Source organism: Eleutherodactylus coqui, chromosome 2 (genome assembly GCF_035609145.1).
Source record: "Eleutherodactylus coqui strain aEleCoq1 chromosome 2, aEleCoq1.hap1, whole genome shotgun sequence".
Taxonomy (NCBI): domain Eukaryota; kingdom Metazoa; phylum Chordata; class Amphibia; order Anura; family Eleutherodactylidae; genus Eleutherodactylus; species Eleutherodactylus coqui.
The window spans coordinates 286,100,314-286,172,402 of record NC_089838.1 but is presented as its reverse complement, the minus strand read 5'-3'; the positions used below and the strand labels follow the sequence as shown (position 1 = coordinate 286,172,402).

Genomic DNA, 72,089 nt, shown 5'->3' with positions numbered 1-72,089 from the left:
ACAGGGGAAAAAACAAATCATGTAAAAAAAAGATCAAAATTTGCTAAGGAAGCAGAAAGACTGATAGGCAAAGAGAGCAAAAAACAAACCTAAACTATTCTTCAATTATATTAACAGTAAAAGGATTTGCACATAGAGCACTGTCCCTTTAACAAATAATGCAGGAGAAAACGATGGGGGGGGGGGAAGGTGAATCTATTAAATAGGTTTTTTTTTCAAGTGTATTCACGAATGAAAAAGAAATGTCAAGCACGAGATGCAAAGGGGTTAAATTGAACTCCCTGCTAAATATTGCATGCCTAACACAGGAGGAAGTGCAGGGCTGGTTAAAGAGGATTAAAATCGATAAATCATCGGGCTCAGATGGAATACACCCAAGGGTTCTAAGGGAACTAAGTGACGTGATAGATAGACCGCTATTTCTTATATTTATGGACACTATTGAGACTGGGGTTGTACCACTGGATTGGCGCATTGCCAATGGGGTTCCAATATAAAAAAAAGGGGTCTAAAAGAGAGCCTGGTAACTACAGGCCGGTAAGTCTCACTTGAATAATTGGAAAAATATCCTAGGTGTTTCTGAGAGACGCCATCCTAGAATACCTCAAGGAAAACAATGGCATAACTCCTCGTCAGCAAGGGCTCATGAGGTGTCATTCATGTCAGACCAATTTGATCAGCTTCTACGATGATGTAAGTTCTAGGATGGACCTGGGAGAGTCTATTGATCTCGTATATCTGGATTTCTCTAAAGCATTTGACACCATGCATAATAGGCTGATATATAAAATGAAACAGCTCAGTCTGGGCCAAAAACTTGCGTATCTGAGTAAAGAACTGGTTCAGTGATAGGAAACAGAGGGTGGTAATAAATGGTTCGTACTCAGATTGGGCCACCGTTGCTAGTGGGGTGCCTCAGGGTTCAGTATTGGGCCCCATTCTGTTCAATATATTTATCAATGACCTGATAGAGGGGCTGCACAGTAAAATATCAATATTTACAGATGATACAAAATGATACAAGATAATTAATACAACAGAGGACAATGTGCAGCTACAAAAGGACCTAGATAAGCTGGGGGCTTGGGCAGAAAAATGGCAAATGAAGTTCAATATTGATAAATGTAAGGTTATGCACATGGGCAGGAGAAACGGATGTCACCAATATACACTAAACGGGGTACTGCTTTGTACCCAAGGCTGCAACGGTAACAAGAGGGCATTCTCTACATCTAGAGGAAAGCAGGTGTCATCACCAACATAGGAGTGGGTTCTTTACTGTAAAAGCAGGGAGACTCTGGAACTCTCTGCCTGAGGACGTGGTGATGGCAAAATCCATTGAGGAGTTTTAAGAGGGGACTAGATGTCTTTCTAGAGCGCTATGATATTACAGGATATAGACATTAGGTGACCAGCGTGGTTGTTGATCTCGAATGTTGACCCAAGGATGACACTGGCTGCCATTATGGAGTCAGGTAGCAATTTTTTTCCTCCAAATGAGCTAAATTGGCTCATTGGGTTTTTTATTGCCTTCCTCTGGACCAACAAGGGAGGAGAAGGGGTTGAAACACGTTGAACTAGATGGACATTGTCTTCATTCAGCCTAACTTGCTATGTAACTAAATGTCCGTGTGGAAACCGTGGTGAAATACTGCATGCTGTGATTTTTCTTCCGCTCCACCTATCAATGCCTGCTTTTACCGCAGATCGTCCACGCCAATCGCAGAATTCGTAATTCAAATCCGGTCATGTGAGACCGGCCTAAATCCCAGCAGTGATGAAACCTCAATACAGGGAAAGAAAGTCTGTATTGATGTGAAACAATATAAAAACATTTTCCTGGCTCGCAATGCCGGTTCCAAGGTTAGAAAGCTGATAACTGAATAAGGCTAATTGTGTCCACGCAGGAGATAAAGTATAATTGGTCACAATTTACTATAATCTCCAAGGACAGTGTACTGTTGGGCTGGCGCATCACATCAAGTCACGTATGTACTGTAAAATAGCGATACACAGACAGCAGGCTTGGCAGCCTCCATTAGGCCCCCAGTTGCCATAGAAACCCATTGGCACCCTGCAGTATGTAGTAAGGGTATAATGTGTGCTGGATAAAGAGCTAAGCCACCTCACTAGCCTGTATCCCTCCGCCGGACTTCCTCAACAGACTCTTCTACGGTGGGACTACGGTAGCTTCCTACATGCGTGAATACACTTTCAGAACAACTTTCTCGTTCCAGCGTCTAATAGTCTGTCCTTTCTGATTACTCTAAAAATAACAACGAGGTGAATAAGGAGATGGAACATTGGATATGTCAGTCGCCATTCTTGTTGACTGGCTAATACAGGGTGGGCAATTCGGTCGCGCAAAAGAATATGCAGCACGTTCTATTTTCCTGCCCTTTTCACAGGGAAAGAACACATCTTGAATTCATTAAAGGGGTTTTCCAGAGAGAATACTATTGGTGACCTATCCTTAGAATAGGTCATCAATAGTTGATCGGCTGGGGTCCAGCACTCGGGACCCTGACCGATCAGCTGAGCGGGCACATGCTGTCAGCGCCACAAATACACAGAGGTCGGAGCTAAAGCAGCAGAAGTCTCCGTGCCAACCTCCATGTAGTGGCCGGCGCTTGTAACTGCAGACATGGCTCGTGTTAAATTCAATGGGCCAGACTCCAGCCGATCAGATATGATGACCTATCCTGAGGATAGGTCATCAATAGCATTCTCACTTTTCCGTTGCGTAAAATCGTCCGTCTAGAAAAGATAGCACATATGGTGCGCATTCCGTCCGTCCACTTTTATACACGGCTGGAAAAGATAGGACTTGTCCTATCTTTTTGCCAGAATATGTAGCCGTTTCCCATGGGCTCCCATGGTAACCTATGAGAGCCGTCAGAAAAGGGAAGGTAGGGGGGAGGCTGTTTAGCAGCATCTCACATTTAAAGAGTCCCTCCCCCTCCCCTTGCCAGCAGCTCCCATAGGCTGAGGAGAGGGGGGAGGGAAATTAGCATGGCAAATGCTGCTAAAGTCCCTCCTTTTGCCGAAGCCCCCATAGGCTTCTATGGGAGCTTCTATTGCTGTGATCAGCAGGCAAAGGGAGGGGAAGAAACCTTAGCAGCGCTAAAGTCTCTCTCCCTGGCCAATAGAATTCCGGGCTGCTGCTTATGTACGCCACAGCTGTCTGAATGGGCAAGTAAACAGGAGATTTTGCCGCGACTTGATTGTTGCTTTCTCTCGTTCATGCGATTTTCGGCCGCTACGTGGGTGTCTGAAAATCGCAACGCCCGTTTGAAAGAGCCCTTAAACTTTGCTGTATTTTTTTTTCCTTTTACAATGTATAGCCTCTGCCAATAGGCTTGTAATTATTAATAAGAATAACTCATTTATCAAGAAGCCATTAGCACAGGCGAGGCCACGTGACAAGGACAGCCACGGTGTGTTTTATTTCACGTTATCAATGCTCTATCTGATTAATGCGACGATCATGGCAAAATGAATAAACACTGAAAGTAAAGTCCTGACAACGAAATGAAAGGATATTACAAGAGGACTTCGACGGAGACATGGAGTCCCCTACCCAACGTCTCCCATCAAGGGGCGCATCACAGGTAACATCTGACATCTATTATCATTCGCACCTCAATATCTTCATAAAGGAGTTCTGTACCTTTAATAGCACAATATGAATGTACGACTGTGAGATCTACTAATACATTTCCATAAATGCTTATTCTAAGTGCATAAAAAGAATGGAAATACAAGGGATTTTTTATAGAAAAAAAATAAAATTATTAAGAAATTGTTGGTTCATACAGAGAAATCATCCAGAAATTGTCAAAAAAAATGATTATATTCTGCTTCTTCATTTAACCACAAAGTCAGTCAAATCGGAGGTCCACATATACTTAGGTGAAGAAGTAGAGAAGGGTAGACAGTTGTGCCTATGCCTCCATCAACAGTTAGGACTCACACGGGCGTATTATCAGTGTGTATGACATGCGTATTTGCTGTGTATGTTAAATCCCCATAGCCTATAATGGTGAGTACTAGGGCTTCTTCACACCACCATATTGGCGCACGTTTTTGCGTGCATAATATATAAGATGCAAAACACAGAGAATAGATTCGCCTTCACAAACGTGTTTTGCGCGTGTATTTCATGCACGTGAAAAAAAATAGGATCTGCTCTATCTTTCTGTGTATTGTGCAGCAAAGGCCACCATAGAAGTCTATGGGAAGTTTGCAAATGTGTGAGAGAATGCATGAAATATTGCGCAAAACCGCTAGGAAAAGAACATATCTGGACCTCATTAAGCGAATTAGCCTTGTAATCCACAGATGGGGTGTGTCACTTGCACATGTGAACTGGCTCCCTGTGAGCAAAAAGTACAGTAAGATGCAGAGATATTGTGTTCATGCGCAAATATGTTGCGCTGAGGTGAGTATATTTGCGCCGACTCTCGTTGGAAGCCGCCCTTATGCTCGTAATACGCACCAAAATAGGACATGCTGAGTTTTATTACATGCATATGATACACTCATGAAAAAAACGTACGTGAGAGTCCCCAAAGAAGTCAATGGGCTTTTAGCACCACGTATAATACACAGTGGCAATGTGTCCATGTGAGTGAGCCCTTAGAAACAGGAAGACAGTAGTATATCTGCCTCCGTGATTAGCAGTTAGGCCGTCTCCTGATTCCGTAGCAAATACTGCCCATAGCATTCTATAGCAAAAAGAGTCTCCCTCTACATGAGCGGAAATCGATTGCGAGTTTCCGCTCGCAGAGGGAAAATCGGAGCATGCTCAATCTATTGAAGTCAATGGATGCCGACCGGTCCGCGGCCATTCCGCAACGACATCTGTGTGGACCATCTGCAATACAGATAAAAAGACTTCCGTGCTGACGCCGGCTGGGCACAGGATCGGACTCCGCTTGCAGAATCCAACCCCCCCATGTGCAGGCGGTCTTAGAGACAGAAAGACAGTGAAATCTGTGCCCACATTACTGCCTTTCCCAGCTGGCCATTTTTCGCTGTAATTTTTTCCTAAATTTCTCCCTCACAGATGCGTTTTTGTACAGCGTTTAGTGCTGCGTTTTCAGCACTGCGCCAAACACTGTACAACGCTCCCATTCATATCAATGGGGCTGTTCACACAAGCATCAAGCGTAGCGTCTTCTACAGCAATGCATGTTTTATCTTTGGCTGTGTTCAGCCATGCGTCGGCCATTGAGATAAATGGGTGGCGGTTTCAGCGCTGCTGAAAACCTGGCACAACACTCTACTAAGTTTTTGACAGCGTTAAACGCAAGCGCTAGCTGCACGAGCTAAAAAACAAAATTAACCCTTTCCAATCCAATTTGTATCCTTGTTTTCCTAGGGGGCTTACTCTTTTTCTCCCGTTATACAACAGCGCTATCTGCTGACTAAAGCCAGTACTGCATGAGGTAACATGTTGGATAGGCTCCAACAGCAGAGAGGCTGGCAATATACAGTAAGAGAGCCCCGACGGACGTCTTCCAACATCGGAGCTGTACAGACTTAAATCATAATGTCTTCAGACATCAAACAGTCGATTGGAAAGGGTTAATACTCACCTAGCTGCCGCCTTCGGGAACCCCTGGCACCTGTCATCCTACTGGTCTCCAGCACCATCGCATTGGTTATCGAACGCTGCACTAATTGGCTCAGCCGCAGCACTCCAAAACCAATCAGAGCCATTGTGTAGTGTAGCTAGGGCTTAGTTTTGGGGTAGAGCTTATATTTCAATCCCCCCCAACCTCTCTTGGAAAATCTGGGTAGGGCTTATTTTGGGAAGGCCTTATTTTCGGGAATGTATGTTTTGCGGGATGGTGAGGGGTTGTGTTTGTGATGCATATGATGAAGTAAAAACTATTTGTTGACCTTATTCTGTGGGTGAGAGCAATTACAACAATACCAAATTTGTATAGTTTTTTTTTTTAATGTTGGTTGTACTAATTTTAAAAGTGTAAAGACCTTTTTTATGTACCACATTCTGACAGTCATAGTTTTTTTTAATTTTCTGTCAAGGGGCTGTGTGCTGGCTTCTTTTTTGTGAGGTGAGCTCGAGCTTCTATTGGTACTATTTTATGGTACATTTGGCTTTCTGATTGCTTTTTATTCCGTTTTTTTTTTCAGTGATCAAAAAATGCAAGTCTGGCATTGTGTATTTTCTTATGACATCGTTCACTTTGCGTCATGAATAATGCGACATTTTAATAGATCAGACTTTACGGATAATAATTTTGTTTTCCTTGTTTTTTTATGTGAAATTTGGGAAGAGGGGACTTTGTTATTTTTTATAATATTTAGAGGCAACCAAACAACCCTCTGCTATCTCGTTGCAGAGCGTCAATCGGGAAACAGAGGGAGTCCCTTCTATAAAGGCCTTTAAAGGCTAAATGGTTAAATAGCTACTCAACATTTGCGGTACTTGTATTGCAGATATCAGGAAGGGGTTTACAGTTAAGCCGGGCTCACACTACCGTATGCTGATTGCATACAACCCTCGCGTATTTTGCATGTGTAATATGCAGTAGCAATCTGCTATACACTTATATAGCGCCGCTCGCATGCATTGAGCAAAATACGCGCATTAAAAAAAGACAGCATGTTCTATCTTGGAGCGTATTACATGTGCATACGCAGCAAGTACATAGCGTTATTTTGTACTTGCTGTATGGTGTGCGCGTGTCAAATTATTGTCCTGGAACAGGAGAGGGTGGGGGTATATTACCTGCAGTTGTTCTCTGCTGTCCCTCCAGTGTGCCAGTTTCAGGCCTTATGTTTGGGCATCCAATATGGCTGTGATTTTCTAACTACCTAATGCATACTTTAAACTGCTCTCTTATTGGCCAGTCCTGATCACGTGACCAAATCCGGCCAATCAGACAGCAGGCATAGTACATTGGTAGTCTAGAACGACCAATGTAATGTGAGGATTAAGTAGTCTGAAAATTATGTTGGTCATCTTGGGCAGCCAAAAACAGGACCCAGAATCAGTGGATTGGAGGAGTAGCAGAGAAAAACTACCGCAGGTAATATACCCCCTCAACCTTCGGTCACAGAACAGAATTTTGTCCCAAAATTGGAGGATCGCTTTAAACCCTCTTCTGCCAAATTGTTAGAAATATTATCAAGCTGAGCCGACCATGTTCATAGTGGAGGCGGGAGAAATAGTTACTTCATGTCTGACCACCTTCAATAATGTTCATGCAGATGCTCAGTATTTCCAAGAAATTTTAATCTAATCAGTATCAATTCTTCCACCTTATCTAAAGCCTTGACATGTAGTCTCAGTGCTATATAATGTTTATATCAGCACACATTCACTGATAAGGCTGATTAGTTAGTAAGGTGACTGCGGGTTCGGGATTGTACTATACTGAGGTCCCAAGATAAATTATAAGTTCCACGTAGAATCAGACAGTTATCAGGTCATCACAATGGTTCTGCTGAACCCGTTTTTATACTCCAGAGATGTCAACCTGGAAGAGTCCTTCATAGGGTGACTAGCTGATATACCCGGCTTTGCCCGAGTTAATTTAATACAGGTGTTTGCGTGTTGTTCGCACAGAAAATTTTATGAAGTCAAGCTTACTTTACAGGAACTGAGGAAAAAATTATGTATACATATAGAGGAGCGTTAGATTCTCCTCAGGCTGCATGTACCGATGTCCCTCTGCAGAATGTGCCACCCCTCCACTTCTCATTTAGGACCTAAAGAATGCTCTCGCCAAATTTCACACTTGTATGAAGTTACATTACATAGAGATGCACTTACTTTTGCAATTAACATTGAATGATCGAGTTGTGACCCTGTTACTTTTCTTATTTAGGACCTAAAGGATGCTGGTCTGAAATTTCACGCTTGTACAACACTGGGAAGATATATTACATAGTGGTGCACTTACTTTTGCAATTAGCATTAAATAATCAAGTTGTGATCCCTTTACTTTTCTTATTTAGGACCTAAAGAATGCTCATGCCAAACTTCACGGTTTGATGACACCGGGAAGTTACATTACATAGGGCTGCACTTACTTTTGCAATTAGCATTCAATAATCATGTTGTGACCCCCTTTACTTTTCCTATTTAGGACCTAAGGAATGGTTGTGCCAAATTTAATGTTTGTACAACACCGGGAAGTTAGAGAATTAGATTTGGTACATTACACGAGGGTGGCAATACTTTTGTACTTAGCACTGAATAATCAAGTTGTGACCCCTTTATTTTTCCTATTTAGGATCTAAAGAATGCTCCTGCCAAATTTCATGACCAGACCTCCTAAATATAATTAGAAACCCTATATTAGTTGCAGACTCCAGATCAGAATCCCTAAATATATTCGGACACCCTATATTAATTTCAGACCCTTAACTTTATTCAGACCCCATATCAGGCAAAAAATAATATTCAGTTCTCACACACGATGACATGCGGAGCTTACTGTCCTCACTTACTGCACTTGTTCAGTTCTGGGCATTGTTGCACTGAATCTTGACACCATCAGGATGTTGTCTGTATGTATACATACTACATCCTTGACACTAGATAACATCAAGTGCCAGTGCAGCGGAGTCCGAAGGTGAACAAGAACTGGGTAAGAGGAGGGTAATTATACAGACGTCTATTTATTAGGTTAGTGCAATGGATAATGGCTGGTTTTATATATTTTGCTCCGCCAGCACCCTAGTTGTAGTCTTCCTCCCCGGCAATAGGGTAAATATCATATATCACAGGAAGGCTCAAAATCGAGTGAGCTGACATATGCGGTACTCTATTTAATCTAGTCAACTTCCCCAATGTCACAATCACAAGAGACCAGAGAGCTGATTGGGGGTCCGCACACAATGGAGCTGCTTTAGCTGTTTGTTTGCTGCCTGTGACATAGAGGGAATAAAGGCCAATTTACACACAGTGATTATCAATCAAAATTCATTCAAACGACTACAAATGAGCGATAATTCTTCTGTGTAAATGCTACCATTGTGTGCTTTTTGTCTGAACGATGATTTTTAGGCGAGTCTAAAATCCATTCTTCAGACCACAGCTGAAGATTACATTGTATTCTTTCAGCAGTAGAGATGAGCGAGCACGCTCGGTTAAGGCTGCTACTCGAGTGAGCATCGCTCTTCTCAAGTAACTGAATACTCGTCTGAGCAAATGTGGGGGAAGGGGGGGGGAGCAGGCGGGAGAGAGAGAGATGTCTCTCACTCTCCCCCCCGTTCCTCCCTACCCCATTTCTGCATCATTAGAAGGAGGTTTTAGAAATTTCCTTCACATGGCCTTTACTGTAGATGCTGTAGAATTTCGGCAGCATTTACACTGAGCGAGAAGGTGGCCTCCGAGACATTCTACACAGCAGCCTCGTGGGCCATAGTCATCGTGAAGAGGTGGGGACCCATTGACTTCAATAGATGAGTGTTGTGGGCATGCCTTTACCGTAAGTATGTCTGGCCTTGAGCCTCTCGCTTCTATAGTGTGTGAGCTGTGTGTACTGCACATCAGCCACATTATCCACAAGGTATGGTCCCTTTAACACTGTGATAAGGACAGTAAAAGCTGAAAAAATATCCAGTGGCCATCACGATAAGGCCCTTATTCGGCCATAAACATGGTGTGATTTTATGCAACACGTAGTTATTAGACTGTGAGGACAAACAATAATGAGCCATAAAGCAGTCAAGGTCCATCACATGCAAGCGTACGGTCAGGCTGACACTAACAATAAAATATCTGTCTTGTCTTCTTATCTTGCTGAGCTGGAAGACTCGATGGAACTGCTACAGCCCCTGCTGCTTCACTGCTTTATGGCAGGTCTGTACCAGCGAAATATGTTACTACCCAGGGATATACCCTTGTGTTGCACGGCGCTATAAGCGCAGGGATTGGTTACTGAGACTTCGGCTTTCAAATACATAACAACTGATGTTACTGCGCCATTTTGCATTTTCAGCTGAAATGTTCATTAGCTGCTCCATAAGTGCCTTTAGCGGACACTGTTGGCAAAGTCGTGACATGCGAAAAGTTTGTTTTGGTGGTGTATCAGTATAAGAAATAGCAACCAATCACAGCACAGATTTCATTTTACCTCAGTAGTATAAGAAATGAAAGCTGAGCTGTGATTGGTTGCTATCGGCAACAAATAGTTACAGGGGAAGTTGGTGACTTTTCGATTTTTAATGACGCCAGTGTTCGCCATCTGGTGATGAAGAACGTTCAGGCAAATTTTCATTCGAATCGGAGCAGAACTGTGGATTTGTATACAACACAAACAAACAGATTTAGCATTTTATATGTGAGATAAATATGTGATGCACTAATACACAAGGCTTCCTAAAAGTATTGCTGGATATGGCGCAGGTGTGTCCTGTGCCGGTGTAAGCGGTCCTCGGCAGCGCGAAAAACACAGTAAAACGCGCAGAAGAATGTGCAAAAAAGTGTAGCTATCAGAAGCCCTTAAGCCACTCACACACACAACGCTTTTTACCGCGGTACAACGCTGCCATTGATTTCAATGGGGAATTGCAGACCAGCAATAGTTAGAAATGCAGCAATTTACAAGCGCTGTCTGCTCTATTTTGGCGCTTTCTAATGCACTTCATCACCCATCACAGTGATGGGGTGCATTAAAGAATCCTGTAACATGCGTTCGAAAATGCCATGTGAAATCACGCTAACATACAGTGTTTTCGTACTGCGTTTTCTGACCGCGTGTGTGAAAGTGGCCTAAGGCTATGTTCACATCAGCGTTTGGTTTCCTGTTCTTCTGTTCCGTCCTAAGAGCATAAAAGCTGCTAATAGGCTTCCTGTAAGATCCCCAGAGGGTCTTTTTTCTTCTTACCTCATCTCCGTTACGCTTGGTTTTGGTGAAAAAAAAAAGACTGACCTTCAGTTTGGTTTTTTTTTGCATGCAGGCAGCCAAAACTGCCAAATGAGGGAGCCACCTCACACCTGTGGAGGACACCGATGAGACAGCCACTCACACAGCCTCTTAATATAGACAGGGGTATAGTCCCACACAGAGTAGATACAAAGTGTCAGACCATTCTGGGATATGTGGTGCACCATGCAGTCTAACAGCCTATTAGTGACACCATAATACTTTGGTGGGCTGCGCTGCACTTCAAAGTAAACCACATTGGTACTGCCACCCTGGGCTCGCCCGGCGTTTAAAAGCCACACTGCGTGTGAATAATACATAATAAATGCGAGGTATTAGTTGGATTTTGGCCGCAAGCCAATCGTCAAGGCTCCTCGCGTTTTGTTAGTCCTTGCACTAATATAAATGTATCACAGAAAGGGGAAAATTAAAAAGAAAAAAAAACATTCACTGAAAACGGCCATATACTTACTGACACAGAAGGGCAAACATGTGCACCACCTCAACATGCAGGCAGCCGAAGGACGCCCAGGGTAACAGTACCAATATGGTTAACTTTGAAGTGCAGCGCAGTCCGCCAAACTATTATGGCGTCATTAATAGGTTGCTAATCTGCATGGTGCACTACATGTACCAGAATGGTCTGATAGTTTGTATCTACACTGTGCAGGAGTATACACCAAGCAGCCCCCCCCCCCCTCAATATTAAGAGGCTGTGTGAGTGGCTGTCTGATCGTGTCCTCCACAGGTGTGAGTTGGCTCCCTCATTTGGCAGTTTTGGCTGCCTGCATGTTGAGGTGGTGCACGTTTGCCCTCCTGTGTTAGTAAAGTATATGGCCGTTTTATGATGTGGGAGTGTCCTGCTATTGAAAGTTTCTGGGGGGAGGTCACAGGTTTCCTCTCTGAACTTGTGGAGGTCCCTGTTCCACCGAGCCCAGAGATTTGTCTATTTGGAATATTAGATGAAGAAAGCTGGCAACACCATAAAAAGATTTTTCTGCGGGAATCTTTGTTCCTTGCTAGAAAAACGATTGCATTGTGGTGGATGGATCGTAAGAACCCCTTACTCTCAATGTGGAGGAAGCTGGTCAATTCGGTGGTGCCATATAATTATATGGTATACAAGGTACGTAAGTGTCCTGAGAAATTTGATAAAGTGTGGGGTCTGTGGTGTGATTCCCCCCTCACGTTATATTCACCACAATTAATGACTTCATCTATTCTGGAGCTCATGCTTGCTCACTAGTGGATACATGTTCTGGAGCGGGACCTGTGGCCTCTGGGATTTGGTCTGCTTGTCTGATCTGACTTGAAAGCATTAAATCGTTATTTTTGATGTATCAGGGTAACTGAACCTCCCTACCAATCTAACTATAGAAGGTTATGTACTATTTATGTGCTGCACCTGTCTATGACTGTATGTTCCTTATGCTACTTAATTTTCAATAAAACGAGTTAAAAAAAAAAAGTATATGGCCGTTTTCAGTGAATGGTATAGAAGTCAGGCTCACAAGCCTGTAGTTTCCTGGGTCTACCTTTTTTTTTTGCAGATAAGGACAACATTTGCCCTTTTCCAATCTTCTGGGACTTTTCCTGTTCTCCAGGAATTTTCAAAGATTATGGCGAGTGGTTAAGTAAATACCTCCGCTGCTTCCTTTAGTATCTTAAGATGTAATTCATCTGGACCTTGAGACCTGAATTCATTTAAGTTAGCTAAGTGTTTCCTCACCATCTCTCTGCTTATAGATAGCCTGCATTCTTTTATTCCCCCAATCGCACAGTGAAGATCAGTTGATGTTTAGAGAGGAGTGAGTATCCAAATGCTCGGGCCCTCGTTATTCGCGTCGAGCTTTTCGTAAAATTCGAGAGCTCTATTTAAGTAACAAACCCCATTGACTTCAATGAGAGACTCGAGCATTTTTGTATGGGACCCGCCCATTGCCGAGTGAGTGAGTGAGTGAGTGAGTGAGTGAGTCAGTCAGTCAGTCAGTCAGTCAGTCAGTCAGTCAGTCAGTCAGTCAGTCACTCTCTCTCTCTCTCTTTTTTTTTTCTTATAACATTATAGGCAGTGGTGAACGGAACTGAACAGAACAATTTCGTTTGTGTTCCGTTTTTACAGTCCTTTTAACAGATCCGTGTTTTGTTTTTGTTTTTTTTAAATGAGCATGCGGAGAAGGTTAGAAAGAGAAAAGAATAAAAACAGATCTGTTGAAAAGGATAGAAACTGAAGCAAATGGAAACAAACTGATAGAAACTTACAGTCTACTGGATCCATGAAAACGGAAATGATGGTTTCCATTTGAATTCCCTTCTGCTATCTATTCCCTTTAAGAAAAAAACGGATCCATTCGGAAAGGAAATCAAAATGCTGATGTATCTATTTGTTTACAGATCGAGTTAAAAAAAAAAAGGGGAATTTGTCTTATTTTACATTAGCCCTCCAGTTTTTTTTGGGTAATAACAGATATAAGAACACCCAATGTATAGGCAGCAGCACTCACCGACAAATCCTACTCAGGAGGGTTTTTTTTCTTTTTTTACTCAATGTAGAAAGCACATAGGCGCAGGCTTCTCCAAAGGACTGGACCAACGTCCTCAATAAACCCAGACATGCAGTATATAAGAGAGCAGCACCAGGCGATGTTATATTGTAAAAATCACATGATAAGTCCAGCACAATCCATGTGTGTTCAGTAGAAAGAATCTTTATTCCCAAAACGACCAGATCTTGCTGTAATCTGGTCGTTTTGGGAATAAAGATTCTTTCTACTGAAGACACATGGATTGTGCTGGAGATATAAGAACACCGATGTGAACCCCGGATTACTATGTAATGCAGAAAAGCTTTCACTGCGCTACATTATTACGCATCGTCATTTTTTATTCTTCTTTCAGGTAAAATTCTCAAATAAAACATTACCTGCATTATGAAGAGAGGGTGTAAAAGTCACCCCAGTAAGTTCTGCTATGTCTGCCGGTCATTCCATCTGAGTTGCAGCAGCGCATCATCACCCCAGAACTATACAAGCTGTAATGGTTGTACTTTCGCTGTTGTTTGGGGAAGCAGGACAAGGATTGGGTGCCTCAGGCTATATCTACAGCTTGGTCAAGTGGACTGAAGTACTTACCATTGAATATCATGGATAGGAGAGGAGGTAGCAGGAGCTGAGTGAGAGGGAAGATGAGAGGCACACAGATGTGCTGCTGCAGCTAAAGGTCTGGAATCACATCTACACTGCTCAGTCTTTCTCTACAATGTCCTCCATGCTGCTGCTGTTTCTCTGTATATAAGATTGATAGTGAAGCAGCATCCCCTCTTCTTTATGTGCTGTGTATGGGAGACATCATAACAGCTAGGGTACACCCACCAGCTAAGGGAAAACTGAGAATTAGGCAGATTCACCCGGATGTATTTGTGCGCTCAATATGCAAAAAACAAAACCCATTGATTTCAATGGGTTTCGTTCACAAGCGCGTATTTGGCCTGCACATTTCGGTTGCGCAGAAAATATGTAGCATGCTCTATTTTTCAGTGCAAAATGTACATCTTGAACTCATTAAACTAAATGATCATTTTAATGGCTGATAGCATCAGTGCAGGTTTTCCTGCATACACAAAAATGACAGTAAAATACGCGAAAATGCAACGAACATCTGCAAGTATGCATACGCTTGTGCGAATCCGGCTTTAGTGATAAATCATACAGATGGAAAAACTAATAAAAATGTCGTACACAGGTCATATAATGGTTAGGTATACTGCTATTCCTCCAGTTCACATGGCAGCTTATTATGTAGAACCACCTGATATGACAAGTATGCTTTAAGGACATCTTGGCTTCTAATCAATAGACTATATTAGTGATTAGCACACCTTGGCTGTTGACTTTATCATGAAGGGATTTATGCATTTAGAACAGTAGGACAAGGACAGCGGAATATTATCTTATCTCTTGGAATCAACCTCCTTGCCAGCGGGTTAGAACAAGGTGAGAAAGCAAAACATGAAGCCAGGGGATGATCTAGGAAGATGGAGCAGATAACCAGACAGTAAGGTCCATCTTATCAACACTGCACAAAGGTGAACAAGGTGATAGAAAGGCTCCAGCCATAGAAAGGGGCAAAGTGTGTGAGATTATTGACTAGAAGCTTGTAGATATGCTGTAACTGCCAAGGAGGGAGTCATCTGAACAATCTCTTATAGTTCTACACATCAGTGTGATTTGCAAAGGCTCACCAAAGCATAGCCAGATTTCCTATATTTAACCCCTTGGTGACATCTGATGTACGTGTTCCATATGTAGTGGGTGTGGGCAGTCCAACAGCTGACATTTGGCCTCAGTGGCCAAGATCAGACAACACTCTGTTCCTGACTGCTAACCCCTTAAGGCCCATTTAGACAACGATTATCGCTCAAAATCCATCTTGGATTTACTGTCGGCGGAGCGCTGAGAAAGTGCTTCAAAGACCCCCACTTTCCTCCATCTGTAGCAGGATCAAGCCTGCCGGTCTCCCTCTGCACCATCCTGTCTGTTTGAAGGTTCTCTGATGTCATCTGCCAATGCAACGGAGCTTCAGTCAGGTGAGTGCAGCGGGAGCTCTCCAGAGCATGCTCTGTCCCGCCATACGCAAGCCTGACCACTGCATTTAAACAGTCAAACAGAGGCTAGGAGCTCACTGTCTCCTAACTGGCCCTGGATTTGCTTTTTCTCCCAGTTTAGCCATCAATCCGCTTCTTCTTGGGGCCCAACTTTATTTTTCCAACATGGCACTTCTGTCAGTTTTTGACGTACACTGTGCAGCTGTAGTCAGACACTACATATTGTCTTCTGATTGGCCAGCACTGCTCACATGAGCAGCACTGGCCAATCACAAGACAGCATGTACATGCCTTAGACTATTGACCTACCATCAGTGCTCAGTGTCCATCAGATATTATAAGGCTGGTCTCACACAACCGGATCCGAATTGCGGATTCCGCACTCGACTGGACGATCTGCGATAAAACTTAGGCATTGAAAAGCATGTATTTTTTATTTTTTCTTCATATTCGCAGATACGAAGTGTATTCCGCGAGCGAAAGAAAATTCACGGCATGCTCAATTTTACTGCAGAGTTCATGCAGATGGCCTCCATTGCAGTCAATAGAAGTGTCCGATCCACAGCCCACACGCAACGGGCTGCGGGTGCCCATGTCATCGCTAAGCAACTGCACAGGACATACAAAGAAAAAAAAAGGAGCCCGGCATAAGAATCACCATGGCTATCTTGGACGCATGGTGTCAGGAAGAAGCAGATCCGCAACTGAAATGGGAGAAAATTGAGACCCGGACCCCCAGTAAACGGTGGCCCCCACCATACACTACATCACCGCCGCACCCCGCAGCAACATTGCCCGGGGAGCAGGCAGCCAATTACTGGCTGCAGCTTCCGCCAGCACGCAGTCCTGCCTTCTACTGAGACACTAGTTGTGATTCGTCATATCTGCAGTCTGGCAGTGCACTGCTGGCCGCATGAATGGTCCGGCTGGCCATGACTAATAGCAGAGGAGGGGAGTGGACCATGCAGTGTAGTGAGGTAAGTACTGCATATAATCATAGCTAGTATAAATTATACCAGCTGTACATAAGAGGCTTTTTGTACTTACCGTAAAATCCCTTTCTTGACTCGTTCATTGGGGTACACAGCCAAGACCGTGGGTATAGCTACTGCCACTAGGAGGCGACACTAATCAAAAAAGTGTTAGCTCCTTCTGCTAGCTATAGCCCCTCCTGCCGCCACCCGGCTAATCAGTTTGTATGCCAGTAGTAGGAGTAGCCATGCAGGAATGAAGAAATAACATAAAAATTCAACAAGAGTTAACAGTTACAGCTGCAACTAAACACAGCACCATGTGCAACTTACAAGAACCATGTTTCCAACCAGGATGCAGATGTGGCATATACATATAATAAAGGTGGGTGCTGTCCCCCCCAGTAAACGAGATGAGAAAGGGATTTTACGGCAAGTACAAAAATCCTCTTTTCTCGATGGTGTCATTAGGGGACACAACCAAGACCGTGGGACATTCCAAAGCAGTGCCTCAGGGGCGGGAAAATTATGGGCACATGCGGGCAGTTTGTAGCAGTCTGTAAGACTCTGACAGAGAGGCGTCCGCCGATGCAAAGGTATGCACATGATAGAACTTAGAAAAAGTGTGTAGGGATGTCCAAGTAGCCGCCCAGCACACTTGTAAAGCAGAAGCACCATTGTGTACCACCCATGAAGCTCCCACTGCCCTAGCAGAGTGTGCAGTCACCCGAAATGGTGGCGTCTTGCCCTTGGCACGGTAGAACTCTACCACCGCTGAACAGATCCAGCAAGAGATGATCACCTTGGAGGCGGCCAGACTACGTCTCGGGATGTCAAAAATCACGAACAAGAAGTCAGAGTCAGAACAATGCCATCCGCTCCAGGTAAACCTGTTAGGCTCGCACCAGGTCTAGCCTGTGCAGTGCCGGTTCTCTAGGGTGGAGCACGGTAGGATAGAATGACGGCAGTACGATGTCCTCGTTGAGATGGAAAGCCGACACCACCTTTGGGAGGAAAAAAAGGATTGAGCGCAATACTACCTTATCCTGGTGGAACAGGGTGGCTTTGCCGATAGAGCTGCAATCTCGGAAACTCGAAGGATGAAGTAACTGCTACCAGGAGAGCCTCCTTCCAGGTCCATTGTCGCGCCAGAACGTCCCTCAGAGGCTCGAATGGATGAGCCTGCAAAGCGTCGAGGACCAGGTTTAGATCCCAAGGCGGTACCGGGGAACAGTATGGAGAACTGGCATGTGCGACTCCTTGTAGGAAAGTACGAACTGCCAACCTAGCCGCAAAGAACTCTGAAAAAGAATGGACAAGGCAGATATTTGGCCCTTGAGGGAAATAAGGCTGAGACCCATCTCCAGTACATCCTGCAGGAAAGACAGCAGGAGGCGAGACAATGAAAAACACATAGGGTGAAAATTCAGTTCGCATCATAGGACGAACCGCTTCCACACGCGATGGTACACCCTCGATGAAGACTGCTTTCTGGCCTTGTTCATTGTTTGGATCACTGGGTCCGAAAAACCCCAGGCTTTCAAGACCGTGGCTTCAACAGCCATGTAGTCAAAGGTAGCATGAATAAACTCAGGTGGAAGATGGGTCCCTTGTAAGAGTATATCCTCTCGCAGAGGAAGACGCCAAAGGAGCATCTGCCAGCAACTTGACAAGTTCCACGTACCAGGTTCGCCGAAGCCAATCCGGGGGGGGGGGTGATGAGAATTACCGGGAGCCGTTCCCTTCTGATCCTCTTGAACAGTCGGGGAATGAGTGGGAAGGGGGGTTAAAAAAAAACACATAAAAACTGGAATTCCATCCACGGAGTTGCCAGCGCATCCACGACTCATGCTCTGGGGTCCTTTGACCTGGCCACAAATATCGGGCACTTGTGATTGAATCTGGATGCCATTAGATTGACACCTGGCTGTCCCACCTCTTGCAAGCCTCTCAAAAGACTTCGGGTGCAACTCCCATTCGCCTGGATTAACTGTTTTCCTGCTGAGAAAATCGGCAGTTCTCTACCCCCGGAATGTGTACTGCCGACAGCAAGGGAAGATGGTCTTCGGCTTAGGTCAAGATCTTTTCCACTTCCTTCATGACACTTCTGCTGCGGTTTCCACTCTGATGATTTACATATGTGACGTGAGCCGTGTAGTCCATTTGCATGCGGACTGGGTAACCCGTAAGCTGATAGGTGAAGTGCTGTAGTGCTCGTAAGATGGCCCTGACGTTCCAACACGCTGATTGGGAGTACAGCTTTCTGTCTGGTCCAGGTTCCCTGTGCCAGCAGGTTCCGTAGAGTACCCCCCCCCCCCCCAGCCGGAAAGATTGGTGTCTGTGGGGAGAATCTGCCACCGGAGGGGCAGAAAAGATCAACCCAGTTAGACTGAAGGGGAGTCCAGCCACCAACGAAGGTAGTATTGGGTCTTCAGCGGCATCCTGATCCTCTGATCGAGGGAACTCACTGCTTTGTCCCACCTTGACAAAGACCTAACTGCAGGTCGAAACATTACTGTGAATTCTTGTTATAGGAGAATAAACACTTGAAGAAATTTGCACAATTTGATGCTGCCCCTTTCTCCCTTGTCCCTCCTTGACAGGATGGTCCACTGGAAGGGTCAAGTGTGGAACTGAGCGAACAGAATCGCCTTGAAGGCAGATACCATCAGTCCCAGTACTTTCGTACAGTGTCAGATAGTCACCGGGCGGTGGGTTCGCTAAGGGCGAACCCGACTCTGGAGATGGTGCTGCTTCGCTGTTGGGAGCAGTATCTGGTTCGGAGCTGTGTCGAAGCAGAGCCCTAGAAATTCCATGCGTTGCGATGGTGTGAGCGACGACTTCTGGCGGTTGATGATCCAGCAGAACCTGGTTAACGTGTCCATCGTGATGTGTAGACTCTCCAGGTTAGCCCGCCGAGACGGGGCCTTTATCATGATGTTGTCCAAATATGGGATGGCGACTATTCCCCTGGAATGGAAGAGAGCCATTACTGCGATCAGGATCTTTGTAAAGACTCTGGGGGCCGTCGTCAAGCTGAATGGCAGTGCCGTGAACTGGTAGTGCTCGGCTTGAAGTGAACCAAAGGAATAGTTTGTGCGCAGGGCGGATGGGGACGTAAAAGTACGTGTCCTTGATGTCTATTGACGAGAGGAACTTCCTCAGTTCCATGGACATGACTGCGCATAGAGATCCCATGCGGAAGCGATGCGCCTTCACGTAGAGATTTAACCTCTTTAGATCCAGAACTGGTCTGACAAATCCATCCTTCTTGGGGACAATGAACAGGTTGGAATAAAAACCCAAGAACCGCTGAGAAGAAGGAACCCACACTATGACTCAGCGAGTAGGTTGTGTACTGCCCGCAAAAAAATGCTGGCCTTTGATGGTGACCTTGGCATTCTGGAGCTGAAAAAGTGGGCGGGCGAACGGACTGCGAACTCTATTGCGTAGCCCTCCGATATGACCTCCCGGGCCCAAGCATCTGAGATTTGAGCTAGCCAAACATCGCTGAACAGGGAAAGTCGTCCCCACCCTGATCGAAGTGGGTGGGGGCTGCCCTTTAGGTGGACGACTTTCTTCAGGAAAAGGATACATGGTGTCTAGTCGCATCGGTTTTGCAAAGCGCTTGTTGGGAATATTCCATCCCTTGGTGAAGACCTCATCAAAATCTTCGTGGGGTGGAAACGTCTTCGGGGAACTTTTCGGCCGCCAAAAGGTAGGAGGCGGCGCTGAAGTGGGGGGCATCTGTTCAGGCAGCTGAAAGGTGTCCCTCACCGGTACTATCAGGCTGTCTACCATAGCAGAAAGTTTAGACGCCTGCTCCTCTTCCATGTCAGAGTCAGAAAGAGACGCTGACAGATCACCCCCAGCGCAGCTATTGCCTCTAGAGGAGAGCTGTGAAGCTGCTCCAAGCAAATCTGGTCGGGGAGGTGTCGGTGATCTGGAAGAATACTGTGAGCCCGACCGTCTAGCACGCTTCCGCGGTCTAGTGCGAGAGGAATCTGTCCTTACAGGGTCATCTCCGTCAGATACATCTGGAGCACGGGTAGACGTACGGTCCAGTCTGTCTAAAATAGCGCTAGATGCCAAGGCCCGCCTGTGCCAAGGAGCGGGCCCATTCTGGCTCTGTAGAGAGTGAGGGCTGGATGGGAGGGGTGCCTGTATTAGGTTGTACGGACGCTTGCCTCGAAGGAATACAGTCAGCACATCATGGCTTAACCATTCCACATGCAAATTTTGTCTAACAGCGAGAGCAAGTATAGTGCGTAGCTCTGGCTGATCCTTGTCCGGACTCTTGTCGGTCACAGTGCTGGGAATAGGAGGGTTGTAATCTGCAGTATACTGCAGGAGGGTTAGAGCAGCAGGGAAGCTAGTCGCCAAGCAGTGCTTACTCGATCTAGATGGTGTCTGGGGAGCCGAGGGCTGTGTCTCACCACTTGTCTGCTGGGGTGCAGCCTGTGGAACTACCGGCACCAGCCTGGTGTAAGATGGCCGCTCTGGAGAGGAAGAGGGCGGGCTTAATCACTGGACCACTGACAACGCTGGCCTGTTGGCGCGCGCTGAGGTCTGATTGGAGGAGAGTGCGCTCTTCCCTTCACTCCGCCTCCCTACACCAAATGCCGGTGAGCGTGGCTAAGTTTTGCCGGGGCCTAAATTTTTGGGGGCTCACTGTCCAGTGCCGGCCGGCAAAACACCACAGGGGAGCCTGCTAACACGCTTCGGGGAGCCCCAATACAAACCGCGGTTCCACATAACAAAACGCCATGGCGCCGCTGGAACGCAAGGCCCAACCGCCTTCCTAGGAAGCCTTACCTGAGCATGGGGCCCAGATCATCGAGAAACGCCAGAGCAGAGCAGCGCCCAGGCCCAGCAAAAGTGCAGAGTCGGGAGCAATAAAGTGAGGGCCAGTCCGCGACCCAGCATTACCAGGGGACAGGCCCAACTAGAGTCCATGCCTGCAAAAAAAAAAAAAAAGACAGGCCCAGCAACAACCCAGTACACCCTAAACCACTACCTGTCGCCCCACATTAAAATAGTTAGAATCCACTCGGTAGTAGAGGAATAAAATAAAACCATATACTTACCTCTTGACCGAGGTAGGAAAGCTCCCCAGTTCCAGCAGAGCTTTCTTCCCCCAGCATCACCAGCCTTTGAGAAGGGAAGGAATGCTGGGCCAAAAGAAAAAAGGGGAGCTCTATGGCTGGCGGGTCAGGTTTGGGCCTGAATGTGCCTCCTTGTCTTCTGAGGGACCGGGCAGACAACATAAGGTTCGCTCCATTCTCCTTGGCGGGTTAAGGATGAATGCATATGGCCAGAAATTCCTGGGCGAGATTTCCCGCAGAATTTCTGCCCGTGCCCGCTGCCATAGGATTGCATTAGTTTATGCAATCCTATGCAGACAGCCCCAATTTGACCTCGTAAAAACTTGCGTGGTAAACAAATTTCGGCATGATCTATTTCTGTGCAAGCCTCGCAGAGGCCAGCACAGAAACGTCACCACTGACGAGCTGGCTCTGTATTGCGCATGCGCAGCTGTGCGCCAGCCGGCACATCGCAGAGCAGAGAGAAGACACCGGAGGAGGTCACGGCTTGCATCCCGCTGTGAGAACTCTCGCAGCAGGATCCGACCCAGCCGTCTGCATTCACCCTAACAGGTAGAGTCCTGCCTCCCTATTATTCCCCGGTCTTTCAGAAAAAAAATAGTCTTTGAAGAGGAGACAGTCTGCCTCCTACGACACCAAGCGAAAAACTTTCCGGCAGGATGGGGTATAGCTAGCAGGAGGAGGAAACACTTTTTTGCTTAGTGTCACCTCTTAGTGGCAGTATCTATTAGAGATGAGCGAACGTACTCGTCCGAGCTTGATATTCGTGCGAATATTAGGGTGTTCGGGATGCTCGTTACTCTTAACGAGCACCACGCGGTGTTCCGGTTACTTTCAGTTTCCTCTCTGAGACGTTAGCGCGCTTTTCTGGCCAATTGAAAGACAGGGAAGGCATTACAACTTCCCCCTGTGACGTTCAAGCCCTATACCACCCCCCTGCTGTGAGTGGCTGGTGAGATCAGGTGTCACCCGAGTATAAAAATCGGCCCCTCCCGCGGCTCGCCACACATGCCTTGTGAGTTAGCTGAGGGAAAGTGCTGCTGAAGCCGGAGCTGCTGTAGGGAGAGTGTTAGTAGTGAGTGTAGGCTTCAAGAACCCCAACGGTCCTTCTCAGGGCCACATCTATCCGTGTGCAGTACTGTGGAGGGTGCTGTTAGCAGTGTTGCACAAATTTTTTTTTTCAAAAACGGCAGTCTGCAGAGCATTGCGCCTTGCAGTAATACTACAGGGACAGAAGTGGTGCTTAGGTACGGAGAGTGTTAGGAGTGAGTGTAGGCTTCAAGAACCCCAACGGTCCTTCTTAGGGCCACATCTATCCGTGTGCAGTACTGTGCAGGCTGCTGTTAGCAGTGTTGCATATTTTTTTCTTTTCAAAATCGGCTGTCTGCAGAGCATTGCGCCTTGCAGTAATACTACAGGGAGAGAATTGTGTAGGCAGGGCCAGAAGACATATATTATTGATTGAATATAGTCAGTGGGCCCTCCGTTTCCCAAAAAGGGAAACATTCTATTTGTCCTGCAGGCTTGCGCCAATTTATTTGCTGCCTGTGAAAAGTCTCCGCTGTGCTGCACTTCATATAACTGCATTTCTGTGCAACACATATCTTATCTGATTGAATATAGTCAGTGGGCCCTCCGTTTCCCAAAAAGGGAAACATTCTATTTGTCCTGCAGGCTTGCGCCAATTTATTTGCTGCCTGTGAAAAGTAACTGCTCTGCTGCACTTCATATAACTGCATTTCTGTGCAACACATATCTTATCTGATTGAATATAGTCAGTGGGCCCTCCGTTTCCCAAAAAGGGAAACATTCTATTTGTCCTGCAGGCTTGCGCCAATTTATTTGCTGCCTGTGAAAAGTAACCGCTCTGCTGCACTTCATATAACTGCATTTCTGTGCAACACATATCTTATCTGATTGAATATAGTCAGTGGGCCCTCTGTTTCCCAAAAAGGGAAACATTCTATTTGTCCTGCAGGCTTGCGCCAATTTATTTGCTGCCTGTGAAAAGTCTCCGCTCTGCTGCACTTCATATAACTGCATTTCTGTGCAACACATATCTTATCTGATTGAATATAGTCAGTGGGCCCTCCGTTTCCCAAAAAGGGAAACATTCTATTTGTCCTGCAGGCTTGCGCCAATTTATTTGCTGCCTGTGAAAAGTCTCCGCTCTGCTGCACTTCATATAACTGCATTTCTGTGCAACACATATCTTATCTGATTGAATATAGTCAGTGGGCCCTCCGTTTCCCAAAAAGGGAAACATTCAATTTGTCCTGCAGGCTTGCGCCAATTTATTTGCTGCCTGTGAAAAGTCTCCGCTCTGCTGCACTTCATATAACTGCATTTCTGTGCAACACATATCTTATCTGATTGAATATAGTCAGTGGGCCCTCCGTTTCCCAAAAAGGGAAAAATTGTATTTGTCCTGCAGTCTTGCGCCAATTTATTTCCTGCCTGGGAAAAGTAACCGCTGTGCTGCACTTCATATAACTGCATTTCTGTGCAACACATATCTTATCTGATTGAATATATAGTCAGTGGGCCCTCCGTTTCCCAAAAAGGGAAAAATTGTATTTGTCCTGCAGTCTTGCGCCAATTTATTTCCTGCCTGGGAAAAGTAACCGCTGTGCTGCACTTCATATAACTGCATTTCTGTGCAACACATATCTTATCTGATTGAATATATAGTCAGTGGGCCCTCCGTTTCCCAAAAAGGGAAACATTCTATTTCTCCTGCAGGCTTGCGCCAATTTATTTGCTGCCTGTGAAAAGTCTCCGCTGTGCTGCACTTCATATAACTGCATTTCTGTGCAACACATATCTTATCTGATTGAATATAGTCAGTGGGCCCTCCGTTTCCCAAAAAGAGAAACATTCTATTTGTCCTGCAGGCTTGCGCCAATTTATTTCCTGCCTGGGAAATCACTGGTAATACAGCATGCTGAGGGGTAGGGGTAAGCCTAGAGGACGTGGACGTGGCCGAGGACGCGTAGGCCCAAGTGAGGGTGTGGGCACAGGGCGAGCTCCTGATCAAGGTGTATCGCAGCCGACTGCTGCGCGATTAGGAGAGAGGCACGTTTCTGGCGTCCCCACATTCATCGCCCAATTAATGGGTCCAAGCGGGAGACCTTTATTAGAAATTGAGCAGTGTGAGCAGGTCCTGTCGTGGATGGCAGAAAGTGCTTCGAGCAAGCTATCATCCACCCACAGTTCTGCGCCGTCCAGTGCTGCAACTCTGAATCCTCTGGCTGCTACTCCTCCTTCCTCCCAGCCTCCTCACTCCACTACAATGACACATGCTCAGGAGCGGGCAGACTCCCAGGAACTGTTCTCGGGCCCCTGCTCAGATTGGGCAGCAGTGGTTCCTCTCCCACCAGAGGAGTTTATCGTCACTGATGCCCAACCATTGGAAAGTTCCCGGGGTCCGGGGGATGAGGCTGGGGACTTCCGGCAACTGTCTCAAGACCTTTCAGTGGGTGAGGAGGACGATGACGATGAGACAGTTGTCTTGCAGTGAGGTAGTAGTAAGGGCAGTAAGTCCGAGGGAGGAGCGCACAGAGGATTCGGAGGAAGAGCAGCAGGACGATGAGGTGACTGACCCCACCTGGTGTGCAACGCCTACACAGGACAGGTCTTCAGAGGGGGAGGCACGGGCAGCAGCAGGGCAGGTTGCAAGAGGCAGTGCGGTGTCCAGGGGTAGAGGCAGGGCCAGACCAAATAATCCACCAACTGTTTCCCAAAGCACACCCTCGCGCCATGCCACCCTGCAGAGGCCGAGGTGCTCTAAGGTCTGGCAGTTTTTCACAGAGACGACCGACGAACAGTGGTGTGCAACCTTTGTCGCGCCAAGATCAGCCGGGGAGCCACCACCAACAGCCTCACCACCACCAGCATGCGCAGACATATGATGGCCAAGCACCCCACAAGATGGGACGAAGGCCGTTCACCGCCTCCGGTTTGCACCGCTGCCTCTCCGCCTGTGCCCCAACCTGCCACTGAGATCCAACCCCGCTCTGAGGACACAGGCACTACCGTCTCCTGGCCTGCACCCACACCCTCACCTCCGCTGTCCTCGGCCCCATCCACCAATGTCTCGCACCGCACCGTCCAGCCGTCGCTAGCGCAAGTGTTTGAGCGCAAGCACAAGTACGCCGCCACGCACCCGCACGCTCAAGCGTTAACCGTCCACATAGCCAAATTTATCAGCCTTGAGATGCTGCCGTATAGGGTTGTGGAAACGGAGTCCTTCAAAAGTATGATGGAGGCGGCGGCCCCGCGCTACTCAGTTCCCAGTCGCCACTACTTTTCCCGATGTGCCGTCCCAGCCCTGCACGACCACGTCTCCCGCAACATTGTACGCGCCCTCACCAACGCGGTTACTGCCAAGGTCCACTTAACAACTGACACGTGGACAAGCACAGGCGGCCAGGGCCACTACATCTCCCTGACGGCACATTGGGTGAATTTAGTGGAGGCTGGGACAGAGTCAGAGCCTGGGACGGCTCACGTCCTACCCACCCCCCAGAATTGTGGGCCCCAGCTCGGTGGTGGTATGTTCGGCGGTGTATGCTTCCTCCACTAAACCACCCTCCTCCTCCTCCGCAACCTCTGTCTCGCAATCAAGATGTGTCAGCAGCAGCAGCAGCACGTCGCCAGCAGTCGGTGTCGTGCGGCGTGGCAGCACAGCAGTGGGCAAGCGTCAGCAGGCCGTGCTGAAACTACTCAGCTTAGAAGATAAGAGGCACACGAACTGCTGCAGGGTCTGACAGAGCAGACCGACCGCTGGCTTGCGCCGCTGAGCCTCCAACCGGGCATGGTCGTGTGTGACAACGGCCGTAACCTGGTGGCCGCTCTGCAGCTCGGCAGCCTCACGCACGTGCCATGCCTGGCCCACGTCTTTAATTTGGTGGTTCAGCGCTTTCTGAAAAGCTACCCACGCTTGTCAGACCTGCTCGTAAAGGTGCGCCGGCTCTGCGCACATTTCCGCAAGTCCCACACGGACGCTGCCACCCTGCGGACACTGCAACATCGGTTTAATCTGCCAGTGCACCGACTGCTGTGCGACGTGCCCACACGGTGGAACTCTACGCTCCACATGTTGGCCAGGCTCTATGAGCAGCGTAGAGCTATAGTGGAATACCAACTCCAACATGGGCGGCGCAGTGGGAGTCAGCCTCCTCAATTATTTTCAGAAGAGTGGGCCTGGTTGGCAGACATCTGCCAGGTCCTTCGAAACTTTGAGCAGTCTACCCAGGTGGTGAGCGGCGATGCTGCAATCATTAGCGTCACCATTCCTCTGCTATGCCTCTTGAGAAGTTCCCTGCAAACCATAAAGGCAGCCGCTTTGCGCTCGGAAACAGAGCCGGGGGAAGACAGTATGTCGCTGGATAGTCAGAGCACCCTCCTGTCTATATCTCAGCGCGTTCAGGAGGAGGAGGAGAAGCATGAGGAGGAGGGGGAAGAGACAGCTTGGCCCACTGCTGACGGTACCCATGCTGCTTGCCTGTCATCATTTCAGCGTGTATGGCCTGAGGAGGAGGAGGAGGAGGAGGAGGAGGATCCTGAAAGTGATCTTCCTAGTGCGGACAGCCATGTGTTGCGTACAGGTACCCTGGCACACATGGCTGACTTCATGTTAGGATGCCTTTCTCGTGACCCTCGCGTTACACGCATTCTGGCCACTACGGATTACTGGGTGTACACACTGCTCGACCCACGGTATAAGGAGAACCTTCCCACTCTCATTCCCGAAGAGGAAAGGGGTTCGAGAGTGTTGCTATACCACAGGACCCTGGCGGACAAGCTGATGGTAAAATTCCCATCCGACAGCGCTAGTGGCAGAAGGCGCAGTTCCGAGGGCCAGGTAGCAGGGGAGGTGCGGAGATCGAGCAGCATGTGCAGCCCAGGCAGTGCAACAGTCTTTAAGGGCCCGGACAGCTTTATGGCTCCCTAGCAAGACTGTGTCACCGCTCCCCAGTCAAGGCTGAGTCGGCGGGAGCACTGTAAAAGGATGGTGAGGGAGTACGTAGCCGATCGCACGACCGTCCTCCGTGACGCCTCTGCCCCCTACAACTACTGGGTGTCGAAGCTGGACACGTGGCCTGAACTAGCGCTGTATGCCCTGGAGGTGCTTGCTTGTCCTGCGGCTAGCGTCTTGTCGGAGAGGGTGTTTAGTGCGGCTGGGGGAATCATCACAGATAAGCGTACCCGCCTGTCAACCGACAGTGCCGACAGGCTAACACTCATCAAGATGAACAAAGCCTGGATTTCCCCAGACTTCTCTTCTCCACCAGCGGACAGCAGCGATACCCAAGCAATACGTAGGCTGCACCCGCGGATGGAAGCTACGTTCTCTCTCACCATCCAAAACGGGGACATTTCTGCTTCATCAATCTGTGTCTAATATTCCTCCTCCTCCTGCTCCTGCTCCTGCTCCTCCTCCTCCTCCTCCTGAAACCTCACGTAATCACGCTGAACGGGCAATTTTTCTTAGGGCCACAAGGCTCACTCATATAATTTTTCTAAAAATTTTTTATACGTTTCAATGCTCTTAAAAGCGTTGAAACTTTAACTTGAAACAATTTTTCGTTAAACTGGGCTGCCTCCAGGCCTAGTTACCACTTAAGCCACATTAACCAAAGCGATTAATGGGTTTCACCTGCCATCTTGGTTGGGCATGGCCAATTTTTACTGAGGTACATTAGTACTGTTGGTACACCAATTTTTTGGGGCCCTCACCTACAGTGTAATCATAGCAATTTCTATGTTCTTCGCCTGCACTCATGGTACAGAAAGGTGTGTGGGGTTGGCCTACACTTTAGCTACATAAATGTAACTTGGGCCTTGGCTATACTGCAGCTACTGAAATGGAACTAAGACTGCGCTCCCACTATACTGCTGCTTCGGAATTGTTCCTGGGGCCTGTGTAGGCTGCTACTATTACTTAAATGGAACTTAGACTATGCTCCTCCTATACTGCTGCTTCGGAATTGTTACTGGGGCCTGTCTTGAGTGCTACTATTACTGAAATGGAACGAAGACTGCGCTCCCACTATACTGCTGCTTCGGAATTGTTACTGGGGCCTGTCTTGAGTGCTACTATTACTGAAATGGAACTAATACTGTGCTCCCCCTATAATGCTGCTAGTGATATGTTAGTGGGGCCTGTCCTAATGCTACGGCTGAAATGTTACGAATTATGGGCTCTGCCTATACCGCTGCTAATGGTATGTCTCTGGGGTGTGGAAACAGAGGCTTCCCAAAGACATGATGGCGGCGAGGCCATTTCCCACCAATGCGGTTACTGTTAAGGTGCATATAACCACGGACACGTGGAGAGGACACGTAGTGCCTCAAAAACATCCCCCGCCACGGCCAACTTAATCCTGGCCACATTCCGAAAACCAACAAAATACAACCGCGCTACTAGGTCCGCAGTCACCACCACATTACCACCAACGCGGTTACTGTTAAGGTACATATTACCAGTCTGACTGGGGCATGCAGACACCTTGACAGAATGAATAGTGTGTGGCACATAGGTTCCCCATTGCTATGCCCACGTGTGCAGCTCCTGATGGCGGTGGCACAGGATTATATTTCTCATTGCTTCTGTACAGCATTGTGGGCTATCGCCCCACCACTTTTAAAGAGGGTCGCTGCCTAGCCGTGCCAACCCTCTGCAGTGCGTGCCTGCAGTTCCTCCTCATGGCAGACGCACTTATAAATAGACATGAGGGTGGTGTGGCATGAGGGCAGCTGAAGGCTGGGCAGGGACAATTTGGTGTGCGCTGTGGACACTGCGTCGTGCAGGGGGGAGGGGGGTTGGGCAGCATGTAACCCAGGAGAAGTGGCAGCAGAGTGTCATGCAGGCAGTGATTGTGCTTTGTTGTAGGTAGTGTGGTGCTTAGCTAAGGTATGCCATGCTAATGAGGGCTTTTCAGAAGTAAAAGTTGTTGGGAGGGGGGGGGGGGCCCACTCTTGCCGGTATTGTGGCTTAATAGTGGGACCTGTGAACTTGAGATGCAGCCCAACATGTAGCCCCTCGCCTGCCCTATCCGTTGCTGTTTCGTTCCCATCACTTTCTTGAATTGCCCAGATTTTCACACATGGAAACCTTAGCGAGCATCGGCGAAATACAAAAATGCTCGGGTCGCCCATTGACTTCAATGGGGTTCGTTACTCAAAACGAACCCTCGAGCATTGCGAAAATTTCGTCCCGAGTAACGAGCACCCGAGCATTTTGGTGCTCGCTCATCTCTAGTATCTATACCCAAGGTCTTTGCTGTGTCCCCCCAATGACACGAGTGAGAAATATAATTATATACAGGACATATCCAGGTTATACCAGCATACTCCACATTATATACAGGCAGGGGAGATGTACATCTCCCTGTACATAATGATATGGACCAGTTATAACTTGGGTATCTCCTGTATATAATTATATATGTACAGCTGGTATAACATACATCTCCTGTATACAGTGATATGAAACATGCTGGTATAACCTGGCTATTTCTTGTCTATGATTGCACACTTTAACCACATGCAGGTTTTTGATGCGTTTTTTTTAATTGTGTGTAAAGAAAACCCCCCCAAAAACCCGCACGTGTTGTTTAAATCCAGATTTTTTTATAGTGTATGCAGTTTTTTAACAACGTATGTAGCTATTAGATACTGTATGCAATTTTTTTAAAGACTTTTTTCAATTGCGGTTCAAAAATGAAACAAAAATCATGAACACCGCCTATGGGGCTAGGAATAAATTTTCACGTAGTCCAGGAAGTGAGTCGTGTTTGGAAAGCTTATGCCAAGGGGGTAGATCGTGTATGGAAATCCCCTTTGCAGCTGTAAGCAGCAGGGTTTAGGTATGGGTACAGGAGGGAGTCCTAGCTCAACTTTTGCACCCTGGACCCTGAGCCTTTAGCTGCGCCCCGATCAAGGGCACATTGACAGCACGCGGTTATAGTAGTGTGATGGGCTGCTGACCTCATTAACATATCTTCAGGGCATACCCAATACCATTTTCCAGGAAGATAACATCCCAGTCCACTGTGAACATCAGCAGGAATGTTTAGCAAGACGTCCAAGTGATTTCTTTTGGCCAGAATGATCCCCAATTGAGTATCTGTGCAACACAATCAGGCAATGAATGTGGACTATAGTCAATACCACATGGTCAGCACTATTCCAGGACGGTATTCCAGCATCTTGGTTATTGGCCCCCAAGGAATTTGTCATTGTTAGAAATCAACATACATTGTTCAGAACTTATTCTCTGTTGAGTTTTGTCTCATTTCGGGTATTTCTTATGTATGAGGTTGATATTACAAAGCCAAACACAATAAGGCTTTCTCCGCACATCACCCTTACCAGCGGCATTATAGTGTGAGGCTTACACATCAGATCCCAAACAAATAGATGATTTTATTTACAAAGACTTTGCATAAAAGTGATGTGTGAAATCTTCTCTGTCCAGAACGCAGGGGATACTCCTGCTAGTTCATTAAAGTCCATTATTACACCTCGTTATGGAATAGCACAGGGTCCCATTATAGGAAATTCAATACCAAGTCCTGTAAGGCACTTCCAGCCTATGTGGGACTGTGACGGAACGGCATTGCTCAGGATTCTGCTTTTTTCTTGGTGTCCGTTCTTTTTTTACCCTTCGCGTATTTGAAAGTCTTTAGCGGGTCCCGTGTCTTCCTCATCTGTAAAGGGAGAGGAGCGTGCACTTTATTTTCTAGATAACATAGAGATCATGGGATTTGGCAAAAAGAACCTTCTAATATGGTTTTTGAGAAAGTAACTGTCTGCATGATGCCTTTAGAGGGTAAGCCTTGCACACTGTGTGATGCCTAGTGTCTTAAGGAATCAATGAGACTCCTTCCCTTACACAGCTCCTCATCAACTCTTTAACTATATGGGGCACAGTGCTTCCAAATGTATTCCTTTGGCAAGACCTGCCATATAATTACTCTTTGGCCATACAATTACTGTGCTAGTGCCTTGTAGTTAAAGCTGTGTGTAAAAGGCAGGACCTATCAGCATCAGGCCAGCAGGCACAAAACACTGCAATAACTCTAATATTGCAGTTTCGCACTACATTAAGAGTAATCAAGTGATCGCATATTCAAGTAGTCTACCGGGACTTTAAAAAAAAAAAACAAACCTTGAATTGTTTTTTGTTTTTTTAAATTTTGGGAAAAATGTCCAAAAAACCCCACAAAATCATTTCACCTCTTCTCCCGAAAATGGAATAAAAGTAGTTAACAAAACGATGGAATATACCACAAAATGGCCCTATAAATACAAGCCCTCACAAAGCTTTGGATGAAGGAGTAAATGTAGGAAAACAAAACTAAATAAATTTGGTAAGGCAAAAATCATAATGATCCACAGAATAACGTTGAAGTCATCCCCCATCTACAGAATGGGAGATAAACTAGCTGATCGGTGGGGATATAACCGCTGGGACCCCCACAATCCTGAGGTTGGGGGGGCGTCTGGGTGGTCCTTGAATGAATGGTGCACAGGTCAAGCAGGTACACTGCCGCTCAATGCATTTAATTGAGAATGTCAGAGATTGCTGAGTGCAAGCGCTTGGCATATCCAGTTGAAATGAAAGGACCAGCAGTGCACTTGTCCAACCTGCGCTCCATTCATTCAGGAACTGACTGGCCCCTTGATTACAGCATTGGCACATGTCCCAGTGTTCAGCCCCCACAATCTCCTTTCCTGTGGAGGGGGAATAACTTGTTGAAGCTGGATTACGCCTTCAACATGTACTGCATGATGGACACTGTAATTCTCTCATATATAATATATATGAGAGAATTATATAAATAAAATCACACATATGTACCCCTGAGAAATACATTTCGTCCTGCAAAAACAAAGTGGAGATAAAAAAACAAAACAATATTCGCCTTTGATCAATCCCAAAACATCTGCTATACCAAAGTTTGAATTCAAGTTCCAAGGTTCAGATGAATTACATCCTAGGATACTAAAAGAAGCAGCGGAGGTAATTGCTGAACCACTCGCCAAATGTTGTCCCCATCTTCAAAAAAAGGGAAGAAGGTGGATCCAGGAAACTACAGGCCTGTGAGCCTGACTTTTATACCGGGAATGATCTTTGAACAAATTATTACACAGCATGTATGCAAGTACTTGGATAAAAATGGAGTAATTAACCAGAGCCAGCATGGGTTTGTAACAAACAAGTCATGCCAGACTAATCTAATTTCCTTCTATGATAGAATCACCGACTGGGTTGATCAGAAAAATGAGGTGGATATAGTATGTCTTGACCTTAGTAAAGCATTTGACAAAGAATTTTATACCATACTTATTGAAAAAAATGACCAAATATGGGATTGACAAGGCAACTGTTAGGTGGATTCACAACTGGCTGAGTGATCGTACTCAAAGAGTGGTCATAAATGGCTGCACATCCAAGTGGAAGAATGCATCAAGTGGGGTACTACAAGGCTCTGTCCTAGGCCCAGTGGTGTTCAACATTTTTATAAATGATCTGGAGGAGGGAATTGATGGGACTCTGATCAAATTTGCTGATGACACAAAGCTAGGAGGGATAGCTAACACTAGGGAAGAAAGAGAGTATTCAAAAAGATCTAGAAAAGCTTGCACAGTGGGCGGCGACTAACAGAATGGTATTTAACAAGAAATACAAAGTCCTACATCTGGGCAAGAAAAATGAAAATAGCACATACAGAATAGGAGGAACTGGGCTAAGCAGCAGCACACGTGAAAAAGACTTGGGTATACTAATAGATCATAGACTGAACATGAGTCAACAATGTGATGCAGCAGCCAAAAAGGCAAACACAATTCTGAAATGTATTTAGAAAAGCATAGAATCTAGATCACGTGAGGTAATTATTTACCTCTACTCTTCCTTAGTCAGACCTCATCTGGAATACTGTGTCCAGTTCTGGGCACACCACTTTAAAAAAGACAGACAAACTGGAGCAAGTTCAGAGAAGAGCGACCAAGATGGTGAGCAGTCTGCAAAGCATGTCCTATGAAGGACGGTTAAAGGATCTGGGAATGTTTAGCTTGCAGAAGAGAAGGCTGAGAGGAGACTTAATAGTGATCTACAAATATCTGAAGGGCTGTCACACTGCAGAGGGATCAGCCCTATTCTCATTTGCACAAGAAAGACTAGAAGCAATGGGATGAAACTGAAAGGGAGAAGACACAAATTAGATATTAGAAGGCACTTTTTGACAGTGAGGGTGATCAATGAGTAGAACAGGTTACCACGGGAGGTGGTGAGTTCTCCATCAATGGAAGTGTTCAAACAAAGGCTGGACAGACATCTGTCTGGGATGACTTAGTGATCCTACACAGAGCAGGGGGTTGGACCCAATGACCCTGGAGGTCCCTTCCAACTCTACCATTCTATGAAATTAAGAAGTGATATTGTTTCTCTATATTCATCCTCCTCCTTTTAGTCAAAAGAAGGAAATGTTCATTGGGCTCTCCCTTCCCTGCCGTTTTTATTTTACTCTATTCTACCGTCCTGCATAAAAAAGGGCAACACGACTCTAGAATAAAGGGGATTACTCTGTAGACGTCTTTTAAACAGTTCAAGCTTAACATATCTTTGTAAGGCAGGCACAGAGGCCAACTAGCTAAAGGTGCATGCAAATGTGACCACCATCTAGCAGATACCTTAATTTACAGTGGCCTGCCCTACAAAAAGAGGTGAGCTGTAAAGTACGGGATTGGTATGATAAATTGTACTGTACAGTAATAAAGTTTATAGTGCCACCTAGTGGTTGAACAATGACATTTAAAAGAAAAAAACAAAAGAAAGAAACCGCAGTCTCATTGATATGTGACTTAAACATTGAGTTGCTATAACATGCCCTTAATCTCCAATGCCCTGGGCACTGTCACCACTATCAATGTAGCAATTGTTAAAAACGGGGGGGGGGGGGGGGGGGGAAATCAGTGAAAAAGATATTAAAAAAGGAAAAATAAATAAATAGGGCAGTAAAACTACCGCATGGCTATAATCCCTAAAAAGTGCCTGGTCCTTAAGGGGTTAAGAAAACCCTCTTAAAAGAATAGCCATGATACAACTGGGTGTTGACCACAGCCACCACTCATGTTTCATGGATTCGGCGTTTCTCCTGACAAGCTCTCACCTTTTTGGATGGCGCTTTGGACGGACCGGGCTGCATCCTCTTCCTCTTCTTTTTCTTCAGTGAAGTATTTGCAACAGATCGCAGGGAAGAAGGAACTGCAAGGAGAGAGAAGAAGCCTGATGACATCTGCTGGGAGCGGTAATCATAGGAAGGGGGGGAGAACCCAGCCTTCCCAGAAACAGATAGAATGAGGAAAAGTCTGTAGAGTTTCAGGAAGACATGCATATTAGGGCTCATTCACACAGGCCTATGGGCAAAACGCAGTGTTGTACTCATCGCAGCCCCTACACTCTGCCAGCAGATATAACGTAAGGCTGCACTATGCAGTACGCAGGCCCTGGATTATGGCGTCATGCGCAGTGTGACTTTTTTCCTTCAAATCCCCCGCTCTGTGCAGATTCAGGGTGGGTGGGAGACAAGCTCTGTGCATGCTAAAAGTTGTAGGTAACAGTCTGTTGTTGGGCTTACTGCAGAAGTAATGTATGTAAACACAGCGGCAGATCAGCGGCTACACAGGTGAAGAAGAGGGTCCAGAGCGGCAGATTAAAGGTACAGGCAGCAGCTACTCCGCTGGACCTCCTAGATGTCAGCATTTTCAGAATTTCCATTTTGTTCCCAAAAAACCCTTTAACTACAGTAGAGATTCCGTTATGATCTGGGGATGGGTTACATGGCACGGTCTCAGTCCGGTGGTTGTAGTGAAAAGAACCATGAACACAGAGGTGTACCTTGTCATTCTAGACAATAATGTGCTGCTAACAATGTGGCAATACTCTGGGAATGGTCGGCTATACTTCCAACAAGACAACAGCCTTGTCACACATTCAACACTTGTGAACTTGTACCATACTGAACATCTTCAGGATTAACTGGAATGTCAGGTTAGCATACATGAACAATGTCCATCTTCTTTGAAAGATCTCACCAGGCGTTTGCAGGATGAATGAAGGGAAATACCAGCTGAAGTGTATCAGACGTTAGTAGAAAGTATGTCAGGGAGAGGATCCGATGTCATTAGGGCCAAAGGAGCCCCACTAAGTATTAACATATGGAAATAAGTACTTTTGATTCTTGCTCGGGGGTCCAGTTACTTTTGGTAGGGTAGTGTATACAGCACTGATGGGCTAGAAGATAAAATATTCACGTCTCTACTATTCCCCACAGGTTTTCACTTCGGATTGGAGCAGCGGGTATGGCCTTGTGAGTAATGTCACTAGCTGACCTCAGCTCAGTCTTGAACTACCACTTCCATCACACTACATGTAGGAGGAAGCAGCTCTGCGAGAGTCATAGTGACAATAACTACCATCACCGTAACCAGGACTGTGGTGGCGGCTTACAGCCCCTCTGCAGGAGAAGTGAAGTATTAGCGTAAACGCACACGGAATGGATTTGCCGCAGAAACTTTCTACAGCAAATATGCATAAAAATCCGCAGTTGCAGATCTGAACCAAATTGTGCGTATTTCAGTGCACATTTATTTCTGCAAATCCTGAAAAAGGGGGGAAAAAACCTGAGTGGGTTTGAAATCTGCAAATATACGCTGCGTTGCAGATTTTGACTTTCCCATTGTCAATGCTAATGTATACTGCTGCGAATTTTCCGTACGCCAATCCATTCCGTAAGCATTTACGTTTTCATAGTATCTGTGCTGTGTCATCCAGAGCAGGAGACACTGCTTGCTAATGCTCTCTGCTCTGGCTTATAGAGGACGGTGAGGAACAGGAAGACGTCTCTCTATATACTCGACAGTCCCTGTAAGACCACCGACCTACATGGAAAACAATACTTCATTTATTTCCCAGTTGGTAATGTAACCCGTACATACTCAGGTAATCAGGAACATTCTTCAGATGAGGCTTAACTATTGCAGGGTGGAGCGGTCTGTCATGACGGAGGAGATTGAAATCCCTCGGGTTATCTTCAAAATACGTCTGCGGGGAGCAAAAAGGTAATATAAATCACATAGAGTATAATATTATAATATACACACAGTATAAGGAGATCCGCTCCGTAAAACCTGCAAGAATTCACAGAGGGATCAATAAATCAGTGGTCAAAGGTTAAACCGTCAGACACTTGTAGGAGACACAGGCGGACTGTACTCTGCTGCGGGACAGGAGGGGGCACGGAGGGCAGGTTAATTGAGGCTGCAACCTGATGTGGTGTAAGGTCATGGGATGACTCAGGCGGGACACATGGCTGTGACTCACCAAGAAGCCTCAGATGCACCCGGCGAGAGACGTGCGAGGGCAGAAGTAATTCTCCAAGGAAACACATAAGGAAATTACAAAGAATAATCACTACTAAAAAAAAACACTTTCAGGCAGAAATGAAAATGGTTGAGGATGCGGTTAACAAAAAAAACAAAACAAAAACACACCATGCAAAATATGCCCAACCTCAAATTATCCAATCTAAAGGCCCATTTACACGCAAAAATGATCGCTCAAAAGATGGCTTTTGAGCAATCATTTTGCATAAACTACTAATTAGTACCAATGCCAATTAGTAGCTTATTAATGCATGTGAGCTGCTGAGAGCTATATTCAGAGAACAGCGAGTGGTCTGTTCTCTGAATACATTCCCTTTGTTCTGCCGCGGGGCTGACAGCTGAGACAATGTTATCAGAGCTCCCCACGGAGAACACAGCGTGCGGTCCCTGCCATCAGTTCTTCTTGATGGATTTTATGCCCCACATAAAATCATCGTTCGGCAGAAAAGTGAAAGATTGGCACATTTACATGCAACGATTATCACTCAAAAGATGGCTTTCGAGCGTATTTTGAGCGATATTCGTTGTATAAAAGGGGTTCATATTTGTGAGAGATCTGTATATCTTGCAACACATAAATCTTGTGCGATTTTCTCAGTCGGGTGGAAGCTGCCCTAGAAATTTGTTAAAATTTTTCAGTGCATTAAATTGTACTAATGAAAAAACACAAAGTTACACCTCATTCCACAAGAAAAAAAAAAGCCCTCAGACACTTCTCTTAACAGAAAAACAAGGAGTTATCATTTTTTTGAAAGTGTAGAGAAAAAAAAAAATGGGAAAAACACACCCTGCCCCATTAGTGGGTTAGTGTACGTGTTATATGGTTAGTCCTCCGGCACACTGCTCCTACCTGTTTATTGCCCTGGTTACAATCCGATTTTGTGTTTGCTGCCATGTTTAAATTGGCCCTCTATTGCCACCTAGTTGTGACTACTACAAATGCAGGTGAACGCACAATAACCTCATGTTATAGTCCTTCACTGAATGTTTATTTATATTAGTATTCGCTATTTATCCCATAACATTCTTGATATGGAGGATTTACCTAGTAATTATATCATTACAGTAATGTGTCCCCCAGCCGGCTGACCTGTACGCAATAGCGAGTCAGAAGCGGCAAGCAATAAGTGATAATCATTAAATTTAAGACTGATGCCTTGCAAACTATTGTAGGTGATGTGAACCATATTCTTCCAACATTCGACACGTTTCTGAGATGTAATCACATTTAGCCGTTATATCTGCACTTCATTGCTGACAATACAAATGTGAGAAATCTGAAGTGTAAAAGGCTGTATTACGGGTGTGAACTCCCACAGCTTGCTTCAAATCAGTGGATATTTATGAATGGAGGTTTTAGATAATGCCATTGACACTGCTGGAAATATACTATTTATTTATATGCTGCCTCTGTATACCCCTTGCTAAAGGGTATATAGAAGCAGCATATGCGCTGGGCGGGATAGATCAGAATGACAATCAGAAGGATCCCTGTTGCTGCTGCAGTCGGTTCTCACCTTTAATTTCTCAGAGTTGAGCAGCTCTTCCTTTATCTCCTTCAGACGAGCTTCTTTAATGGCTTGTTTAGTTACAGACCTCATTGCGTCCTAAGGGAGGAAGTCACATCACATTCGATGAAGGCAAACATGACAAACTCCTAAGCCTGGTCAAAAAATCATGTTCTTAAGGTACCTTGACACAGACCCAGTGTCGCCCAAAAAAAAAAAAACGCTCAAATTAGCAATTATGGGCAACTGTCTGTCCGTGTACACACAGCCCCCAAAAGGGCACCAAGTGAGAAGCTGCTCAGCTGACGCGAGTCTTACGTTTCCGTTCACTGGAGCAGAACTAATGCGGAGCGACTTCTTGCTCCGTGTAAACAGGAGCTGCTCAACCTATGGACAACTCCAATTTACTGTGAATGGAGGCGAGCGGCCAGAACGCTCCCCGGCCCGCTCCTCTGTGAATGGAGGCGAGCGGCCAGAACGAACCCCGGCCTGCTCCGCGCCCCCATTCATTTGAACGGCTATAGCTTCAGTGTAAAGTGCAGGCGCAATAGTCGTTAGCACGGATGTTAGTCTTACGGTACGACTATGTGAATGTGGAAACAGCAAATATATACCATCTTACCAAAAGTAATTGGACATTTGAACCAGAATCAAAAGTAGTCTTTATTGCCAAATGTTAAAGGGGTTGTCCCGCAAAAGCAAGTGAAGTTAAACACTTCTGTATGGCCATATAAATGCACTTTGTAATATACATTGTATATGCATGCGCAGACGACCTGTGCGGCGTGAGCACGCTGGAGCGGCCTCATTCAACGGGACAGAAGAGGCAGACTGCGCAAGCGCGTCTAATCGAGGCAGAAGGCTTCGGTCGGCGCCATGGAGACGGGGACGCCAACACCAGAGGGGGTAAGTGTATAACTTCTGTATGGCCAATATTTAATGCACGATGTATATTACAAAGTGCATTTATATGGCCATACAGAAGTGTTTAACTTCACTTGCTTTTGCGGGACAACCCCATTAATACTTCACACAGCCTTCTTTGGACCCAATGACATCAGGTTCTCTCTAAGGTATACTTTCTACTAAATGTCAGATACATCATATATCTCAGCCTTTCCTGTATAATTTTGAGAAGTATCTTTTTGGCATGCGGAACACTAAGTGTTAACATATGGAAATAAATACTACTTTTAATACTTGCTCAGGTGTCCACTTACTTTTGGTAGGATAGTATGCAACTGCAACGTAACACCAAAGTAGGTACATAGGTAAATATCCAAATCCCTAAAGATCAACATTGCACTTCAGTGCTTTTCTATACAACAGATACTAATATGTCCGTGTGACACAGACTCCATATTTCATATTCTGGTCAATGGTGCAATGGCCCATATCAAAATGACCTAAAAACAGGTTTACTTGTGTCTTCAGCTACATTCAACTTACCCTGCAACGGTAGCGAAATCCTTCCACCTCTTCCATTCGGAACCTGTAAGGGTGCAGCACGCAGGCCTCAGCGCTCCCTGGAAAAGACAGGATTAGTCAAAAAAAGGAATCTGGGTGCAAACGCAATTGTCACGTCATCAGTAGTTATGCCACTGTGCTGAGACACAGTTCTCAAGACATGGTATTTTAAGAAGGGCATGGGTCAGAGACTGGGGATTGTACCCACACATACACCCTACAGGATCCGGGGCAAACAGCTGATCGAGCTGAGACCCACTCCTAACACCCCCGCCAAACAGCTGACTGTGCTGGGGTAAGCCATGGCCTGCCATGCATTTCTCCTGCAGTGGCCAGCCAGTGCAGTGTGACAGGATAGCCATGTACGCACATGACTGTCCTGTAATACTAGGACTTTGGAAAAGAAATGATAAAGCTAGGAGTCAGACGCGATCTAGAATCGATATGGTCTTATAGAACTAATGAGTTGGTAAGCTCTATGGAATACAAATAAACGTATGGCGAGCTGAATAACGCTTTTGTAGATTTTAGTCAATGGTAAGGAATCTAAATAATGCTTTTATTTCATCAAATCGATCCAGTAATGTAACACGTTTCGAGCATATCCACCGGGCCGAAGAAAGAAGATCCGGCCGCGACGGAGGGCAGACCCGCAGCGTCCGGACAGGTAAGTTAATCTTTTTGGGCCTCATGTCCGCGGGAAAGGAGGGACCCGCTGCGGGATTCTGCATGGAGAATCCGCGGCGGGCCTGATTTTCCCTGTGGACATGAGGCCTTAGGCTATTATTTATTTACATGCACAGGTCTAATTGTGTGTATACTATATATATATTTAAATAATTGTACATGTTTTATATACACTATGAGCGGCATATCCTATGGTCATTTAAATGGATCTAAGCCATCTTTTAGAAGTCATCAGTTTTATTCATCTACTCCTCCCTGCCATTCCTATATACACTCCCTTAACCTTCTCCCCCAAGTCTCTGGATACGTTTAAATATATATTATTTTCTATTATCTGCAGATTCCATTTTTATATATATATTTTTTTAATTATAACATTTTTAGAATACACTTCATTATATTAATTGTTCTAGTACATCCCGTGTCCATCAAGCAGTTTCTATAACTGTTTACTGTTACCTTCCTATATAAAGTGCAACCCTCCCCAACACTTGGCCTCTAACCTTCAACATTTCAATTCTCTTATGTTCCAAAATCCCCATGACACCACGGTAAAATAAATAGAGCTGTCAGTAAGTATTCTCTCTGTTGCTCCTGGCTAGATGCAACTCTTGTGGACCAACGGTGAGTTAATATCTCCCCTTCACCCCCAGTGTCCCCTCCCCTGAAACCTGGTAGTTAAGCCATTTCTGTTCCTGACAAGGTGTCCAACATATTCTAATGTACCTCTGTCTTTGAACTTTCCCTGCCACTCCCGTCTCTTTTAGTTTACCATTATACTGACACCCGGCACCCTTTCCTCTCTTCCTTTTCTTCTAGTCCCACCCATCCAGCCAATCATACTTTTTGGGTAAAAACCCATTAGTTTCCAATTCTCCGGCCCATCATAACTTTACAAACATTTAGTGTACCATCATTTTATTCCTAATATTCCTTCCATTGCTCTCATTCTGCAACAAGCTGATTTAGCCTCAAATCAAGTGCCAATCATTTGATACATTTTGCCCACCAGAATTTATAGGTACCATTACCCCCCCCCCCCCTCCACTATTGAAATAAGACGTGCATGTATATGGATATATCCATGTCTATTTTTATTTCTTTATCCATTATCTGTGCATCTTTTACATATTCATTCTGTGGGAAGGGATTTTTATACGAAAACATTGATTTACACTTCATTTAGATCATCTTATACTATAACAAGTATGCTTTGTCATTCACAAATGGAACTCCTGACGAAATGTCTATCCTGACACCAGTCCGTTTATATTTGCCTCATATGTAACTATTTAACATGTTTACTCAATTTAGGTGTTATATAAAATGAATTTCTTGTTTTTCCCCGTATTTATCTTTTTTCATGGCTACTAGTTTTCTGTCTATCTGTATTCTAGTCCTCTGCTTTTCTCCATGTACCTATAATTCGCTATAAACACTTACCCAGTTGTTTGAGGAAGAGGTCTGCGTACCGTGAAATGCGTTGCTGGTTTGATTTTACAAAATAAAACCGTTATTTGGATTCTACACCACTGCCTCAAATCTATAAAACCATTATTTGGCTCTCTGTACATTTGCCCTTCAAACATGTTAGACCATACTAACCTATAGGTCGCCCCTAGCTTTTTTTTTATTTCTTTTCCATATTTCACAGACAGTGTTAAGACCATCGGTCCTCCAGCGTACGAGGTCGGCAGCACCTGCTACACCTTATATCCACACTTTGTCAGTTCACCACTACCCTATACTAATACACAAGCACAATAGCTCCTATTGGCCTCTCATCTGGGTGCTCTGCCCGTTGTATCTTCACTTCTACCTGTAATAGAAGGACAGCGCACAGTCCATCAAAACAGGAACCGCTCCCAGAGAGGCTCTTCCTTACAGTTCTAAGAGGTGGGTCCCAAGCCAGCAACATCGCTCTATGAAAGTCATACGCCTTAATAGGACATATGAGCAGGGGTTTCCTTCTTGGCAAGACCTCCTTAGTTGCAACATAATACCAAAGGCAAAATTTTGTCTATCGTCACACTTTTCCACTGTAAGTGGAGCATCCATAGGAGTCCCAGTTACAAAGGAAAACATTCCCATAGTATGACAGCCATCCTGTCAAAGCTGGTTAGGGGTCTGCTAAGACCCTGCTGTTCTGACACCCTAGGGGTCGCCGGCGATCACGTGATCAGCCAGGTCCCATGGAGGAAACTGCACTGCAGCTTCCTGCATTCTCTACATAGCACTCGCTGAGAACTATATAGCTTGTAAAGGAGAAAGCAGAAGCAGTTAAAAACTGCTATGTACAGTGCTTGGTCCTTCATGGGTTAATCCATGCAATACCATAATGCATTGCAGCCCTGCTTAGACTAAAGAAAGCTTTTACATATGTAAAGCCATAAACTGTGTCATAAAGCCCAATACCTCCACCGAGAGCCTCTTCAACATCTTTGAGTAGGGAAAGTTCTGTATGTGCCACAAATGTAAGGGCCACGCCTGGGTTATTGGCACGGGCCGTCCTGGAAAGACAAGAGTTAATAAAAACAGTCATTAAATCTGAAAGTAATGCAGAAGAACTACTATAATCATTATACAAAGCCCCATTATACATACCTTCCAGCACGGTGAATATAGGAGTCCACAGACAAGGGGAAATCAAAGTTTAACACTGTGGATACATTCTGGAAGTCTATTCCCCGAGACACTCCGTACTCACTGTCCTGGCCTCTGAAAAGACAAAAACTATGATAAGAAATGACTAACCCAATATACAGAAAGGTTATAAAGGAAATCTTGCATTCACATTGTTCCACCAGCAAAAAGTATTCATGGGATAATCAAAACTGCATACAACAAAGCCGAGTACACAGAATAATCTCCGTAACGTCCTAATGGAGAACAGGGGAATATAGTCCGTTATGTGCAGTTAGCTTGGTGCATTACAAGGTCATAGAAATCAAAGGATCTCTTGCATTAAAGCGACCTTATGGTTTCAGGACAAGACGCTGCCCCAGGATCAGCGGGGGTAGTTTACATGAAATACGTCTTCTCTGATGCCGGTTGGATCTGGGACCTATGTTCAGCCGACCAAGATAGTCTGAAGATTGTTGGCTACCTAATCCCCATAGGACATTGGTAGTCTAACACTATACATTATATCTGCTCTCTGATTGGCCAGCACTGCTCATGTGGTTAGTGCTGGCTTATCAGAGAAAAGTGCACAGTGCACATTGGCAAGCAAAAAAAAGACAAAAACCTATGGATTGGACAGACAGCAGAAAAGAAGAAGCAAATTATATATTCCAAACACAGTACAGTCCTGGGGAGAAAAAAAATTGTAATTATTTTCTAATCTGTTTAATTTTCTGATTGCTGATTCTTTTATTCCATTTCCTATGGGGACAGCCATCTTGCTTGAGCTGCTGTTAACAGCATCCAGAGACAGGATTTGCAGTAACCACACAACCATAGGAACACTGGCGATAACTCACTAACTTCTATGGAGAGTGTTGTGTGCAGGGAGGTGGAGGAGGTGAGCTGTAACGATCACCTTTTGTGAATGGTGAATCCTGTTTTATCTAGAGATATTGTTGTTACCTGTTATTATAATCCTGCCTGTGATAATGAAATGACTGATGAAAAGCTTTCTCTACAGAACATGAAGCATCAAGACTTTAACGAGAATCAGATGCCAGAGTGAAAACTGCAGGATTTCAGGATTTATAAAAAAAGATACAGATAATACATGGAAACAGGGATAACTGTGAGGAGGGTGATAATTTCAAACAGAAAGATGAATAGTTACTGCAGATGTGCAAAGATAACTGCATGATGTCTTACTTCTCTGCTTTTCCAACCTTTTTCTTGCCCGCTTGTTTCTTGCCTTTCACGCTTGAGTCAGATAACGCCTGTTCATCCGAAGCAATGATATAATCATAGAAGCCCTTGTTAAACTGTCCAATGATGTGACACCTGCAGAAGAACAAGACAATAGGATCTAATTGTATCACATATCCAGGTCAAAAGTGAGCAAATCATTTTCTATCCATGCAAGAGTGCTTTCACACCTACACCGGGGATTCCTGCTGATTTAGGGAGCAGGAAAGGGGAATCCCTGTGATGTAACTATACAGCAGCAGACAGACCCCTATTCACTATAATGATGTCCGCCCACTTTCCAGATTTGGACGGAAGAAAAAGCAGCGCTTTATCTTGTGGTAGTTTCAGCCGCTTCTGTGACGGCACCTCCAGCCAGAGACTCCGATGCAGATGTAAAACCACCAAGGAGAATATATATAGAAGTCTCTGGATGACTTTTTCTAGAAAGTCACCATATTCAAGCAGTATGGGGTTGCTTTTAAAGTTTTTTTGTAGGAAAACTTTTACAAACTCAAGAGTTGCCAAATTAAAATGATTGACAATCACTTACAGAGGACCTGTTGCCTATGACATGGCCTTACCGTGACTGCACCGGCAGCTCGGAGTTCAGCACACACGATGGGATACTGAACTGCTCTAGGAAGAGCTTGAGGCGATAACTCCGCTCCACGTCATTCACAAATAAGAGGGTCTTCCCACGGATGAGGGAGAGTTTCAGAAGTGTATAGAGCAGAAGGAACTTGTCTTCTTCCTCACACTGGATGTGATACTGTGTGAGCTGAGAGCTGTCCGGCAGCTGAGACTCCTCCAGCTTCAGGGTCACCTAAGGAAGAAGAAACACGTTTTATCATAGAGGTCACAAGACTGCTAGGACAAAAGCACCACGTGGTTCCCAAGTACACTAGAGAATGGCTCAATATTATACCATGAAAGGCAATAGTGTCAGCTTGGTTGTTGTGCAGCAGTGGCCACCGCAAATGTGGTGGAAAAATACCGCTGCACACTACGTTATTGTGTCTGTTGACATGCAGGGTGGCACGTCGGAAACCCGATGGATCAGATTTCAGTCAAGGGTCTCTCAGGCACCGTTTGTGCTTGTCATGTGCCAGATTTGGCACTTCTATTATTTTCTTTGTTTGACTACTATAACAGAGCTGAACGACTGAAATATTAGTGTAAGGCTGAGTTCTCACGGGACGGAAATTTTGCGGCTTGGCTGCACCGGAAAAACATGGGATTTCTGCGGAAGAGCCGCAGCTTCGAAACCCGTGAGTTTTGGAGTAGTTTGGCCGCCGGCATTCCGCTGCGGGTTTCTCTCCACATAGTAAGGAGTGAGGCTGCAGTGGAAAAAAAAAAATTGACATGCTGCAGCTGTCAATTCCGCACCGCATCTCCGGTTACGCCCGGCTTTGCCGCCACGTGCAAAAATCTTGTCCACGTTGCTGGCTAATTCCGGGATTAAGAGCTGCGGGCGGAATCGCCACACGGAAATTCTGCAGCAATTCCATTCCCTGTGAACCCAGAATAAGTATTGAAGGGGCCTTAACAGAAAGGCTCCATAAGCTAGAATGGCTACAAAGATCAGCTCTCACTATGGACCCGGCAAGCCCTTCCATGCAATATTAGGAAGAGTCTACTGATTTCTTTGGAACTATGTACTGCATTATTTTTTTTCAGGGGAATTAAGGGCGCTTTCACATAGGTAGAAGATTTCTAAAATAGGCAACAGAATCTGCTGCGCAGAAAATTTTGCATGACTACTATGGATTCTGATGTGGAAGTGTTGGCAGAATTAAGACAATTTCTGATTCCGCATCAAAATCTGCACGTCAGACAAGCAGATTTTGGTTCAGAATTTTCAGCACGGCAGCAAATTCTACCACAGAGTGTTGCAGAAATATTCTCCCCGTGTGAAAACACTCTAAAGGCGTCGAGAGAAAAAAAAAGGCCTTGAAAACAGCTCAAGATGGTTTTTAAAAAAAAGTTTTTTACAAGAAATTACAACCCTAACCCGATCCCTGCCATTCCTGTAGTGCCCGGTCTCCTGCTGCTCTCCACTTCTTGCTGCAGCGATAACAGAGATATGTAACTGTTGCAGCCAATTATCACTGATTACCTAGCAATTGTCACATGTCCCTGTGCCAGGGTGTTATTGCTGATGCAGTGGGATTTGGTGAGGCGAGCATTTTTGTGTTTTTTAAAAATATTTTGCCACCATTCAAATCCCTTATCTATCTCGATAATTACCTTTAAAAACTGTCCCATTCCCACACAGACTACAGCTGCTCACAGGGGGTCCAGCGGCTGGGTACCCTGTGACCACCTTATCTTTTAGGAGACTGCTTTAACAGTACAATGTATTTCTGAAGAGTCTCACCGGATTGTGCAGCACAAGCTCCTTTAAGGCCTTGACATCCTCGTTGAATGTGGCAGACATGAGGTACGACTGGTAGATATTTGGAAGTTTACTAAAAGTATAAAAGAAGTTAATAAAACAGAGAACACGCGGCGTACATATTAAACCCATTACATAATCACATACGGTCCCATCCTACTCACCATAGCAGGGTCTTCAGATCGTCTTCAAAGCCAAATGAAAAGATCAGATCGGCCTCATCGATCACCAAAGCTTGGAGGCTCTCCCGTAGGCACAGGGTCTTCTGGTTGATGTGAATCAATACTCGGGAGGGAGTACCAACCACAATGTCCGGCTTCTCCATCAGGATTGGCCTACAGAAGACGGAAACCGCTTAAGAAAAATGGATGACCAACTTTGTGGTATCAAAATGTTGTTCCAAGCCTAGGTCTTACCTCTGAGCAGAAATATCTGCTTGGCCAGAGATGTCCGCCACCCTGATATCTCGTGCGCAGTAGGCCGTCAGCTGTCGGACCATTTGTTGAACCTGGTGGCCAAGTTCCTTTGTAGGTACGAGGATCAGAACCCGGACGGCCTGCTCAGAGACGGTCTGAAGAAAGAAAATAGGGGGAGCTTAGCAGTGGAATATAATACCAGATTTAGGCCACATTCAGATGTCGGTATGCAAGCTGCGCCAGAGAATCTTAGGTGCAACTCGAATCAGACAGGTCCACAACACCTGTCCGTCTGAATGTGGTCTAAGGGAGCGGACTGTTGCTGGCGGAACACTGATATATATATACGCACCATTTTTGACTCCAGAAGGTTCTGTATTATGGGTATGGAGTACGCCGCAGTTTTACCCGACCCCGTCCTTGCCCGGGCCAGTAGGTCCTTGCCCTCTATGCCCAGCGGAATGGCCTTTTCTTGAATTAAAGTTGGTTTTTCCCATCCTAAATCGGCAACGGCCTTCAGAAAAACACAAAATGTAAGTAAACTCTACAGAGAACAGTAAAATTAGCTTACAGTGCAAGGCAGCATAAATTCACAGGCTGTAAACCGCACTTCACATATTAAAGAGGACTTGTCTGCTCTTCTAGAATACGCCTTAGTAAATTCTTGCTTCCCCTCTGAAATGAACTGTGCTGTTCCTCTGCTATTCCTCCTGGAAACATATGAATACACTGACACTGGGTGTTAACATTTCCCTAGTTAACAGTCTGACGTGTGCAACCATCGCTGACAGGAACTAGGTATGGGCACGATAAACAGGGACATGGGATCCCGGATAGTGGGGGTCCCAGGGGTCGGACACTTATCCTGTAGCCTGCGGATAGGGGATGAGGTGACCTCTCGGAATAACCTCTTGATAGGAGATGACGGTAAATAATCTTATGCTGCTGATACCACCGCCATTTCTTGATTCAATTCCTCACCATGTTCAGGACCTGTTTGCACGTAGCGTACTTGCAGGGCTGATACTGCTCAGTGGTATGGGGCCATGTCATGTCATTTATGTGATGCCACCACTAATAGAGGGGCGACTTAAAAAATGTCACTTACAATTTAGGGCTTGTTCACAGCGGAAAATTCTGCAGCAATTCTGCATCCAAAACAGAGTCAAAACCTGCTTTGTACACACAGCTAATTTAAGCTGATACATCGCTCCCTTCAGCCTTCGCTCTGTCAGCGCGCCCCGCCACCCTCTCGTGAGCACGATGCCGCTGGTCAGGTAATGCTACTTCCGCATCACCTGACCAACAGCTCAGCGCTCACTACACTTCTCTTATACACAGATATAGTATGCGCATCAATATACGTATGGTGCAGATACCTCACCAACGGAACCGGTATGATCTTCAGATTGTCGGACACCTGCCAGTATGTTCACTTGTTAGCCCAAAAAGTGGTGAAGGATTTCCTTCAAGACCACCGGCACAAGGGTGGATTTTTGCTGCGGAATCAGCAGCGGGCATCCACAGTGCGTATCCGCAGCAAATACCGTCCATAGCACGTTATGGAAAAAATGATTTTTCCTGCACACTTGGGGTTTCTGCAAGCAGAGGAAAAATCACAGCATGCTCCTTTTTTGCGCTGATTCCACATGGACAGCTTCCATTAAAGTCAATGGAAGCCTTTCCGACACACAGCTCGTCTGCGCATTAACATTGTTGACAGGTCGCAGATTCCGCGTAATTGTCTAGCGACAGCGCGGGGTGGGAAAATTGAAAAAAAAATAATTGTACTGTGAATGTCTGACAGCAAGCTGCTGGGTCAATCCGCAGTACATAAAAAGACGGGAAATGACAGGTACACGCAGACGCCGCTGCTGTCAGGGCCGGATTCTGCTGCGGGCTCCTGCATGCCGAATCCATCTCTGCAGTGTGCAGGCGGCCTTAAAGGGGTTTTCCGAGTCGTAGTATCTCAGTACAACCCATTCCCCATGCAGTAACATAAGGGCAGACTCACACAAGTGGAATTTAACAGCATATTACATGCGTGCATAATATGCGGCGAATGGAGTCAACGACAGTACATTGATCCATTCACCTTTGCGTACAATACGAGCGTAAAAAAAGAACGCAGCATCTTCTATTTCACCGCGTATTCTGTGCAATGGATCCCTATTATTCTCTATGGGATACGTAATAAACCCAGCATTTTACAACACGCCCGCGTGAGCCCGGCCTCAGTGACACACTTGCCTCTCCCGACTCCCGCTGTGTCGATCACCGACCTCCATTATTAGCTACAGCCCCGGTGACGTCCCATAAACCGGGCGAGACTACAGCTGTCAACAGAGACCAGAGCGGAGGAGCGAGCACTGGCGCAGGGAGAGGCGAGTATAGCGCTACTTATGCTACTGCATGGGGTTGTAGTGAGATATTACAACACCCCCCTATAACCCGGTCTGCAGCGCTCACACGATTCTTCCCGCACAGCAGGGAAGTCATCCCTGACATCCTATAAAGGCCGGGTTTCTACATGAGCATCCCATGTGACCCGTTTATAGGACGTCACTAGGATAGGAGACCCAGTACCATCACACGAGCGCCAAAACAGCGCTCCAGCGAAACGGGAAGCATTAGCACGGCGTTCGGAACACCGCGATACAACACTCCCATTAATGTTAATGGGCTTCACAGACCTACGCTCGAACGCTGTTAATTTTTGCGCGCAGACCGCGTTTTAACGCATCTCATCACCAATCATAATGACGGGGTGCATTAAAAAGCGCTGTCACACACTGTAACATGCGTCCAAAATCAGGGTAAAATGCCGCGGTTTTGCGCAGCGTTTTATTACCGCATGAGGTGAGAGCAGCTTAAGCCTGAGGGGTGAGGAGGTGAAATAAAACGCGCAAAAATAGAGCAAACAGTACTCGGAAGTCGGGGCGTTATAAACGCTGGTCTGCGAGGCCCCATTGAAATCAATGGCGGCATCTGGGACGCTGCGCTAATCACCGCGAGAGCTGCCTTAATGTATTAGCACATTATATGAGTGTTAGGGCTTCTAAGCGTGTGGTGACGGCGTATTACGTGTGCAGGTTTCGTGTAATTCGCTGTACCCATCCCCCATGTTACCGCTCACATATATCGCATGACATACGATCGCAGCATGTTCTATCTTAGCGTGTATAAAGCACGCATACACGCCAAGATAGTGCATGGCGGTTGGCGGCGCACTGCAAGTACCTAATATCATTGTATAGCTGCCACGCGACTGTCTCACGCGGGCGCACAGCGAATGCCGCTCATGTGAAGATGCTGTTATACCGTATGTATACTGTATATATTATGCTACTAATACACCACAAGTCCCAGCACACCTTGCCATGCAATAACTGGAGGTGGCATGATGGGAACAACTAGAGTGACTCTTCCAGGAAATCCTGGTATTAGTAGTCCCACTAGTAGGGTCGTATCTCCTCCGCCCATGCTCCTCCCACTACAGATACATTACGCTCACCTTTAACAGCCGGTTGTCCAGCCCGAGCTCGTGGAAGCGCAGCGCCTCCATCCCACGTGTGTAACCGGGGAGGACTGACGGCCACCAAAGAGCCGCGCAAGCTAGCTAGAGCGCCGCCTCACACCATAGAGACTGTGAGGCTTTCACAGTAAACCATAGAGTCATAGCAGTGAATAGACGAATGCACGGGTCAACAGTGCTGTACTGCAGCGGCGACGTGCGGTGGATGTGTGTAAGTACATGTACAACACTGGAAGCAAACATCAGAATGAACCAATGTAGATGTGTCTAACTTAGTACACGTGACAACGTGTAGAGCATGGCCTAATGTATCACCATGTCATAATGTAGCACACTATCCTAATGTTCTATTTCCATCTATTTAGTCGGGCCGACTCTCGAATCAGCCCTCTACACGCGGTTCTGTCAGTTCAGTCATCAGCATGTTGGTATCGGCTTTGTTAGGGTGACTTGACACCACCAAGAAAATTGGTCGAAATTTGTGTGTTACGAGAGGCACAAATCTCACACAAATATGAACCTCATTTTTTTTTTAATGGAGTCACATACATGAGCGATATTTTCCTGCACGGCACCGCGATGCGGGAAACATATCGTAGCGTGTTCTATCTGGTTGCGTGCTCTCACATCGCAGCGCCCAATATCATTGGGGCTGGCGGCAGCATTGCGAGCTCTCAAAACTAAAAAAATGGGAGAAACTCTGCGATCCTCCGCTGCGGTTGTCAGGATGGCGTCTTCCCCAAAGTGATGTGAGGTTGTTTTGACATGAAAACGCCTTGCATCTTCGGGGAATTCACAAGTCCAATTCCGCATGTGGGAGCCCGCAGCGGAATCCGACCCTGTGCCCCGCCGGCATCCACATGTACCTGTCATTTCTTCTCTTCTTCTGTACTGCAGATGGTCACGGCGAGCCACTATCGGACATGTACAGTACAGATTTTTTTTACCTCCTGCTGATCCCGCATCGTCACTAGGCGATGAAGCGGAATCTGGGACCTGTCCGCAATGGCAATTGCGGATAGCCCGCAGGTCGGACGGCTTCCATTGATTTCAATGGAAGCCGTCTGTGCAGACACTGGACGAAAATAGAGCATGCTGCGATATTTCCTATGCTCGAGGAAACTGCAATTGGTTTCCACGAGTGCAGGAAGAATCAATTTAATATAGCATGTTATAGACGGTATTTGGTGCAGACGCGGACCGCAGATTCCGCAATACAAATCTGTTCGTGTGCAGACGACCTTAGGAAAAACGCTACAAAGTAAGAATGCTTTCAGAAATAGAAGGGTTAATAGTTTATTTTTGTCAAATAACCAAGGGAATGAATAAAAGAGAAATCTATATTAAATCAATATTTGGCATGACCATGCTGCCTTCACTACAGCATCAGTTCTTCTAGGTACACTTGCACAAAGTTTTTGAAGGAACTCGTCAAAGAGATTGTTGCAAACATCTTGGACAACTAACCACAGCTCTTCTGTGGATGTCGGCTCACTCCAATCCTGTGTCTTCATGTAATCCCAGACAGACGGGATGATGATGAGATCAGGACTCTGTGGGGCTGTATCATCACTTCTAGGACTCCTTGTTCTTCTTTATAGCTCTTAAAGGGGTTGTCCCGCGGCAGCAAGTGGGGTTATGCACTTCTGTATGGCCATATTAATGCACTTTGTAATGTACATCGTGCATTAAATATGAGCCATACAGAAGTTATTCACTTACCTGCTCCGTTGCTAGCGTCCACGTCTCCATGGTTCCGTCTAAATTCGCTGGCGGCTTGCTTTTTTAGACGCGCTTGCGCAGTCCGTTCTTCTGCTCTGAGCACGAGCCGCTTCAGCTCTTCTGCGCATGCGCAGACGAGCTGTAACTTCTCGGGAGCGCGCTGGAGCGGCCATTCTGCTACCATCCTCTCTTAGAGGAAGGTGCAGAAACTTGAGCCGCCCAGCAGTGCCGAGAAGCCACCCAGCCGCCCAGGTAAGTGATGGGTCGGGGGTGACGAGTGACTAACTGGCTTGGGCCCCGGGGCCTACATCTGTCGCGAGGGGACTGCCGCTGGGCCCCGGGGCCTACCACTGTGGCCCGGGGCCTACAGCTGTCACGAGGGGACTGCTGCTGGGCCCCGGGGCCTACCGCTGTGGCCCGGGGCCTACATCTGTCGCGAGGGGACTGCCGCTGGGGCCAGGGGCCTAGCACAGGGGAGCCGGGGCCTAGCACGGGGGAGCCGGGGCCTAGTGCCGGTTACCTGCTGCCCGGCGGTGGGTGACTGTGGCCCAAGAGCGTGTGCCGTGGTCGGCCGCGTTCAATCCCGAGGCCCGGTCAGTGGCTGTGGGGTCTGGTCGGCGGCCACGGTGGGTCCGTTCGGCGGCTGCGGGGCGTCTGGTTGTCAGGGAGACACAGCTGGTAGCGTCTCGGGAGCGCGCACGTTGGGCTACAGCAAGCGCGGTGCACCATGGGAGAAACCCGCGGTGCACCTTGAGAAAAGAACAGCGGAGATTGCAGACAGCCGTCTAGATGGGGGTGTTGCTCCCCAAACTCTGCCCTATATTGTCTGCCCACAAACTCTTGCTTTCTTTATCCCATCTGTATCTGGTCTCCTAGCAACTTTCGTATGAATCCGCGTTCATATGCAACGTAATTGCGTATGTACAGCAGATCAAACACATCCATAGAAATCAATGGCGCTCATACACGCGGAATCCACGGTAAAAATAGAGCATACTGCAATTTTTCTTTCGCTCGCAGAATCCGCAATTCCTACCTGCAAGTGTGAGCGAATCGGCAAAAGTCAATGCATTTCAATGCCCACATATTTCTGCATATCATACACACACGTGGCGCCCGCAGAATCTGCAACTGAAATCTGTTCATGTAAGACCAGCCTTAATGACATTGGCTTTATGTTTGGTGTCGTTGTTTTGTTGCAGATTAAAGGGGTTGTCCCGCGGCAGCAAGTGGGTCTATACACTTCTGTATGGCCATATTAATGCACTTTGTAATGTACATCGTGCATTAATTATGAGCCATACAGAAGTTATCAAAAGTTTTATACTTACCTGCTCCGTTGCTGGCGTCCTCGTCTCCATGGTGCCGACTAATTTTCGGCCTCCGATGGCCAAATTAGCCGCGCTTGCGCAGTCCGGGTCTTCTGCTTTCTTCAATGGAGCCTCTCGTGCAGGATGCCGACTCCGTGTAGCTCCGCCCCGTCACGTGCCGATTCCAGCCAATCAGGAGGCTGGAATCGGCAGTGGACCGCACAGAAGAGCTGCGGTCCACGGAGGAAGAAGATCCCGGCGGCCATCTTCACCGGTAAGTATAGAAGTCACCGGAGCGCGGGGATTCAGGTAAGCGCTGTGCTGTTTTTTTTTTAAGTCCCTGCATCGGGGTTGTCTCGCGCCGAACGGGGGGGGGGGGGGTTCAAAAAAAAAAAAAAACGTTTCGGCGCGGGACAACCCCTTTAAATTTTGAGCCAATCAGACGCCTCCCTGGTACTGCATGATGGATAAGTATGTGCATGTATTTCTCAGCATTGTGGACCCTATTAATCCTGACCAAATCTCCACCTCAGTTCCTGAAATTCAGCCCCAAACTTGCAAGGAACCTCCACCATGCTTCACTGCTGCCTACAGACACTCAATGTACCGCTCTCCACCATGCTTCACTGCTGCTTGCAGACACTCATTATTGTACCGCTCTCCACCATGTTTCACTGCTGCCTGCAGACACTCATTATTGTACCGCTCTCCACCGTGCTTCACTGCTGTCTGCAGACACTCATTATTGTACCGCTCTCCACCGTGCTTCACTGCTGTCTGCAGACACTCATTATTGTACCGCTCTCCACCATGCTTCACTGCTGCCTGCAAACACTCATTATTGTACCGCTCTCCACCATGCTTCACTGCTGTCTGCAGACACTCATTATTGTACCGCTCTCCACCATGCTTCACTGCTGTCTGCAGGCACTCATTATTCTACCACTCTCCACCATTCTTCACTGCTGTCTGCAGACACTCATTATTGTACCGCTCTACACCATGCTTCACTCCTGCCTGCAGACACTCATTATTGTACCGCTCTCCACCATGCTTCACTGCTGCCTGCAGACACTCATTATTGTACCGCTCTCCACCATGCTTCACTGCTGTCTGCAGACACTCATTATTGTACCGCTCTCCACCGTGCTTCACTGCTGTCTGCAGACACTCATTATTGTACCGCTCTCCACCATGCTTCACTGCTGCCTGCAAACACTCATTATTGTACCACTCTCCACCATGCTTCACTGCTGTCTGCAGACACTCATTATTGTACTGCTCTCCACCATGCTTCACTCCTGCCTGCAGACACTCATTATTGTACCGCTCTCCACCATGCTTCACTGCTGCCTGCACACTCATTATTGTACCGCTATCCACCATGCTTCACTGCTGTCTGCAGACACTCATTATTCTACCACTCTCCACCATTCTTCACTGCTGTCTGCAGACACTCATTATTGTACCGCTCTACACCATGCTTCACTCCTGCCTGCAGACACTCATTATTGTACCGCTCTCCACCATGCTTCACTGCTGCCTGCAGACACTCATTATTGTACCGCTCTCCACCATGCTTCAATGCTGTCTGCAGACACTCATTATTATACCGCTCTCAACCATGCTTCACTGCTACCTGCAGACACTCATTATTGTACCCCTCTCAACCATGCTTCACTGCTACCTGCAGACACTCATTATTGTACCGCTCTCCACCATGCTTCACTCCTGCCTGCAGACACTCATTATTGTACCGCTCTCCACCATGCTTCACTGCTGCCTGCAGACACTCATTATTGTACCGCTCTCCACCATGCTTCACTGCTGCCTGCAGACACTCATTATTGTACCGCTCTCCACCATGCTTCACTGCTACCTGCAGACACTCATTATTGTACCGCTCTCCACCATGCTTCACTGCTGCCTGCAGACACTCATTATTGTACCGCTCTCCACCATGCTTCAATGTTGCCTGCAGACACTCATTATTGTACCGCTCTCCACCATGCTTCACTGCTGCCTGCAGACACTCATTATTGTACCGCTCTCCACCATGCTTCAATGCTGTCTGCAGACATTCATTATTGTACTGCTCTCCACCATGCTTCACTGCTGCCTGCAGACATTCATTATTATACCACTCTTCGGCAATCTGCCTTCTGTTCCAGTCAAATAGTTCACATTGCGACTCCTCAGTCCAGCTCACCTGCACCCCAGTTCCTATGTTTTTGTGCATAGTTAGGTCGCTTGGCTTTGTTTCTACGTCGAAGGTATGGCTTTTTGGTCACAATTCTTCCATCAAGACCACTTCCGGATGGACTTCCCTGAACAGTAGATGGATGTACCTGGGTCCCACTGGTTTCTGCCAATTCTGAGCTGTTGGCACTTCTGGACAGCTTCCAGTCTTGTAGGGAAGTACACTGCATCTTCAGTCCTCAGTGTTGCCCATTTCTTTATGCTGTTCAAGCTTTTTTGACTTGCACTAGTGACTGGCACAGAGTGGAGATATCGGTGTAGTGACTGGCACAGGGTGGAGGCATCGGTGTAGTGACTGGCACAGCGTGGAGGCATCGCTGTAGTGACTGGCACAGAGTGCAGGCATTAGTGTAGCAGTTGGACAAAAAGATGAGCCTGGCTGCTGCATTCAGGATGGATTGGAGAGTTTATTAAGTGGAGGAAGGATCAGTAGTGAATTGCAGTACTAAGGGCTCCCACCCACTTGCGTTTTTTTTAACGCGAATGTAAATGGAACTTTCTAATGTTAAAAACGCATTGCACAAAAATCGCAGATCACAAACTTGCGATGTGTTTTAACATTAGAAAGTCTAATTGGCATTTGCTCTAAGTTAATGCAGCGTTAAAAAACGCAAGTGGGTAGGAGCCCCAAAGCAGGGAATGGATCAGGCAACAATAAGAGTTTTTGATGTCTCCACAGTGAGAAAAGGACGGATTGTGGAGATGTTTTTGAGTCAGGTGACATAAGTGTGCAAGTGATTGAATATGGGGAACAGTGTAGATGCGAAGACCTAAAACTGAACCCTAAGAAACCCCGTTAGCAAGGGGAAAAGGAGAAATAGAGCTAGCAAATTATACACAGAACAAGCAGTCAGAGAAGTAGGAATAAAACCCTAGAGAGCAATATTCTTAAAACCAGAGTGGAGCACATTGAGATGAAATTGGAAATTTAGGGCTCCTGCACACTGGCAAGAGCGATATTGGGAGGTGATTGATGCCCTGATATCGCTCTCAATCCTTCTGAAGCCCAGGATGTGAGCCGTTGCCGCAGGGAAGCGGCCTCCCATCCCTGCAGAGCTGAAGGAATCTCCGGCCATGTCACAGCCAAGGCAGGAGATAGCTATCTTCTCCCATTGATGTTAATGCGGCTGGCGGCAGCAGCGCCAGTCCCACTGAAATCAATGGGAGATGCTCGCGATCCTCTACAACTGTTGTGACAGCAGTGGCAGGGGACTCTCTGCAACAAGGATTTTCAGGGGGGGGGGGGGGGGTCTTGAAACATAAGCTTCCCCTCCTGAAAATAATCAATAACTGTAAAAAAAAAAAGAATACATCACCTTAGTAGCACTGTCATCTGCGGCGAGTCTTCTTGCAGGTCTACGGCACTCTTCTTCTGCTTCTCTTCTGGCTGAGGCAGCGCTCAGCTGTCATTCAATGCTGAACACTGCCTCTGATTGGTCACAGTGCTCAGCCAATCAGAGGCAGCGCTTCATGAGGCGGGGATTTTTAATCCTCGGCCAGAAGAGAAGCAAAAGAAGAGTGCCGAAGCCTGCAATAAGACGTGCCGGAGGTGACAGCGCTACTAAGGTGACGTTTTGTTTTTTTTCCCTACAGTTATTTTCGGTGTAGGGCTTATATATATTTTTGTGTGATGCGTTTTTAACATTAGAAAGTCCCATTGACAATCGCAGCGATATCGCAGCGTTAAAAAACGCAAGTGGGTAAGAGCCCTTAAACAAGTCTTTAAAACAATGATTGGGAATAGAAACCAAGCTAAACAACATGCACAGACAGTCACACATAGGTTTCTCGCTTGGCTAGTGGGAGGTCTATGATGTGGGTTGGGAAGGGTGTCATCTCTCCTTAAGGGAGCACCTAGAAGGTGTGTGCAGACTCTGATCCAGAAGAGTCAGTAGAGAGTAGTCACAGTTACATTTGGCTGTCAGGAGATCGATTAAAGCTTTAATAAAGGCAATTCCTTTAGAATATAGAAGACTACCAGATTGTCAGGCCTTCCTCACACAGGGCGTTTTGTACATCGTTTAACGCTGCCTTTTCAGCCCAGCGCTAAACGCTGTACAACACTCCCATTCATTTCAATGGGGCTGCTCACACAGGGCAGAAAACGCAGCGCCTTCCAACGCTGCGCTATGACAGCGATGCATGTTCTATTTTGGGGCATTTTCAGCCCTGCGTCGCCCATTAAAATGAATGGGCAGCAGTTTCAGCACTGCTAAAAAACATGGCAACACTTGGTGCTGTGTTTTTGGCAGCGTTAACTGCTCGGGGGGTGAGAGCTTGTTATAGAAGCCCTACCCCGAAAATCAGTCCCAGCTAGGTAGAGAAAAAAAGAAAGTTACTCACCTAGCCGCTGCAGTCCGGGTCGCGGCCGCTGGTCTCTGCCGCTCATCCAGGCTTCTCCAACACTCCCAAGTCTATTGCCGTAGGCCAGGTTTGAGAACCCCACCTCCAGCAATAGTGTGCTGTGATTGGATGTCAGCGCGCTTGATGCCAAATCACAGCCCTAAATTGACTGTCTCAGCCAATCAGCGCCGGCAAGCTCTGATTGGCTGAGACAGTCAATGAAGGGCTGTGATTGGGCATCGAGCAAGCGCCGACAACCAATGACAGCACTCTATTGCTGGAGGCGGGGTTCTCAAACCTGGCCTACGGCAATAGACTTGGGAGTCCAGGGGAAGCCCGAATCAGCGGCAGAGACCAGCGGCCGCGACCCGGACTTCAGCGGCTAGAGGTGAGTATTGCTTTTTTTTTTTTTTCTTTTCAGCATCCTGCCAAAACGCTGGCATAAAGTATGCCAGCGCTGCTGAAACAGGGCAGGATCTACAGTAAACGCAGCGTTGAAAAACACTGCGTTTCTGCAAACGCCCTGTGTGAGGGAGGCCTAAGGGGTTAATAAGAGAGTCATCAGTGAGATAAGAGCCGAGTAGACCAATCTTTCCAAAATTTTGAAGATGAAGGGAGGTTGGACTGCTAGGGGGTCCCAGGAAATTAACATAGTACCATCTTCACTCCAATTTCATCACCAATTTATAGCATGATTGCTATTAATGGAGTCCCAGGAAAAAATGTAATTAAAAGCAAGTCAAAAAATGATACGTACTCCAATATGGTACCAATAGAAACTAACAGGACGTCCCGCAAAACATCAGCCCTCGCATAACTGGCTTGATGGTAAAAAAAAAAAAAAAAGCTATGGCTGTCAGAAGATGAGAGCAGAAAATATTGCAGGGGGGAGGGAGAGATCTCCCCCCCCCCCCCCCCCCCCACTCTCTCTCACCGCCCCCGAATCTTTTCGGGCAAGCAGGTATGTACTCGAAAATGGCGATACTCGCTCGAGTAATTTGCCTTAACGAGTACGCTTGCTCATCTCTAGTGCTGACCCATAGAATAAAGTTATCATGTCAATTTGCAGTGTGCACACCATAGAAACAATGCCCTAGTCTGAGCTGTTCAGATGCAGTAGGGTGATGGAAGATGCCCCAGCAGCAAGACTTCAGAAGAGAAAGATGCTTGGGAGAGGTGACTCTCCTGCTTCTAGCGTGACGCCTCTCTGATAACACCTCCAGCGAGAACAGGAAAACTAAGTAAGGGCACCGCCCTACTTTTTCAGGATCCTATCCAAGGGGGTCTGCTTTATTTCCATCTCCCCGTTCACGGAAGGAGATGTACCGCTTATCAGCGAGCCTTTTTATGCTAATCGAAACTGAATGATCAGCTGACAAAGGAGCATTGGCTTATTTGTGGACTGATCGTTGGTCCTGCCACGCAGGCTGATTGTTGGGTGACCAAATAATCGGCCCATGTAAAAAGGACCATTACAGAATGCTGTAAAAAACTGTGTGTTAGTAAGGACACGTCCGACTGACAAAGTCAATTGCAAAACAAAGTTGTCAATTTGCAGATTTTCAGGAGGAATAATAGAGGAATTGTACAATAATATTTTAAGAAAAAAAGCTTCAGAATTATTGTATGGGAAATATGACCATTTAATAAACAAGCATGTCAGGAGGGCAGTCAGGTTCTCTTTAAATAGGATGTAAAGTTACTTCAACCAACAGCTTCAAATGTGGTCTGCTGTAGGGCCTCTCTCTTTATGGCTTGGATAGAATCGTGGAGGTCCTCTACAAGAGGTTAGGGCCCTGTACGGTCGTCCTGTTATTATCCTTCGTATGCTAAAGTTAGGGAATGGCCCTAAAGAAAACTAATGGCAGAATAAGATCGTCTGGTCTGCCCTTCTATTATTTCTCTCTGATAGATCTAGGATTATCCCAGTGACACTTAGGGCTTATTTAGACAACCATATATCGGCTCAGTTGTCACGCCGAGCCGATATACGGTGTCCTTGTTTGCAGGGGAGGGGGGGGGGGGAGATGGAAGAGCCAGGAGCAGGAACTGAGCTCCCGCCCCTTCTCTGCCCCTCGCCCCTATTTGCAATAGGAGGGGGTGAGACAGGGGCGGAGCTAAGTCCCGGCACTTAGCCCCGTCCCCATCCCGCCCCTCCCATTGCAAATAGTGGCGAGGGGCAGAGAAGGGGCGGGAGCTCAGTTCCTGCTCCTGGCTCTTCCATCCTCCCCCCCCCCCGCAGACAAGGACACCGTATATCGGCTCAGCGTGAAAACCGAGCCGATATACGGTCATCTAAATAAGCCCTTACGATCATTTATTGTTGATTTCCCAATCACATCTACTAGAATTTTGTCCCAAGCCTCCCTTACTTTCAGTACAAAAATAATTTTCTGACATTACTTCTGGTCTTCTTCCGAACTCATCTTAGACCATGGGCTTATTATTGATGGCCTGTCCTCAGGATAGCCATCTAGCAGTCCCACCGATCAGCTATTTGCAGAACTAGCATAGCGCCATGCATTGTGCAGTGGCTCGAAATGGTACTGCATGTTCAGATCTACTCACTACAAAGAGGCCTGACCAAAGGCAAAACCTGTTTGTATATTCTCGCCGTGTTTGTGTGGGTTTTATCCCACATTTCACAAAAACTCACACTGATCGCATAATTAGCCCTGCTATAAACGGTGATAATATGTATTTCGCTATGGAATATGTTCCCACTATACAGGCAACGGATCACACACACCTATTTCCACTCTCCACTCAGCGCCGCATGCTACTTACAGAATGGGATCAGGACTAGAACAGCACACACAAGGCCCACAGACACATGGAAATATCTTTTATTACAATTCAAAATAGTCACAGAAAGAAAAACAGAAACATTCTTCTTCTTCGTAATCCCTAAATTATAAAATTAAATATTAGATATTTTGGAGGCTGAGACAAACAGGACAAGTATGGGGGGCGAAGAGTGTCGTCGTAATTATTATATGGTACAATCAGTGCACTGAAACTGCGGGAAGTGGCCGGTTTCATATCTGCGTTAGAACCACCAGTAGGAGTTTGTCGCAGATATGGCGCAGAATACCGGAAGAAAAAGTGCTGCATGCCGTGCTTTTTCTTGCAGCTGCCGGAAAGCAAACGGACCCCATTATGGTTCGGTTCCGTCCTAAACGCTGTCCTGCCACGGGGATTCCCCTTTCCTGCTCCCCGAACGGAGCAGGAAGGCGGAATCCGCAACGCAGATGTGGAACCACCCTAAGTTTGCCAGTTTGACACAAGCGTAATGTTACACATCCGTAATACGAACATATTACCGATGACCTTGCAACCATATGCCAAGAGTATTTCACCCGTATCTGCCTCCATATCTGCGGTCATTGATTTTATTGGCTACTGGGCAAATACTGATCCATATTTGCCAATAGAAAATACCAAAGAACGTAAATATGGAGGCAAAAAACAGACTAAATTATCGCATGCTGTGTTTTTAAAGCATGGCTGTGAAAAATACGGCCATGCAACCAAATACATAGGTTTATAATAGTTCTGTATTACGGCCTGCAGGACACAAACTAAATACGGAGCAAAAGAAAAATGACCTTAGGCTGTGATCACAGCCGGCAGATGGGCTGCAGAAACCTGTGGCGCTGAATACCCATTTCATATGTCTGAAGGGGGTTTTTGCAGCATCTGCTTAGATCTTTATAAACCCCATTCAGATTAAAAGAGATTTCTGCAAAAAAAAAAAAAAATCTGCCTGTGTATCATACGCATAGTGGTAAACCCCACAGGTCTCCCAGGTAGCTATTCCTCCCCCACTGTGAAATGCAAGCATACATATACCCTGTAGAATATTGTATTATCCCACAACTTTGTAGATTTGCTATCCAGTAGTAACATTTAGTATTCTTGGTAAACCCTCCTCTAGGGGGCAGCATGTGTGTGTTTTTTATTTTATTTATTTTTTTTATTTAAAAGAGCATTACTGTCATATGAGGTTATTCCCTATCCATAGGCTAGGCGATATTTAGTTAATTGGCGTGGTTCGACCACTAGGACCCCGACAGATCACCAGAATAGAGATCCAATGTCCCCCTGAGAGACTGGTAAACCAATGGAGTGTAAGGCTCCTTACTGGATCCTACTGACCAGGCAACTTACTTCACTGCCCAATACTGGTATCCTGTGACATAATCATCCGTCAGGGGCGAGTTAGGTGACCCAAATACACTTGCAAAGGCCAACTTATTCCATCAAAGTCCAGTCTAGACGACGCTTTCCTAGTGTATATAGGGGCCTTTAAAAGAAGCCTCCTGAAAAAAAAAAACGGAGCATGTCCTGGTACACCGGTACCTATTAATCATGGCTTCACCCTACAATTATATGTTGGACGAGGACTGCAGACATGAGTGCACACTTCATACACCAAGTAGAATAAGTCACATGACCCAAAGCCAACTTTTTAGCAGGCCAGTATAGAAAGACCAATCAAAGCGGGTTGTGTGCTGTAACAGTGCATCCCCTATAGCTACAGCCTGGTAAACTACACCCAGTGTCAAGACTTCAATGCAAAGCCTTACTAAATGCTGACTTTGCAAATCTATTCCAGTATTACATAGGATAGACTATTCACCACCCCTGAAGCCGAGCTACAACTCCCACTATCAGCTGCTGAGGAAGCCATATTGATTCACCCAGGTTTCCCCAATATTTAGTGTTTTTTTTTTTTTTTTTTTAACAGACTTGATAGGACGACCGTGGGCTATATACTTGTATTGGATTTTAGCGGGAAATGTTCTAGAATGACCGTTTCTCCATTCTAATAGGCTAAAGATCTAGAAGACTAAGTATGTACCTCCTTGGAAACAAACAAATTCAACATTTTGAACCTCTTAATTTTGGATCTCCGCTCACTTGTTGCAAGTACAGAGGAGATTAGAGTTTTGGTTATTAAAACATTTTTTTAGTACCCTCCCGAATTGTGTTGCTGGCCACAAACGACAGCAGTCAGGACCTGAGCGATTGCATCTTCATGTAGTTTAGGATTTTGTAGGTGCATACGTATAAAGGCAATTCTCTACTTGTGTTGAGCAGACAGGGATAACATGAAGTGACAACCATTTGTTTTCATGTCCATACAGAATGCAGAGTTGGGCATGGAGGTAGACATTTCACACTAGTTTCTTGGCCTCGAAGAAGCTCTTGAGGTGTCTCATTTGCCAGATGCCGGTGAGGATAAGGATGAGAGTCTGGGCAATAGACCACCATAGGACGCGCTGGTTTGTGCTCTCGCTGGTTAGTCGGAATCTCTCCTCGCGGTACTGCAAAATAAGAAAATCAATTAGTAGCTGTGTTAGTTGTAGGTTTGTTTTCTGCGCCTTATATATCATAAATTTCTGACTATAAGAAGCAGTTTTCAGGAAGATAAAATCTTACTGAAAAAAGTCTGCACCTTTTACAGAGGCAGGGGGGTCTGATAGACCCAGAGAGCCCTGACCGCTGTCTTAATGATCCATGAGTGTATTAATACAGTGCACTGAACGATCATCAGGAGAACTTTACAGCCATACATACTTCGGCTGCACAGTCCTTCCTCTCCCTGCCTGATCATTCCCTCCAGCAGATAACTCTGGAGAACACTCACATCTACACCCGGGGTGCAGGTCCTCCTCTATACAGACAGGGACAGACAATAGCAAAGATCAGAGGTCTTGCAGTAGCAGCAGGACCTCTGATGAGGTCATAACCATGTGAGCAGGGGCTTTGTGACCAGGAAGCAGCTAGGAGTTCATGTATTACTAACCTTGCACGTGTGAATTTTGGGTTAAAAAGGTCAGTGTTTAACCCCTTAAGGAGGTGACCCTTCCCCAGCCCCCCCCCCCCCCATTTCCAGTTTTTGCTTCCCCCTTTAACAAAAAATTATAACTTTTATTTCACCATATGTGCATGTAGCAGAGTTGTGCATGTGCAATGTGTGTGAAGCAGTGCTGTGTATAATGTGAACCTATGAGCTTGCGCCATTGTTTAAATGAACACACCAGGTTTAATAGGACCTGACTGTTTATGATTACCCTGCTTTTCTATACTAGAACACCAAAGTTAAAGACTGTAGCCCCTCTATTTTGTTAGACCTCCAGAGACACTTAAAGGGGTCGTCTCGCGAAAGCAAGTGGGGTTAAGCACTTCTGTATGGCCATATTAATGCACTTTGTAATATACATCGCGCATTAAATATTGGCCATACAGAAGTTATTCACTTACCCTCTCCGGTGTTGGCGTCCCCGTCTCCATGGCGCCGACCAAAGCCTTCTTCTGCCTGGATTAAACGCGCTTGCGCAGTCTGCCCTCTTCTGTCCGGCTCCGGCGTGCTCGCGCCGCAGAGGTCTTCTGCGGATGCGCAGAAGACCTGTGCGGCGCGAGCATGCCGGAGCGGCCCCTTCAGCGCAAGCGCGTCTAATCCAGGCAGAAGAAGGCTTCAATCGGCGCCATGGAGACGGGGACGCCAACACCGGAGGGGGTAAGTGAATAACTTCTGTATGGCTCATATTTAATGCACAATGTATATTACAAAGTGCGTTTATATGGCCATACAGAAGTTCTTAACCCCACTTGCTGCCGCGGGACAACCCCTTTAAATTAGTATAAAATATTTTATTCTGTTTAAACCTGGGGTGCATCTTGTAGTCCAAAATATACAGTAGTTTATGTAAATTATGCTACAGTTCTCTTATCTCATCTACCTTCTAAGCTTTCTCCTTATGGAAGAAAGCCCACAATCTCTACGTTTGGTGGCTCGTGTTAACTTTTTATATGTTTGTTCATGGAGCTTTTCTGTAGTATTTAGTAATATACTTGTAGTTCATATGCTGAAAACTGTCCGAATAGCCAGTAATGAGCAGGGCTTGTATGCGAGAGCGAGTGTCTTAACATTTGTCTCATATGGAACGCTACAGCCTATTGGGGTATATGGATGTCTTAAAGAGGGTTCCTCAATAAACACCCCCTCTGTGAGCTAGAACAGAGAGACACACTTTAAATCAGTATATAATGCTACAATTGCACGGTCACATGCGTCTTCCTAACAGTAAAAAGCCAAAGTTAGAGAAACTGTATTGAGTTAAAGGGGTATTATAGCCTAAAACATTTATCGCGTACCTGCTGGAAATGTTGGGGGGGGGGGGGGGTGCAGCCGCTGTTTCCATTAGCGCTTTAGACTTTAATTGAAGCAGCAGCATGCATGACTACCAATCCACTTAAACAATTGCCTTGTGTGGGCGCCAATGAGCGTACAAGAGCTCACCCTCCTTCTGTAAAACTGCTTAGATGCCAGCAGTGACCATGGCATCTGAGGGCTTAAAGGCACAGTAACCCACTTCATTTACTTCTGTGCAGATAGAGTTAAAAACCGCTGCAGTTGTGCATATTTATATATATATTTATATTTAGCAGTTCCAGCTCATCAATGCATCATAGACCAGCTTTCTGAATGGGTAAGAGGAGGGAGCTCTTGCAAGAGGTTTATCTTCTCCAATACACAGTGATGTAGAGAACGTTAAGCAGATTGGGAGGACTACAGATCCCAGAGCCTCCTCTTGGCTCCATTTTAGCAGCAATATCAGTGACAGCTATAAACTGTTGGAGATTCGGCTGTCAGAGAAAGCAAGCTACAGTCTGGTTCTAGGCATAAAGCGCTCCCAGGCCGGCTTCACACGGGCGGACCAAATTCTGTATGCAGAAGGTTCGCAGCGGATTCCGGGTGCGATCCCAGCCAGCGACCCTGCGTACCTGAATTTTTCTGTATTTCGGATGGCCTCGGTGGCTCGCCGGTCATGCGCAGTACAGTTTTCTGTTTAGAATGTTTGGATTTCCAGCGCCATCGCTTAGCGAGGATGTGAGTACCCGCAGCCCATACGCAATGTTAATTGCGTATGGTCTGTGGGTCAGACGGCCTCCATTGACTTGGGCTCAGATGAGTTAAACGTTACTAGGGACTTTCACTGCTTGTTGTTCCAGTGACTACTGCTCCTACATCAATGATCACAGTGAATGGTGGCAGAGTGCGCTGAGACCGCCATCACCCGCCAGCCTCCATTTACAGTAAACAGGCCAATCATAGTTTGATTTTTATGCCTATACAAACTGAATAATGAATGATAAGAGAACAAATTATCATTCGGCATTCAGTCGCTGTCAGAGTTTACACCGAACAATTATAGCTCATAGTCACATGATCTAGCGATAATCTGAACGATAATTGTTCCCTTAGCCAAAGCTTCAATCAACTTTATATATCCTTCCATCAATCTGAGCTGATGGGAAATTAGGCAGCTTATCCCCCCGCACGCACACAGCTACTTTGTCTTTTTACCAAAGCATCGTGGGATAAGCAGTCAGGGTTTTAAGGAAAACCAAGTAAAATGTGACAGATGCCAACATGTCTATAAATGTAAAGTGGCCCTTGGACAAGTACTATGTACAAAATACTGAGCCCGTGCTTGGGGTACACCACACGTTTCCATCTTACCCTCTGATAGTTCTGTTCCTTTTGGATTTGCTCCACCTGATCCAAGAGCTGTCTGACTCGGAGCTGTAATTCTGTTAGCTTATCCTTTGCTGCAATCTCTGGGTAATTGTTGGTGTGCTCCCCAATCTGGATGTCTAGATGAACTCTCTGAAAAAGAATAAAATAACCAAAAAGTTGAAACACCAGTTGACTGAGAAAAAAAAAAAAAAAAAAAATCACATTTCACTAAAACCAAAAAAGTTGTTCTCTCACATCCAAAAAGCTGAGAATGTGAAACATTGAACAAGTGCCCGAGGACTGTACGACTCTCAACAAGAATCATGCAGTCTAAACGGGCTGCCTGAGCTGGCGAGAAGTCATCAGCTCGTTCCGTCGGGGCAAACGAGAATCGTCAGAATCTCACCCCATATAGTTATTCAAGGAGGTCTCCAAATGATGACACTGTGTTAGATGAAAGCCACGACTATTTGCATGCACAGTAATAACCATATAGTCTGTGGTCTCACCAGTTTGCCTCCAGCAAAGAGAGACATCCTAGTAGAGTTGGAGTGCAGGCAGATCTGGTGCTCTCCAGGGGTGTGCGATGTAAAGGTAAATCGGCCTTCGGAGCCGTACTGCCTGGAGAGGATGACCTGTGGAGAAAGAAAGGGTTAATGTTAGCGCTGCATCTAAATATCTTACCATAGTATGTGATAAAGTAAGTGTGTCATCCATAATGCTTCTATAGCTGCTGATACCAGATTAGATGTGAGACAACCAGTAAGGGCAGGGTGCCTCTATGAGGGCTGTGAGGTCGGATCAGAGAAGAGCCTGGGAGTGCTAGTTTAGCTTGGATTTGGTCCGCTACAGGTGTGGTAGAATACGATGTGGCCAGTCTAGATACACTGGGTAACCGGTTGTTGCATTAGCATCGGTGGAGGTATGGTGAAGGTTAGCTAGAATAAGTTAGAATCCAGTGCAAGGTTTTGAAATCAATGCTTCTAGAGACACCGATAATGATCAAGGAGATCCTTACCAAGACCAGCAAAGTAACATCTTCTTGGGCAATATGTCTCTTCATAAGACAGATGGAAAGATGCAGGACAGTGACTATGGGAGATCCTTGCAGCCCCCATGTCCCATGAAGAGCCGCATTGCCTTGAAATGAAGTATGTGGCTAGTCTCAATAAAGCTCTCCTTTATCACCATCCGCTCTCTAAAAGCACTCATTTTAATAGCTTGCGACAGATCCTAGCCCCTTAGCGACCGGCCTATCGTGTTTCTACGTCCTGTAGCTGCAGGACGTGTATAAGCCGCGCGGCTTATCGGAGCTGTTAACCCTTAAAAGTGTCACTGTAAATTCTGACAGCGGCATTTAAATCCCCTGGAAGGAAAAAAAGATAATGGAAAAACAAAAAAAATCTTGGCCACTAAGGGGTTAGCTTGTTCTGGCTAACCTTCCCTATAGTCATCTATAGGGCCTGTGTCACACGAGCGTATGAACATTTACACTGCGTTTCAGAGCACCAGGCGATGCCTTTTTGCACACCCTTTTGCGTTTTTTACTGTACTTTTTGCACACACTAATTGTGTGCATTTGCGCACGCAAGAACACATGCGGCCACAGTCTCGTCCATTGACATGGCTAATTAGCCTTATTAGTTTTTTATGGCCCTGTGTATATGCGCAGGAAAATAGAGCGCTGCATTTTTTTTGCACAACGGAATTGCTCACACAGAATACACGAATGTGGAGGAACCCATTGAAATCAATGGGTTCTACTTTCTGCAATGCACATAAATACACCCATGTGACACAGGCCTAACTATGTGACCAAGCACCTCTGATTGGCAGGAGTGCTTCGGGTATGTTCACACATGCCATATTTTGTGCTCCGGAGTTGGGTGTGAATAACGACGTGGATCCTCAGCAGATTTCACCATTTCAGTTGAAAAGGTGCAGTTTGCTGCGAACCCGCGTCATTATCCATATCACTGGTGCAGATTTTGAAGTGGTATGCAGCGCAACGTGTGAACGTACCCTCAAAGCAGTTTGGCATTAAACACATTACTCGCCTATCCATTCAAGCTAAGGTGCGTGCAGTAAGCAGGACAGGGGGCCTGGGACCCCCACCAATCAGTACTTCTGGCATGTCAGAAGCCTTTAAAATACTTCTACACTTCAGCATGTGAAGGCGAATATAAAAGCTGTAACAGTCTGACGTTACCTTGCCATCAGGGTCTTTCACCTCCACATGCATGCCCAACCCTGGAGTAGATGGCAGGAACGTCTCCGCCTGCTTGTCCCACAGCTGAGTCTTGTAGTTCCCTGAGAGAAAACAGAAAGAAACATTAGTTAAGATCTTTCCCCACCTTGATGTGCAACACTAAGACTGCGTTAAATCATAAAACGGTTGGTACGGCGTTCGCCAGTAGAGCAAAGAGTAATTGTTCCCAGCAATCATGTAGATATGACTTTTAATGGCCAACAAAAACACATGATGTTACAGCAAGCTTTCCAACCTACGCAGGGTTCTTCCTCAGGCTTAATGAAACAGATCCGAAGAGACATGCATATATACACACATACATATGACAAGGCAGACATGGTGGGATTCATTCTGTTCTGGGATTGTGTTAGGTGCAAATTAATCCCCCCATGTCTCTGGGCTCCATTGCAAGTCAACCTTCAAAGTGTGTTTCCCCACCACCACGGGGATAATGGGCATATCTGTCCTGGGATCATGCTGCCTGTAGTTTGGGCACCATGAACCTGGTGACAGAATAACATTAAACTAAATGGAGCAAATCCGCAACACCAGGCTAGAGCCACAGGATAGCAAGTGGCATAACAATAGTGTGCTGCTGCGGCACAACTGTTTTGGAGGCACCACCACCCGACCCCCCTTTATTTTTTTTATTTTTTTTTTGTGGGCGTTTCTCCTTCCCACTTTCAGAAAACAATAACTCTATTTTCCCGTTGATGGTGCTGTGCGGCGACTCGGTTTTCCCGGGGCAGTGACCTCTGGTTTCTATTGCTATGATTTTTGGAATACGTACGACTTTTTGATTTTTCATTGCATTTGTTCTTACAGACAGGGGTGACCAAAATGTGTAATTCTGGCATTTGTGACAACATTCACAATGTGGTATGAATACCATGCTACTTTGATAGCTTGGACTTTTACGGATGCGGCGATACCAAATGTTTCTTTTTTGTTAAGATTTTTTTTTAAACTATAAATATTGAAAAAGTTTTTTTTCTCCCCTAACTTTTAGTAACCTTTATTTTTTACAATAGTAACAGTGATAAGTGATAAGTTTTACATTTCCTTTTTAGCCCCCATAGGGGGACTTGCACTTGAGTTCGATTGCCTATACCATACACTGCAATACTCCAGTATTGCAGTATATATCATTTCTGCAGGCATTTTATTAAGACAGGCCATAGGCTCATCTTAATAGGCAGGAATACACTGCAGCCCTGGGGGCCTTTAGAAGGCTCTAGGTTCCATGACAACCAAACGGCATCTCTTAAAATCTCATTGCGAACACCGATTGGGTGATTTAAATGCTAAAGTCAGACTTGACAGCAGCATTTAAAGGGGCAACAGACGTGATCAACACGAGCGCTGATCGCAGCTATTGCGGGCAGGTGTCAGTAGTCTAATAGTTGGCACCCGCTCCATGTAAAACCCACATCGGGGAGAGGGGGGGTACATTTACACCCTTTAAGGTGAAGGAGTTAAACAGCCAAACCGCAAAAAAGTTGTGGTCATCCAAGATTTAAAATTGACATGAGTTGTAACTCACAATCCAAATCCAACAGAGTTGCATCTTTGGCGGCGGCCGTGTCGCAACCATCGACAATCATTAGACGTGACGTCACGCGTGATGTCACCCTGACCATGGGCCAATTTACACTGCAAACTTTTTCCACAGCGTGTGGATAAGATTTCTTGAAGTCTATTGCTCTCTGTTATCAGCCATTAGTAGCTGGGACAGGGCAGGACCTCACGGTCACTCTTTCATCACCCCAGTAACTAGAAGCTTCCATCTTTGATGGAGATTTAGGGTTTCTGTCACTTTAAAATTTCAGCCCAAACAACTCTTTAAAGCCGTTTCCAAGGAAACCACATCCCAGAAAACGCGGAGTTGACAAGACTATGTACCGGTTGCCATAGTAACACTGAAGGCCTGCTGCTTTAACCCTTTCTGCCAGCAGCACCTGCCGCGCTCACCTATCACCATGGTCTCATCCGGGATCTCCTCTATGAAGCATCGCTTCTCCGTCTCCCCGATGTGGAAGTAGAGGCCCCGGGACAGGCCGACGTGCAGCAGCAGCACGAGCAGCGGGACAAGTCTGCATCTGGGGGAGCCGCAGCCCGGGGCGAGGGGAGACATGACTGACGGAGGAGACAGGACGGAGGTGAGCGCTCACGGCCGCCTCCTGCGGGTCACGCCTCCATCCGGAAAGCCAAGGCGCTCTCTGATTGGTTGTAGACTGCCTAGGGGCGGTGTTAGGACGAAGCCAAAACGAGGCTTGGCTTGGGAGGACTGCAACGTCACCACTAGGTGGAAGGGAACGTCACCCTAACGTGGCCATCTTACATTCTGGTGGGAGTGACGTCACTGCTCGGAGGGATTTTTTTTGCTTATTATTGAACATTTTGGTTATGTTTTTTTTTAATAATAATAATAGCATCCTTATTAGCCTAAATACTGGATAAATTAGCATTTTTATTGAAATAACCATTTTAGGTGCAGTTGGTTAACTTGGCTGCTCACATTGCAATATATACAGATGTAAGATTAAAGGGTATTTCAAGCTTTTTTAACCGATGACCTACCCCTGCATAGGTCATCACTGGGGATGCCTGTCCATCGTTCAGCCCACTGCACTGGCAGTGACATCATCATCAGCGGTCAGAGGAGGAGTGTCACACGTCTGCTCAGAACTGGACACGACGCCCTGACCGTGGTCCTGAGCAGGATGTGGAAGAACGGGAGCGCAGCCAGTG

General features: G+C 46.2%; 2 protein-coding genes across 2 annotated transcripts; both read right to left on the bottom strand.

Moving 5' to 3' along the window:
* Positions 1-30,998: 30,998 nt before the first annotated feature.
* Positions 30,999-51,020, bottom strand: DDX56 (DEAD-box helicase 56). Its single transcript, XM_066593160.1, has 14 exons — positions 50,903-51,020; positions 47,741-47,902; positions 47,389-47,543; positions 47,137-47,307; positions 46,955-47,045; positions 45,159-45,400; positions 44,539-44,670; positions 43,312-43,425; positions 43,123-43,217; positions 40,003-40,079; positions 38,563-38,652; positions 36,599-36,704; positions 34,771-34,865; positions 30,999-31,302 (listed from the first exon to the last, which is right to left on the bottom strand). Exons 1-14 carry the CDS (start codon positions 50,951-50,953, stop codon positions 31,216-31,218), a joined length of 1,668 nt encoding a protein of 555 aa, XP_066449257.1. The 5' UTR covers positions 50,954-51,020; the 3' UTR covers positions 30,999-31,215.
* Positions 51,021-61,387: 10,367 nt separating this feature from the next.
* Positions 61,388-71,534, bottom strand: TMED4 (transmembrane p24 trafficking protein 4). Its single transcript, XM_066593159.1, has 5 exons — positions 71,310-71,534; positions 69,297-69,397; positions 67,597-67,722; positions 67,091-67,237; positions 61,388-63,887 (listed from the first exon to the last, which is right to left on the bottom strand). Exons 1-5 carry the CDS (start codon positions 71,470-71,472, stop codon positions 63,738-63,740), a joined length of 687 nt encoding a protein of 228 aa, XP_066449256.1. The 5' UTR covers positions 71,473-71,534; the 3' UTR covers positions 61,388-63,737.
* Positions 71,535-72,089: the final 555 nt, after the last annotated feature.

Coding starts and splice junctions, on each gene's coding strand:
- DDX56 (XM_066593160.1), bottom strand. CDS start 50,953: ATGGAGGCGCTGCGCTTCCACGAGCTCGGGCTGGACAACCGGCTGTTA. Junction 45,401..46,954: donor AGCTTGTGCTGCACAATCCG/GTGAGACTCTTC, acceptor CTTCTTCCTTAG/GTGACCCTGAAGCTGGAGGA. Junction 38,653..40,002: donor GATTTCGCTACCGTTGCAGG/GTAAGTTGAATG, acceptor TTCCTCCCTTAG/GACGCAATGAGGTCTGTAAC.
- TMED4 (XM_066593159.1), bottom strand. CDS start 71,472: ATGTCTCCCCTCGCCCCGGGCTGCGGCTCCCCCAGATGCAGACTTGTC. Junction 67,238..67,596: donor TCTTTGCTGGAGGCAAACTG/GTGAGACCACAG, acceptor ATTCTTTTTCAG/AGAGTTCATCTAGACATCCA. Junction 63,888..67,090: donor AGGAACAGAACTATCAGAGG/GTAAGATGGAAA, acceptor CTTATTTTGCAG/TACCGCGAGGAGAGATTCCG.